Consider the following 66,917-nt stretch of genomic DNA (forward strand, 5'->3'; position numbering starts at 1 on the left):
GTGTTAAAGAATAGGATTGGTCTTTTTTGACATAGTATGACCCTATGTGCCCATAGTGTGGGTTGCTTGCTACTTTTGTATAGATATATGATTGGTGTGAATGGAAAGCTTATTTCTTTGTCCACTTAGGCTTTGGAGAGTTCTCTAATGCTGCTTGTGAGCTCTAGGTTTAAGAAACTTTGCATTTATCCCCATTGTTGACTCAACTAAGAGTTCTTGTGGGTAGATTCTTTCTTCCATTAGGAAGTATTGGTGGCAATTATTATCAATCCATAGTCTATCATCAAAATATCTGACGAATTTTTTTTATTGGGTCATCTAGCATATGATTGATATCATTATACTCAAGTGCATGTAGGTATAGATTGCACACAATAGATGAACATGCCAATCCCATGGGTATGCCATTTGCTTGCCTAAATATTTCTTGTTGATTTTGTATCATCCAAGTGTTTAGCTGTATGATCTTTTTGATTTGTACTTATGGTTGGTCCATAGTCCTTCCTAGCATTTCCTAAGAAAGTTTTTTAAGGATATGAACCAGCCATGTGAAGTGCCAAATGCATTATGTATCATTTGGTTCTTGTTAGGGATTATCCCTTGTTGTTTACTATGGGGGAAGCGTACTACGTTTCTTTATATCCCCAGTCATCAGTATGGAGGCACCTTGTGGTAAATTTAGGATGTATTCATAAATGGATTCTACCACCCACCATGATTGTATGTAGGAATTTTAGCACAATTGTGCTTTTTGGTTGAGCTTTCTAGTCCTTCCCTTTCATAAAGCAATGAAATACTTCAATATCCATGCCAACAAAGGTTAAATCTCTGAGGTACCACATGTAATCCATCTAGAGATCTTTTTATGGGCTTTGTATATAGCAGTCATGTAAGGTTAAGGAAGGGAATTTCGACAATAATATGAAGTAAGTTCTTGTTTGATTTTACTAAGAATTTCTTTTATAATCTCTTGACATGTCTCAAAATCCTCCCCTAGCATTCTCTTATGAGCTTGTTCACAAATGAACATCTTACATATGAAAGCACAATTGTTCGATGTCTTATCAAGAGAAGTAATAAGGATTCTTTCCCTAACTATTGCAATCTCATTGCTGATTTTTGGGGTGCTCCCAAAGAAGTTATTTTGTGGTAGTTGTATCATACAATAATCATAAAATAGATGTTTGATAGAGTTCAAAGATATTTTCAAAGAAATCCTTATAGATTGCTTATCTATAATGCTCATTAGTAATACGATCTATTCTTCAAAGCTTCTTGTTTGCATGGGAGTTGGAATTTAATATGATTCAAGCCTTTACCCACTAACTTTTTTAGACATGATAAATATATACAATCCAAGGATATAGAGATAATGAATTCCTTGATGCTTGACTTTATCATTTTGGGTCTAACATCACAGGTAGTACTAGCCAAGTATTTACAGTGATCTTAATGGGTCTTTTTGGGCCTAATATTACAAGTACTACCCAAGTATGTACATGTGATATAATATCAGGATCTCTCTTCGCACACACTTCCCATTCCTTCACACACTTCAAATAACCCCACTACAAGAGCCCGCTTGAATTCCGATGTCAAATTATCGGCGTCAATGGCGGGCGTTGATATATGTGTAGGTAAATATGGAGGGAGATCGACTCTTTAAAAAAATGATTTTTTTAATTTTTGACACTTGAACCAACAGCTATTCCGACGCCTATACTGAGGTCCTTTTCGACGCCTGTATCTATGTGTTTTTCGACGTCTCTATCTGTGCCTGTATCGGTGGACCTTGCAAAAAAACAAAACCGCATGTCTTTCCCTGCACATTTCCCTCATTTTCCACCTCTTCTCGTGCTCTCATCCTCCTCACCTACTGCAGATCTGTTGTCCAACAAATTTTCGGAGGTCAGATTCTTGCATGTGGACTACTCCCCAATATCAAGGTGAAATGCTTGTCAAGTTTGCTTGTAGGTTTTTGTGTATATGTGTCTAATATATATATATATATATATATATATATATATATATATATATATATATATATATATATATATATATATATATATATATATATATATATATATATAGTGTGTGTGTGTGTGTGTGTGCGTGCGCGTATTTTTGCAGGTTTGAAGACGTTTTTTAAACCCTTTTTTGCTCAAATAGGCCTCATGTGAGTGCTCAGAAGTTTTATGCATTTTAATTTAATTTAAAATTATATTACATATTGACAAAATAAAATTTCATTCATTAGGCTTTCAATGCTTTAAATTTTTATGCAATTTTGTTTTGAAATTATGCTTTGGCGTAATTTTGTTTTGAAATTATGCTATGGGAAAATTTTGTTTTGAAATTATGCTTTGGAGAAATTTTGTTTCAAAATTATGCTATGGGGAATTTTTTTTTTGAAATTGTGCTTTGGAATTTTTCTTTTTTGAAATTACGCTACCATCTCATCATCATCATGCGATTGATGAGGTTTAGGTTATAGGTTTCAGTTAGGTTTAGGTTTACGTTATAGGTTAGGTTAAGGTATAGGTTATATGTAGGGTTATAGGTTATACATTAGGCTATATAGGTTAGGTTAGATTAGGTTTAAGTTATAGGTTAGGTTAGGTTCTAGGGTAGATTAGAGCTAACGACAAATAGTGGAGAAAACGCAAACGAACTTCAAAAAACACGAACAGACTTCTGTTAGGTTAGGTTTAGGTTTTAGGTTATGTTACAGGTTAGGTTAGGTTAGGGTATAGGTTATACGTTAGGCTATGTTAGGTTATATTAGGTTTAGATTATAGGTTAGGTTAGGTTATAGGTTAAGTTAGAGCTAGCGGCAAATAGTGAAAAAAACACAAACGAACTTCAAAAATGACTCGTGTACTTCAAAAAACGCAAACGGACTTTGGTTAGGTTAGGTTTAGGTTTTAAATTAGGTTATAGGTTAAGTTAGGTTTAGGTTATAGATTAAGTTAGGTTAGGGTAAAGGCTATATGTTAACTTATAGGTCATATGTTAGGCTAGGTTAGGTTAGATTAGGTTTACGTTATAGGTTAAGTTAGGTTAGGTTAGAGCTAGCGGAAAATAGTGAAAAAAATGCAAACGAACTTCAAAAATGACTCGTGTACTTCAAAAAACGCGAACGGACTTTAGTTAGGTTAGGTTATAGGTTAGGTTTAGGTTTTAAGTTATGTTATAGGTTAGGTTAGATAAGCTTATAGGTTAGGTTTAGGTTATAGGTTATACGTTGGGTTAGAGCTAGCGGCAAAAACACAAACGGACTTCGAAAATGACTAGTGTATTTCAAAAAACACAAACGGACTTCGATTAGGGTAGGTTATAGGTTAGGTTTAGGTTATAGGTTAGGTTACGTTAAGTTATAAGTAATGCTAGGTTAGGTTCAGGTTATAGGTTATACGTAAAAGGTTAGGTTAAGTTAGATTGTACGTAAAAGGTTAGGTTAGGTTGGGTTGTATGTTAGATCAGGTTTATGTCCAATGCAAGTTTGGTTAGGTTTGGTTATAGGTTATAGGTTAGGTTATAGGTTTCAAAAGCACAATTAGACTTCAAAAACAATAATATATAATCATTGATCAATAAAGACAAGATTATTACCCGGTGGTCCTAATCCCCGTGCACCTCTAGACCGAGGTGTGCGAGGATCGGGGCCTAGCTAGACAATGTGAGGTTGTCATGTATTGTCATGTAGTTAGTAGTGTGTAGTTATAACAAGAGTGTTTTAATTATTTGTTGCATCATTGGTAGATAAAGTATGGATAATAGGATGGCGTATCCTTGTGCGCATTGCAAGCATCAAATCTTTCAAAAACAAAAAAATATGCGACCAGCACATACACAATCACGGTCTCTTTCTGATAGACCAAATACAAGACCTGCATTATTAATCTCATGTTCCAGAGACAATAGATCAAACTCTACAAGTAGATATTCATCCTAGAGAAGACAATTTTCAAACGAACAACCATCAACTGAGTCCTCCTAACCAATACCTGATGTGGCATTTCAAGAAGTAGAGATGGAGCAGATGTTAGACGCGTCCTTTGACATGGATCCCATCATTGAAAATATAGAAGACGACATCATTCAAGGAAATACTACCAACCAACCTCAGCCATCCCGTCCATATCGATGGCATGATAGCAACGATAAAGAGGGCGAGATGATGCAAACTCTTGCATGCATGCCTCTTTACAATGGTGCAAAAATCTCAGTCCACGTATTGCTTTGGCAATGCTTAATTTGTAGCCCTGTCTACGGGTGGTCTGACACCTCCGTCATAGAGCTTTTCAGGTAAATACATTGTATCCTAATCATGATAAAGTGCAAGCTACATTTCAATAATTTGATCAAGGGGCATACGTGTTCATGTAACGACAGGTTGCTCAGTGAGCAAATCTTGCCAGAAGGAAATCACGTCCCCTACCCATCCAGTCGCTAAAAAGCTTCTTACTAATGTGGGCTTGGATTAACACAAAATACATGCATGTCCTAATGATCGTATACTTTTTCACAATGAATATGCAAATTTGGAACAGTGTCCCAATTGTGGATCAAACAGGTATAGAGAGCACACAAGGAAAATTTATCCCTGCAAAGGTCCTTCAACACTTTCCTATCATTCCAAGAATAAAGAGCATGTTCAAGTGCAAGTCTATAGCCGCTTTGATGACATGGCCCTCAAATACTAGATCGACAGATGAAGTGATGCGGATACCTGCTGACTCTTGTGCATGGAAGCACATAGAGGAAAGTTGGCCTACATTTAAGAATGAGCCTCGATGTATCTGCTTTGGCCTGGCAATGGACGGAGTAAACCCATTCAGATTACAGAATTCGTCATGGAGCACGTGGCCTATTTGTTTGGTTAATTATGATCTTCCACCATGGCTAGCTATCAAGAAGGGCCATATGTTGTTGTCACTAATCGTCCCAGGAAAGTACAAAGCAAAGAACATGGACCACTTATAGAAGAGCTCCAAATCTTGTGGACAGGAATTGATGTGGTTGATATATCCCAACTAATTGGACGACGAAATGTACAATATGTGCAAGGCATTCTCATGTGGACCATGCACAATTGGCCAGGCTTCAGTGAGTGTTCAGATAAGTGCCTTTGAAACCCTCACACACGTCATGTTATTTCTAGCTATGCCAATGCTTTTATATTTTTAGTCTGTGCTTTTTCAGGCTTGAATTACTCGGGCAATCATGCATGTCCGAAATGTGGTCCTCGACTTGGCTTCCGCCGCTCTGAGCATTTGAGCAAGACAGTTTACGAGTAGCATGGTAGATCTTTGCTTGAAGGATATGAGCTATGTGGACCAAACATAACATGCATCCACTGAAAGCGAGTGATTGGAAAAACATATGGCTGGAGAGGGGAGATCTCATGCCACGTGGAATGAAAAGACTTTCTATTTTCCATGAACTCCCGTACTGGAGTGACCTGCTGATTAATCATCCGCTTGACCCAATGCACATCTTCAAGAATGTAGGGGAGATCATATGGAAAACCATCACTGGAAAAAGGGAGAGCAAGGCCCAAAGAGATGACCTGCAGGCTGTGGGTCAAATGCCAGAGATGTGGCCTCGACTTAAACCCAATGGAAAGTTTGCTATACCAAAAGGACCATGGGTTTTGAGTCGTGCAGAAGATCAACAAGTGAAGAAGATTATATTTTCATTCAAGACTCCCACTGGATGCATGTGATGTTTGAAAACGGATTTTATGAGAGATGACAATCTTAGTGATCTTAAGTCCCACGATTGGCACAAATTTTTACAGTTTATCTTACCAATTTCCATAAGGATTGTTTGACAAATGACATTAGAAGAACAATCTACAAAATTAGTGAGTTGGTATGCTGGATCCATTCAAAAGAGATAAGAGGAGACATCATCGATGCAGCATGCTTAAATGCTATTGAAGCGGTGTGCATGGTGGAGTAGTACTTTCTAACAAACATTTTTACCATCCAAATGCACGTACTTGTGCATGTGGTCGATGAATTTGCAGTTGCTGGGGTAGCCCATAGTTGGTGGATGTTCTTCTTGGAGAGATTTATGAAGACTTTAAAGGGGTTTGTTCATCAAAGGGCTCGCCCCGAGGGTATCATGACTGAAGGATGGCTTGTACAAGAGTCTCTTGTTCTCATCAATGAATTTTTTGTCTCAATTGATCCAGAGATGCCCCGAATGTGGACTACTGAGGTCAACGTAAAGGTGACATGGGACGAACCGCAAGGACAAGGCATTGTTGGGAAGATGGACATCACAATGCGAGAGAAGGTTATGAGATTTTGCCTTCTCAAATCAGACATCATGCAAAAATGGCTAGAGAGGTACGAAGGGGAAAAGCAACAACGCTTGACAGATTGCCTACAATTTAAGCACACCCGTGCCACTAGAAACCTTCCTTTTCCAGATCATCTTCAGAAATTGCCTGACTTTCCAACTAGGCAGTGGTTAGATGCGACATTCTCAGAGGCAAAGAGGAGTGTTGATTACTGAAGAGGAAGAGGAGATGTCAAGGGTTTGCGATTGGTATGTATATTTTCACAACTTCTTTTTTGAGCTCCACATTATAACATTACTTTAATAACTTTAAATTTGTTTCAATTTTGTGGCTGTAGTATCACAAATATGGAGCTTTGTGTTCGCATGGGAAACACTTCGGAGTGCAACGGATCGACGAACAAAGGGTCACTTTCGACAGTGGTGTTAGGGCAAGCTTTGTCCAAGAAAGTAGAAGTAGTGCCAGGGATGAGAACACAGAGACTAGCCAACTTGAATACTTTGGCTACATCCAAGACATCTTGAAGATTAGCTTTAGAAATTTTGATATTTTTATCTTTGATATCAAGTGGTTCAAAGTTATTACCAGCGACCCTAATACAACTGTGTGCAAAGACAAGAGTGGATTGATTCAAGTGAACTCTAGGCGGGTGTGGACAGATGCGCGGGGTACATTCGTACTTCCGCAGCATTGTGAACAAGTTGTGTTCACACTAGATCCACTATGGAGAGAAAATGATGAAAATGATCTGTCTATACCACGTTGGCTCTATGTTGTTCAAGTTGCTCCACAGAGCGAGCGAGCGTAGGAAGGATTGGACGTTGAGGTCGAAGAGGTGATTCATGAACAAAGTGCAGGACTGACGGAAGATATAAGTTTGGATTTTGAGTTGGAGGTCAGTCGTGAGCATATGCCTGAACCTAGAGATGAAGTGTCAAATACTGAAGCTGATGAGGAGAGCGACGAAGAAGTAGGGTTTGATGACAAAGATGCAAAAGTACAGTTTGAGATAGACATCTTTGGTGAATCAAATTTCATAGAAGATGAGGTACTAACTAATGATTTTTGCTAGGAACTCTTTTGTAAAACTATTTTTATTAGTTTACAATACACTTTAGATTCATTCATTTGTGTTGGCAATTTTTTTATTTGTTGATTAAGCGTTTCTTCTGTAAACTAACGTATTTGTGGGTGTTATTTGTGTATCTGTAGCAATGCCCTATGACGATGAGCCATACTCTCCTAGTTTTAGTTTTCTTGTCACTCCAATTGGCATGTCACCCGAGTAGATGGGTCTCTTTTTGACACAGTTCACACCAGAGCAGATCACGATGGCACATAACCTTTGGGCAGCAGGTTCCTCTAGACCTACTACAATCAACACTATGCCTAGGACTAGTGTGTTCCTTACATCGACTGGCCCCACACCTCAATCAAGTGTGCCCCCGACGTCTAGGACAAGTGTGTCCCCTACACCGATGGGTGGTTCATCCTCGAACGTCGTTCAGGAGGAAGGGGTAGCGGTTCTATCAATGCATCCACACCACCGAGAGAGAATCCCCCACTCTCTTCAATAGATAGTTCAGCGATTGGCACACCACGTACACCTTGGAGATCACACAAGCATGATCCTAGCAAGGTGTACAAGAGCAGGGATGGGACTGTTGTGGTGGATAGGGTCGGAAAGGCCATGCGATAGAGGATTCGACAGCTCTGTACAGTTCAATTTGGTCACTCTGTGATGGAGATTTGGGATAAACTCAACAATGAAAGAAAGGGTTACATCATCGAGGCCATTCACAAAGAGTACATGCCGGTAGAGGGGTACGATCAAGTCTCGAATGGCTCGATTTTAGGCGTGGCAAAGGTCACAATGTCACACCATCGATCAGAGACGAGAGACAGGTACATTGCCGGTAGTCCAAAGCCGACATGGTTGGATGCTGAGGAGTGGATGGGGATTGCACGAGAGACACATGACAATCCAGACAGATTTCAACAGGAGAGAGATGCAGCCAAAGAACATTTGGAGTTTGCTGGAGCGTCACATCTTGGGAGTGGAGGCTACGACACACTTCAACATGAGTTTGTAAGTATCATACGTATGCTTTGCATTTTTGAAAATATATATGTTATTTGAAGATCTCATGATTAAACCATAATTTTGCAGGAAGTTGTCGTGAAGCGCCTTCTGACACGCTGAGAGGAGAAGTATGGGTACAAGCAGGACTTGTGGCCCTTTAGACCCAGGCTGCAGGAGGAGGGAGATGACGTCGACTGGGAGGCATTACCATGAGGGACCTCGTGAGCTATTCTTACTCATTCATCTTTATACAGTCTTCTTTGTACAACCTTTTTTGTAGTTGTGGTCTTCTTGATACAGCTTTACTCAGTGATTATTTGCTTGTACAGTTTTGTAGTGCTTATGTTTATGGTTTTGCAATGATGGTATGGCAATCATGGTATGGTTAGGGTTTGGCAATCAAGTTATGGTTATGGTTTTCAGTGATGGTATGGCAATCATGTGATGGTTACGGTTTGGCAATCAAAAAATGGTTATGGTTATGGTTTTGCAATCATGGTATGGTTGTTATGGTTATGGTATGATAAGCAAGTTATGGTAATGTTTATGGTATGGAAAGTGGGTTATGTTTATGGTTTTGCAGTTTTTGAAACATGTTTTAATTATGGCTATAAAACCTTTATGCCATTGTGCCTATGGTTTGGGAGTCGACGTTATGTTTATGCTTTCGAGAACTTGTCATTATTAAGCTTTTGATTTTGTGGGTTTTTTCTTTTTACAGTTTTGCTCATTTGTATACAGTAGATCTTTAGCGTCAACTTGTAGGTGGAGTGCGGTTGCTTGTGCACTCTTCCTTTGGGCAGAGAGGGTTGTTTTCTATTGCTGCAGTACATGCAGCATCAGTTCCCAGCCCTCTCTGCCCAAAAAAAAAATTACAGGTTTGGTCGTTGGAGCAGAGTTCGGTACATGCACCGGTATGGGTCTCGAAACAAGCATCAATATGAGAAAATATTTCGACGCAGATAACTGCGTATATTTTGGCGTAAACAACAGCGTGTATTTCAACGCATGTAAATGAGTACATTCCGGTGGTCATTACCAGTGCATATACCGACGCTACGATACCGACATTTATTGCGATGCTTATTCCAGGGCATTTTACTTTTAAAAGAAGCTTTGTCTCGTCGGTATCTGCGCCGATTTTTGCGTGACATGTTATAGTGTCCTAAATGAAGGTGTATGTCAAGTATCTTCTAAACATTTGGCCCCTGCATGGGCAGAACCCCACTCTCCCAACTCCCCATTCCTCTACAAAGAAAATTGTAAGAAATCTGACAAACAAGCCATGCCACCCCCTATACATTTGTACTTAAGGGTTGTTGTAATAGATGAGGGAAGGTGGAAACTAGAAGATTGTCTCATGTTTCTCTCGCCTAGACTCCATGGAGATTGCTTCTTGGATGATGAGTTGTAGCCTCCATTTTATGTGCATAGCATTTGGTGGACATTGATTCCGTGATTTAGTGCACTAATGGTGTTCTCTTCCCACGATGGATGCACATAGCATACACAAAAGCTCATTTTATGTTTTCAAGATGTAAATTGTTTAAGTAAGGCTTACATGCATGGTCATTGTTGTACAAGAAGTCATTTCTTAGTCATGGATGATTAACTGTAGCTTAATTCATATTTGAATTTATTGTTTGATTCATTGGCCATTTCCCCCCCCCCCCCCCCCCCACACAAAACAAAAAACAAAACACACACACACACATTTAAAGGAAGATAACCTTCTTTCATTCAAGATGACTACTTTCCTTTCCTATCATTTAGTCCACCTTAACCTTTTGACACTAGTCCTATCAAAAAAGGGTCACTTTTGTGGCTTTAAAAGATGTTTGTAAAAAAATGCCAACACTTCTCAAGATGTAGATGAAAACTCCTCGCAGGGAAATGTGTCTGACATATAGTATGAAAATATGGTAAGAATAGAAACTAAGGATTGAATTTGTCTTTCCGTGTCCATCTAAAAGCACTAATTTGTCAATATGCACAAAATTTTGCTAAGTTCCTCAAAGGTAGATCAAATAATTTATAAGCAAGCTCAAACTCCTTTCAGCAATTCTCTTTAGGTATGTAATAGAGCTTTCAAGATTCTATGCTACCTGTAGAAAGATTAGTGGCATTTGGTGTTAGGTTAAGCTAAGTTGTAAATTGAATTTTACACACAATGTACTATTTTTATGCAAGTCAAAAATATTGCATATTTGGAGTTTTAGGCTTAAAGAATACTCTCAAAGTTTTCCTTGCATGTCAAAACCATGCTCAAAAAGTTTCATTAGGTAGAAAACATATGCTCACACTGCTCATAAAATCCTGGCATGGGCCAAGTCTTCTAGCACATTACAAGCAATGTTGGGATTGGAAGGGCTTTCTATTCTTTAAAAGGGCATGCAATGTAATGGAATTGATATTTTGTTATTTAATGTAGCTGATAGGTGGAAAATGCATAGCTGCTCTATGGAATGTGCAAAGGATAGCAGATTCATTATCATTGTATTATTAAAGAGCTCTTTGTGAGCTATAGTCACTTTATGTATGGACGGACAATGTGTATTCATTTTTTAGCATTCAAAAATCTATAAATAAATACTTGCAAGAGGAAAATGCTCACTCTTGCAGGGGGGGAGATTTCACTTAGTGTCTGCGTTGTTCTTCTTTCCTCTTCTCTCTCGCCGTGTCGGCATAGCACTCCGATCTAGGAGCTGCGTCCTCTCTCTCTCTCTCTCTCTCTCTCTCTCTCTCTCTCCCCCCCCCCCCCCCCCCCCCCCCCCAATCACGTACAACGTGGATTATGTGCAAGAATGGTTGCCAGGTATGAAATTTGTGGTTTTTATGGATTGTAGCACGTTCTTTTGATATTTTGCAGGGCCACTGCGCCTCCATTTGTAGCAGTGGTATCAGAGCTTGGGCTATGTTCATGGGTCTGTGATAATCACGTTTATGGAGATTATCAGGGTTAAAGATAAGTCATGCTTATTGGAACATAACTTATCTTGTTTGAAAAGATGTATGCGAAAGATTATTATTAATCTCATGAAATTTCAAATTTGTTTGGATTCTTTTAGAATTGTGAATTTTCATGAGCTAGTGAATATTTTTTTTTTCACTGATTATGATTAATCATATCAACCTAATTATGAATGAGGAAATGAGGATTTTTGTTGCATATGGCTATAGAAAAGGCTAGTTGGTGATATAAATATGCATATATAAGAGAGATAATCATATATGTAGGGTAATTTGCTTGCCTATAGTTTCACCTATATAGAGACGTAGTTATTACATGTGCAAGTCATAAGAAGAGATTCAATGACTCTAGATACAGAGTAATGGAATCATGCTAAATGAACAATCCTCAAATAGATTTTCAGTAAGAAGGAGATATCGTACAAAATGTAGAAAATTGAGGGATCTTAATAATTCAGCAAAATTTAATTGAGAGGGAAATCTAATTAGAAGTAAAGGCTGAAGTAGTTTTAACAGACCGTAATATAATGAAGACGAAGAGACCCCATCGCACCTCAACTAGTGACAACGACCCTCAGACTGTTTTTTTTCAAGTCATTGATAGGCATAGTAATCAACTTATTTGAATTAAAGGAACACAGAGTAATATCTTGAGACTGCACTGCAATAGATGGGGACATCAGCTTGCCTCTCAACCTATTGTACACTAACTTCATCGGATGCTGATGAACCGGTGCCGTCTCTGCAACCCCACAATAGCCATGGAGGTGATGGCTTAATGACTCCGATCATGAAATTAGAGCAGTCATGCAACCATGGAGACGGTTCTCTCTCTCTCTCTCTCTCTCTCTCTCTATATATATATATATATATATATATATATATATATATATATATATATATATATATATATATATATATATATATATATATATATATATATATATATATATATATATATATATATATATATCCTTCTAGAGGATATGAGACTCTTCATCCATGGTGTTATCCTGGGGTTTGCTTTCACCCTTGGCAAATCATTGACTACAAAAAATATCTCACCTGTTTGAGATCTTGCTCTCATAGAGCTTCCAACCACGACATTGGTTGATTAGGCGGGAAAGGCCTCTTGGTTAAAGTAGCCTTGTAAAGGACTTTTTTTCATTATTGTGTTTTTAGCTGGTTTAGTGTGGCCAAGCGTGACGGGTGAGACTTGAATGCAATAATGGTTTGGAATGAAGGGTTTCTCCCCAGTCTGACGTGCGCTATTTGGGGCAAGCTTTAGTTGTGACGCCGCCCAAAATTGTGGGGGTATGGTGTAGTTTGATGAAGGCTCTGCCGCGGTGGACCTTCTTCCCGGATATAGACCATCCTGTGTGGGCTCCGAGGATGTGGCGAGGTGGTTTTCTTCCCGGTTTTATACTCTCTCTCTCTCTCTCTCTCTCTCTCTCTCTATATATATATATATATATATATATTAAATCGGACTTTGTATCGTATTTACCACATTGTAAACCTCTGGTTTGCTTAACCCTTGTATAAAATTGACATATCTCATAACTCTAAATTAGTGGAATTTTACCATACTTTCTTAAAATAGGGGAATACTACCACTGGACTTAAAAGGATTACTCCATACCCCACCATGTGGGGGGAATGCATGAGCTGCCACTTAAAATGGCTCTAATATTGGGCCAATTTTTATGGGAATTAAAAGGGAATAACCCTATTTGTAATGCCCTGTTTGGCGAGGGTGGTTTGACAGTTTTGGCGATACGTGACTGTGGTGAATGCATCCCCCCCTCACACACTATTCTTAGGGGTTCATGAGGCTAGAGCGCCGTTCTCTACTGTGCCAGAATGGTGGGCAATCAATACAACCCTGCTACCGTGAGCTGCCCTTCAATATATAGGCTTTATAGCCAGCTACAAGCGGGATATGCGGAGTTGGCCCTGCTTTATAAGGTGAGTTATATGCTCACTTGGTTTTCATTCAGCAAGGGTGGGTGTGTATTTCCTTGTGTATAGTTACTCTCTATGTACAATCTGCTACTTCGTTGTCTTCAAAATTATGGCCCCAAGCAAGAAAATCGCAGTGGAATCTATAGAGGTGAGTCAGATTTTATTACTTCAAAACACCTTAGGCTTTGGTCTTTATTTCAATAAGGCATGATATGCTCTTGCTCTCTCAATGGGTGGTATTTCTGATCTTTGCAAACATTATGAGGGGTTTAAAATGGTATTAGTAACCATTAGCTAGAACACATGTTTTTGGTTGAGTTGAGGCCTAGAGGCTGGCTAATCTCTTACTGTTGCTCTGTCTGTGATTGCCGATTTTACCAACAAAAACTTTGCTAAAACTTATAGAATGATCATGGGTTAAGCTTCGGTACTGGTAATTATAGTAGGTGGTCCTAACGAGCTGTCTTTCGGCCTTTTATGATTTTATATATATATTCTTTTTGTTGTTCTCGGTGTAGGTATGGAAATAAATGATATGAAGTATCCTTTCAATTGTATATTCTTGGTTGGGGTTGCCTACTACTGACCCTTAGCATGGTTTTGACTGGAAAGACTGATGGCCCGTAATTTACTACAAACTAATATGGTTTTTTAAATCATTAACAATAACTCATAATTGACCTGACTTGAGGACCTGTTTGCGAGCTTATCTCTTTGTGATAATCTTCCCTTTTGTTGGGATTAATGACAGGATACTTTGCTTACACACAAAATAATCATAGATGTATTTTACATGCTAGAAATTGGGATAATTTGTATATACGGGCTTTTTTCAAGCCTAGTATAGGTTTACTTGGTTGGATTCTTCGTTTAGCACGGGTTTGCCTTTAGATGATGTATACCAGTTGGAGATGCCTACTACTAATCCCAATCATGGGTGTTGTGTTTTTTTCAGAGGGCATGATGGGCCGAGAGGTATTGGAAACTGATATATGCTTTTTAATTAGTTGTTTGGTGCAGCTGATCATACCTGATGCACGGTTTACCAACATTAGACTATGGTAAACGTACATATGTATTTTGTTGGTGCTTGATTGATGGAATGTGCCTCATCTGAGATTAATGGACTTTATTCAGCTCTGTTTAAGGTTTGGTTTGGTCGTGTATCTGGGCTATTCAGGTTATTCTAACCGTTTATGAGTATCATTTTCTCATCTACATGGTATTTGTGGGCTCTTCTTGAACCTGGCTATGATTTAACGTTAGTAAGCAGGTGTTTTTTGCCCTAATTTCTGGTCGGTACAATATCTCTTGTAATCCGGTTTATACGGGCTCTCTTTCGGCCTAATCTATGAGATCACTGGAATATGGCTTGCCTAGCTTTCCGAGGTTATTGCCTGGATAGGAATGATAACTACTAACTTGAAAACTGATTTTTGCAGATCAAGTGATGGTTTAAGTTATCCTAGAACTTCAGTGGTTCATTAACTTACTAAAATAAGCTTTCTAAATGAATTTTAAGATAGCGGATTGGTTTATGGGATTAAGAGCTCTTTTAGGTGGTATTCTATGTCAAATTGGAAAAATTTGAGGCTTTATTTCGTATTTGACTAAAGGAATGTTGCTTTATAACTTCGCATTAGGATACGGATTGTACAGATCAGATAATTGAGCCTAACACTTTGAGGATTTGTTTTATAAACAAACAAGAGACTATAGTTTTTAGAATTCGTGGTCTTTGAGAAGGCGGTTACACATCACTATAATTTTAGCAGCATGCTTTTCTTCTTTGTTAGTACCTAGGTGACATGGATGACAACTAGGTTACCCCAGTTACATGTTATGCGGTTTGAAAACTAACGAATAGTTTGTTTTTGTTACCGTGGCTGCAGATAAGGGTGTCCTTTCCTTGGCTGCTATTTGAGAGGATGTAATGATGCACATTGATACTGTAACACTAATCAAAACCTTCTTTCCCTAATATGGCATGATACTATGATGTATTTGTTTGGATATTTAGTCGAAAGGAATACATGATTTTGTACTATGTACTGTAGACATTGGTCTTTGTAGTTTGTCTCATGTGTTATGTATATTGTAAATAGATTAAACTCTCTCTCCTTAAGCACATGGGTGCTTTGGGTTTTAGACCTATGGCACCAGGACCTAGTCTACAGGATTTTTATCCTTAGGAGATGCGGCTTGAAACTGGATTTTCTAGGGTAGGGGGTATCCTACACGACCATTATGACCTATGTCTTGGTTGGTTTTAGGATGGAATACCTACCAGCTCCTCTTTTTAGATCTTACTGATATTGATATTGTTTACTTCAGATTGTCCCTGTCTCTACTGCTCTTGGCCTTTCCACCCTTCCCTTCTCCATGGCATACCTGCTTGTGATTAAACTTATCCAGGACCCTTTGGCGATTTCTCTACTAAACCAATTCTCAAAGGTTACAGAAACCCATGACTCTATCATGAATCTATTAACCTTTAATTACTGGGTTCTTATCCTAGCCAATCTGGTGACCGAGACGAAAGAAGGAGTACTTCACCTTCAAAAGTTGGCTTCTAACCTTGCTGCAATTGAAATGAGTCATAAATCCGATCTTCTTCATTTCTCGGCTAAAGGAGCCGACCTTTCTAACTTTATCAGGAAACTTTGTGGCCTTGCTTCTTGTTTTGCCACCACTAAATCTTTTGATCCTGCTAAGGCTCCAAAAGACCTCTTTTGTAGGGATGATGCTGCTCTTGAAGCAATAAAAAGCTTTTAGCAAGGACTCAGCTTGTCTAGTGAAACTTTTACTAGATATGGTTCCAAAAGTCTCGAAGCGTTTTCCCTTCTTACCTCCGAGACAGATTGCTATCAAAGGAATAGAGCTTGACCATCAGCTTTGGGAGCTTCAAAACAAAGCTTTTGTGGCACCCATCTCGATCGAGACTTGGGTTTTTCTTGCAGCCCTACCTGCCTCCACAAGTGAAGACTGTCGATTGGAGATCCTCAAGGGAGTTCAGTTCTTGGATAAAGGTGATGTCATTAAAGCACCTTATAGTATGCATTTCTTAGATTCGAGAAAATGCCCTATCTTATCTGGCATTTATGTCAAAACCAAGGGAACAATGACCTTTTCTAAACAAAGCATGAATTCTATTCTGAATCAATCTGGAACATCTACCGCCCCTACATCAAATGTGCTTGCAAAGCTTTGGATGCAAAAGCTGATTGTGAGAGTAACATCCTTTGGTTTGATCATGCAATTTGGTTCCTCCTCAACCATCTGGAGGACCTCTTCTTATCACACATAGAGGAGCATTTTCTACCTATTATTTGTTCTTGGCTTGGGGATCAGGCTAAGGAAGCTCTGCGAGCCCAGATCACTTACCTTCACTTTAGGAACTTCATGTACGAGGCTCTGAAAGAGCTAAAGTTAGATGCACCAAGTCATCTGGTCTCTAATTCAAGTGCTTCTAAAGGCATCAAACATATCCTATCCCTTCTCAAACCTTCTCTAGATGCAGAGGAGTCCCCTAACCTCAAAAGGCCTTTGTTAACTAGTTCTTCTTCACACTCGATCACATCTTTTTTATCCCATGCTTCTACACCAAGGTCCTTTGAGGGAAGTAATAAAGCTAGAAGCTATGTCAAAGGCAGGGGGAAGAATATCCCTATCAAGATAATGTTTAACTCTTGATTGTATTGCTCTTTCAAATCAATTGGACTGCTTCGAGAAAGCTGTTTTTATGCAAGGAAGAAAATCAAAAGAAGTGAATTGTTCTTTGCTATTTTGCGAATCATATTTTTGATTCGTTTACTCCAAAAAGTTTGATACAATATGCTTTTTCACATGTGTTTAACAACACCGACAAGGTGGATGAACTAACCTTTGGTTGGACCTTTGATCCTCCCTTGAAAAACTTTATGTATTCCACTGAATTTCTCACTTTAGACAAACAACCATCTTGTATGTGCTCTATCTTTGGAAATTTTTGTTGTGACTTCCAGGATTTTGGACAGCATGTGTGCACTACGGATCTGTCTCTTATTAGTTCAAAGGAAATCAAGAACCTATTGTGTAAAGGTCTGAATCATATCCCACTCCAACCACCCAATCCACACTTGGCTTTTGCCGCATTACTTACTTGATTGACTAACATAGTCAAGTTACTGAATTTGGACACTCTACAACATGCTAGACTTGCCGATTCTATATCCGCTCGCTTTCAAACGTGTATTGAGTCAATCCCACCTTCTTGGATTAGTCAGGAAGCAACATGGCTTTCCCCCTCACTATCCTCTCGAATTCATAAACTCAAAAAGGATTGGTTTGTGGTAGGACTTGACAAAGCCCCTCATATACCCACTATTGTCTGTAAACACTTAGCCAAGATGATGGCTCAATCAAGGCTTAAAGGACCGGAATTTTTTCTTTCTGGAATGGGTCCTGAAGAAGCCATTTGTTATCTAGATTCCTGCCTGAGGTACTTTATATTAGATACTCAAAGTTTGAAACTACCTATACTTTTTCCCACTTACAAAAGTCACAAGCATAAGTTCAGATGGATTTCATATGCCTCCAACTATATCATATTACGTGCCACTAATGTGATCACTGCTTGCCTCAGTCTTATTCTTACCGAATTCAATAACATTTGTGAAGAAAAGTTTCTAACGGTGAAGACCTTCATTGGACTTATGATTAATAACTTCTGGCTTGTGAAGAACTCTTCTAAGGTATTCATTAATCTGCCGCAAGACATTGTTTCAATGTTTTCAGCTGATATCACACAATGCTATGAAAACATTTCCCTCTTTGGGCCTTCTGGGCTTTTCTTTGTTCTACAACAGATTGGCAAAATGGTTTTTGCAAGGAGGAATGAGATGGGACACCAAACTATTTCACTAGCTAGAAGCCCACGATGGGTAAAAAACATACAAAAAGGACCACCCACTTATTATAATCTCTATAATCTAATGGAGATTATTGAATGGCTCTTTTGGAATTGCTTTGTTATGCTAGTGAGCAATGCTTTCAACAAATCCATGGTATCCCAATGGGCTTCTCATGTTCACCAGTCATGTGCAATCTATACATGGCTTTTTTTTAGTATAAATGGGTACTTAAACAGCTGGAGACAACTGACACTACCTTTGATCTTACACAATTTCAACACACTTATAGATATATGGATGATCTTCTAAGCTTAAACAATCCCAGCTTTGCACAATGCACTACCGTTAATCTATCCTGATACTCTTAAGATTGAACCAACCTTTTTGGAGTACCTTAATATTGACAACAAAATTGTTGTTATTAAAACGGATTTTTTAAATATGAAGTTGACACTCTATTCTCCGTTTACTGGGAGTTATATCACTGAATTCTTCTGGAACAAAGACAAGCTACAACTAGGCCTGATTGAATTTGTCAGGAGAAAGAGTAATCGTCCACGAAAGATAGCAATAAAAACTAGTATGGGCATGTTACATCTAATTATGTATTCATCCTCACATTCTTTCATTGTGTTTCAGGCAGTATGTCATCTTATGAAGAAGTATGTAGCAAATGGGTTCGCTATAAAAGAGCTGCTTGGCACTATTAGGTATTTTCTTAATAAAAACTCTTGGCCATTATGCTTGGCTAAAAAAGACGCTTATTGAACTTTTGGAACTTGTTCACTGATACACTGGTTGTAGGGGAGGTCTCACCACCTGGTGATGACCCTCCTCACCTTGTGGTAGGCCTTTCCCTGGGTAAGGGTGGCTCTCTCTCTCTCTCTCTCTCTCTCTCTCTCTCTCTCTCTCTCTCTCTCTCTCTCTCTCTCTCTCTCTCTCTCTCTCTCTCTCTCTATCCTTCTAGAGGATATGAGACTCTTCACCCATGGTGTTATCCTGGGGTTTGCTTTCACCCTTGGCAATCATTGACTACAAAAAATATCTCACCTGTTTGAGATCTTGCTCTCATAGAGCTTCCAACCACGGCGTTGGTTGATTAGGCGGGAAAGGCCTCTTGGTTAAAGTAGCCTTGTAAAGGACTTTTTTTCATTTTACTTTTTTTTCATTATTGTTTTTTTAGTTGGTTTACTGTGGCCAAGCGTGACGGGTGAGACTTGAATGCAATAATGGTTTGGAATGAAGGGTTTCTCCCTAGTCTGACATGCGCTATTTGGGTATATTCTCACTTGGTTTTCATTCATCAAGGGTGGGTGTGTGTTTCCTTGTGTGCATACTCTACATAGTTACTCTCTATGTACAATCTGCTACTTCGTTGTCTTCAAAATTATGGCCCCAAGCAAGAAAATCGCAGTGGAATCTATAGAGGTGAGTCAGATTTTATTACTTCAAAACACCTTAGGCTTTGGTCTTTATTTCAATAAGGCATGATATGCTCTTGCTCTCTCAATGGGTGGTATTTCTGATCTTTGCAAACATTATGAGGGGTTTAAAATGGTATTAGTAACCATTAGCTAGAACACATGTTTTTGGTTGAGTTGAGGCCTAGAGGCTGGCTAATCTCTTACTGTTGCTCTGTCTGTGATTGCCGATTTTACCAACAAACACTTTGCTAAAACTTATAGAATGATCATGGGTTAAGCTTCGGTACTGGTAATTATAGTAGGTGGTCCTAACGGGCTGTCTTTCGGCCTTTTATGATTTTATATATACATTCTTTTTGCTTTCTCGGTGTAGATATGGAAATAAATGACATCAGGTGGCCTTTCAATTGTATATTCTTGGTTGGGGTTGCCTACTATTGACCCTTAGCATGGTTTTGACTGGAAAGGCTGATGGCCCGTAATTTACTACAAACTAATATGGTTTTTTAAATCATTAACAATAACTCATAATTGATCTAACTTGAGGACCTGTTTGCAAGCTTATCTCTTTATGATAATATTCCCTTTTGTTGGGATTAATGACAGGATACTTTGCTTACACACAAAATAATCATAGATGTATTTTACATGCTAGAAATTGGGATAATTTGTATATACGGGCTTTTTTTTAGGCCTAGTATAGGTTTACTTAGCTGGATTCTTCATTTAGCACATGTTTTCCTTTAGATGATGTATACCAGTTGGAGATGCTTACTGCTAATCCCAATCATGGGTGTTGTGTTTTTTCAGAGGGGATGATGGGCCGAGAGGTATTGGAAATTGATATATGCTTTTTAACTAGTTGTTTGGTGCAGCTGATCATACTTGATGCACGGTTTACCAACATTAGACTATGGTAAACGTACAGATGTATTTTGTTGGTGCTTGATTGATGGAATGTGCCTCACTGAGATTAACGGACTTTATTAAGCTATGTTTAAGGTTTGGTTTGGCCGTGTATCCGGGCTATTCAAGTTATTCTAACCGTTCCTAGCTATGATTTCACGTTAGTGAGCATGTGTTTTTTGGCCTAATTTCTGGTTGGTAAGATATCTCTTGTAATCCGGTTTATACGGGCTCTCTTTCGGCCTAATGCATGAAATCACTGGAATATGGCCTACTGGTTTGAAAACTGACGAATAGTTTGTTTTCTTACTGTGGATGCAGGTAAGGGTGTCCTTTCCTTGGCTGCTATTTGAGAGGATGTAATGTTGTACATTGATACTGTAACACTAATAAGGACCTTCTTTCCCTATTATGGCCTGATACTGTGATGTATTTGTTTGGATATTCAGTCGAAAGGAGTACATGATTTTGTACTATGGACTGTAGACATTGGTCTTTGTAGTTTGTCTCATGTGTTATGTATATTGTAAATAGATTAAACTCTCTCTCTCTCTCTCTCTCTCTCTCTCTCTCTCTCCATCAGTCAGTCGACCAACAACCCCTTTTTCCTCTCTCCCTCTGTTTGCTACACAGTACACTTGCATGCAAAGGTGGCCACCTGTGTTTTGTACCTCTAGACAACCGTCCTCAACCACTGGATGCCGTACCCAATGGTGCAATTCTCGTGCAGACCAAGAGCTGCAATCTTTATATATTTTTTAACAAAGACCACTCCTTTTCCGCTTTAGTTAGCGCAGACCACCACCCACTACATTGAGTTACAGTCTGACTTTCTCCCTCACTCTCTCCCTCCCTCCATGCATGCTTCCAACCCTCTCATTTTTCCCCCCACCCATGAACCCACCTCTGGATGGCACTATATGTTTACATGGTGGTGGGCAGATAAGGAACCACAAACCATGCAGTCCACTTTGTCCCCAATTCACCGCCACATAGTGCAAGCACCAATCTCTTGCTGCCATTCAACTATGTAACCCTCCATGCACATTTGGAATCGCACCAACCCTTGCGGCTCTCACACTCTTTCGGTGGCATGCATGCTTGAGCATTATCCACCACATACACACTAATTCCAGCTACCCACCACCCCTCGTTTTGGACTACAATTTGCACCTCCACCTACAGACCGCCACATCTCTCTCTCTCTCTCTCTCTCTCTCTCTCTCTCTCTCTCTCTCTCTCTCTCTCTCTCTCTCTCTCTCTCTCTCTCTCTCTCTCTCTCTCTCTCTCTCTCTCTCTCTCTCTCTCTCCCCCACGACTTCCTTCAGAGACGGACATTGACAAAGCTTTTCAACGATGGGTGGGCGCTCCTTGCTATCTTTGTCTCCCTCCCGACTCTCTGTGAGGCCAGACACGACTACTTACAGAGGCGGACATTGATAAATCTCTTTCGGACTGATGCAATACTTTCTGTGATGATACCCGCTGAAGAGCATCCACAAGAATTGCCGACGATGCTGATGATGATTTTAGTCTAATGCTTTTAGGCTTTTAGTTTTTCACTTTACTTCATTATAATTTTGTACCGAGACATTGGATTAAAGGCATAAGGATTGTATTAGTGTGGTATCATAGGCCTTTTGAAGAAGGTTAATCTAACATTTCATTTCATTTCTCTTTCTCTCTCCCCCCCCCCATCCCCCCCCCCCCCCCCCCCCCCCCCCCGACTCCCTACAGAGGTGGACATTGACGAACCTTTTCAGTGATCGGTGCAATAATTTCTCGCACAACGCCCTTTGTCGGGTATCCTCGGGAATTAACGATGATGATACTCATTTTCATCACGATTTTAGGCTTTTCATTTTAATCTTTCAGTCTTTCATTGTACTTCATTTTAATTTTTAAAATTTTTTTGTACCCAGGCATTGGAATAGATACACAAGGATTGTATTAGTATGCTCTCATACGTAATTTTAGCATTTTGAAGAGGGTTAAAATAACATTTCATTTCATTTTATCTCTCTCTTTCCCCCCTTAACCAAATTGCGGGCCCTACCTTTGTATTCAATTGTCCACAACCTTGCAAGTTGATGACTTTTTAGCGTGTGCGCACACACACACACACACACACACACACACACACACACACACACACACACACACACACACACACACACACACACACACACACTTGTCAATTCAAATGCTATACGCATACACACACATACACACGCATGACACACACACATGTCGTGAGTGTCTTGTTAATGCACCAACCGGAATCTCTACTTGATGGATCCTTCTTTTTTTACTCAAGCTAATTAGACATTTACTTCACCCTAATTTTGAATGGCACGGCTCTACCTCGTGTGGTCTGCATTATCTGACTTTTAAGGCATTGCGTAGCTTAGTTTAGGTCATTTGTACAAGTTGCAAACTCCCATACTACCTACTACACGTTTAAACGAGAAGCTTAAGTATGTGGTTTTGCCACGCATTCTCTTGATGCACAAAAATCTAGATTATCTTACATAATTTTATGTGTAACTCAAAATGCCTGTTGTAAATGGAGACTTCTAGGAAAAAGCAACTACAATCAAAGTAATTTTGTGTTGTTTTTTATCTACTGTTTATAGTATGGCCTTTACGTGATGAGTAAGCACTAGTCAATGCCCTGTAAACAATTAAGAAAAGTAATAATTTTTAAAAATATATTAAGCATTTGAGAGACAACAATTTGCAATATCAAGAGGATGCTTCATTTATTCAAACAAAACAATCAACAATATATCAATTCCATCTCAATTTGCAATCAATCCAAGACTAATTATAGTATATGTTTGTAAGTAATTAGTGTAATTTTGACTCTTACATTGAGCTATACACTCAAATCAAATCTGGTTCCTACATTTTTTGTTTGTGACTCTACTTTATCTATGCTATTCAGTTAGAACTGTAGAGTTTTTCTTCTCACTAAGTTATCTCACATTTTAATTTCAACAAGGCTATGGATAGCTTTTTATTTGTGTTCCAGTATAATTTATTTTTAACATTGCCATTATCAAGTCAAGATGCCAAGAGTATACGTTCTAAATGTGCACTCAAACACTTATATCGAATCAAGTTCTAGATAGGCAGAATATTCTTTTATTTCATGGTCAATTAGCAACACAAACTTAACACATTTTGGATTTGTTAACTATACTTTGGTGTAAATTGACAGTTGCAACTTTCTCTGACTTGTGCCTCTCTCCACACGCACACACTGATCTATATATATTTTCAAATGCAGTATACCATCCAGGTACATACCCAATACCTCCTTGCTTTCCTATTTCTCGAGCTATGAACCTAGCCCTTTCTCATACGGTGGCTTGAACTCCACACTAAATGGAGTTTTTATTGAGAACATTTGACATTAAGCTATGTAGATACTTCCACGAGCCACAATACTTTGCATTAATGAACACACAGCTTGTAAGTGATTTGGTATACTCCAAAGTGGTGTCAAAACATATAGCAAACATTTTTCACTGTTATGTCTTGTCTGGTCCATTGGTCACATGCATACGGATTCGCCGATTTAGGCAGTGTGTCAATGCTCATCCTGGTGTAGATTTGCTGATTTAGGCAACACCACTTATCCGTGCAGATCTGCTGGTTTAGGCAGCACAACAACAAACTACAGATTCACAATTTATAAACAATACCAAATGCAGATTCGTCGATTTAGGCAACATTAGTGCACATTCGGCGATTTAGACAGCACGTCTTATTGGTGTAGATTCGCGGGTTTAGGCAACACCAATCACAGGATCATGCCGTAGTGATTGGCCACCACTGTCCTTAGTATGATTTTGTTACCCGGGTATACAAAATGAAGGATATTTGGATTTGGATTTGAAATGGGTATATGTTGGCAGCTATTTGGATTTAGAATTGGTCTACGATGATTTCCTATCGTGACAACATTTATAGAATTGACATTGACATTGATGAGAATTGACTTATTGGATGATGAATGTGACCAATGATATCCTGATTCATTAGGGTATGACATCTACTCCTTTTCTAGTGGTATGGGACACTAGAATAGGTAGTATGTGGATGACGACAGTCATAAGCAATGTTGTTTAGTTTAATAATATTTTTCTTTTATTATGAGATGTTCCTAACACAAAATACTAATCACTGTTTTTTACCAATATAGTTTGCAAATTCTTATTTTGCAACTGAGGACAGATGCTTTCCAACGGAGAGGTATGTAATGGAATTGATATTTTGTCATTTGCTACAGCTGACATGTGGAAAATGCATAGTTGCTCTATGAAATGTGCAAAGGATAGCAGATTCATTATCATTGTATTTTTAAAGAGCAATTTGTGAGTTATAGTCACTTTATATTTGGGCGGACATTGTGTATTCATTTTTTAGCATTTAAAAATCTATAAGTAAATACGTGCAAGAGGAAAATGTTCACTCTTGTCTGGGGGAAGATTGCACCCAATGTCTGCGTTGTTCTTCTCTCTTCTTCCCTCTTCTCTCTCGTCGTGTCGGTGTAGCACTCCGCTCTGGGAGGTGCGTCCTCTCCCTCTCTCTCTCTCTCTCTCTCTCTCTCTCTCCGTCCGATTGCGTACAACATGGATTATGTGCAAGAATGGTCGCCAAGTATGGAATTTGTGGTTTTTATGGATTGTAGCACGTTCTTTTCGGTATTTTCAGGGCCACCGCGCCTCCGTTTGTAGCATGCAATGGGAGTAGTAGTACCCTTCTCTTTAGAAGGGCATATTTTCAAATTTCCCTTCTAATGAGGAGATATCACAAAAAATATAGGTGAATTTTTCTAAGTAATGACACGATGGGGAAGAATATTACAGTGTGTTTGGTGGACATTTAAGTAGAATTCCTATTTACAAGCCTTAGTGTAGGTCAAAACAATCTCCATTAGAGGTTTGATACTACACAAAAACTAGAAGAGACTCCTATTTTTTGCATTTCAATGCTATAGAGTGTTCATGTTTTTAAAATTAGATGGGTATCTTAATGTATACCCAGCAATTGACCGGTACCCTACTTTATTCCCTTTCCTATGTAACGAGCGTAGTTTTCAAACAAGCCCTTCTAATGATACATATTATTGTTGGTGCTTTTGAAAATTTCATTATTGTAGATGATTCCCCTCCCCTACTTGTACATCTTGTAACATACCCAAAATATATCAATAAAAACTATTTTAGTTATTTTACACATTTTTGTTAAGTCATAGAGAGTTTTAACGGGATGATCGGTTCAAAAATCGGGCTCCAGAATTATTAGTTATGGCCCTTACTCACTTGGAAAGAATAAGTGGCCAAGGTTAGAAGCTATAATTGAAGATAAGAGTTGACCCTAAGAAAGAAGGTGAAACTTTTGGCTAAGTTTTAGGCAAGAAGGAGTATTTTTAAGAAAGAAACAGTATTTTTACAGAAGTTGAAATTAGAGCTTCTTTTCTTCTCCTTCTCAAATTAGACAAGCTTCTTCTAAAATTAGAGTTTCAAAATCGCGCATCGTCTTTATCTTGACATTGAGATGCTGGTGTCATCTTCTTCATGTAGTCATGTCGTTCTTCATATGTCCGGTCTGACAAGGATGCACTCTCCTTGGTAGATGGTGTAAAGTACACGCAAGACCTTCACATGGGTGTGAGAATTCACGATGACATTGTTGGTCGCAAGCCATTGAAGAAAGATGCTTTGCTTGGTAGTGCTTTGATAGATATGTATGACAATCACATAAACCCAAAAAACCTCTTGATGAATATCCTCTCTCGGGTATCGTTGGGATGCATTGATTGCAGGACATGCCCAACATGGCTGTAGCAAAGAGACTGTGGGGTGTTTTAAATAGGTGCAAAGTGAGGGTTTCTCACTACACAAAGTCTCTTGGAGTGCTCTTATAGATAGGTATGTGAGGACTTTTTCCAGATTTGATAATCTATGCTTGCACCTTAAAGTCATGTGGCCATACCTTTCTCCGAATGCAAATTATCTTGCTAGTTAGAGTCTGTAAAAAAAAGATGTCGTGCTTGGCACTCTTTTGGTCGATATGAATGCCAAATGTGGTGCGCTTGAGAAGCACAAAAAGTGCTTAAGGAGCTTGCTATCCGGAATGTTGCCTCTTGGAATGCACTGATTGCGGGATGTGTGCAACAAGAGCAGGGCGAGAAAGCTTGAGGCTATTTTTAGCGGATGCAAAGCAAGTGTATCCACAAATTCAGTCGCCTATAATTTTGTCTTGAAGGTTATGCTTACATTTTGGGCATGTGGCTCTCCAAGTACTCGAGGAGCTTCCTATCCGCAATATGGACTCCTGGAATGTAGATTTGCCCCACAGTGGCATGGCCAAAAAGCTCTTGTTTCTTTTCAGTAGATGCGAAACGAGGGCCTCTGTCCAGATGCAATGACCTACACATGCATCTTGAATGCACGTGGCTCTAAATTTGCGTTTATATTGTTAGTCAAAGGCTCTTGAAAAGAGATGTCGTGCTTGGCACTATCTTGGTCGATATTTATGCAAAGTGGGGGCCTCTCTCCAGATGTGATCACCTACGCGTGCATCTTGAAGGCATGTGGCTCTACACAAGGGGTACGCAAGAAGATGCTGATATGGGCACAAAAATTCAATGTTAGTCAGAGGTTGTTGAAAAAAGATGCCATGCTTGGCACTCTCTTGGTCGATATGTAGACCAAATGTGGTGCGCTTGAGAAAGCATAAAAAGTGCTCGAGGAGCTTCCTGTCCGAAATGTCACCTCTTGGAATGCAGTGATTGTGGGATGTGCGGAATAAGAGCAGTCTGAGAGGCTGTCGAAAAAAGATGTCGTGCTTGGCACTGTCTTGAATAGCATCAAATAATCGATTTTTTTGGCTTTCTAAAAGAAACCTCAGTGTTGTGTTGGGTTAGGGAGACTTTCATTGTTTTCAGTGCCAAGATGGTCCTGACATGTCTTTACTTTTCTTGCATTCTATTGTTTTAGAATGCTAAAGTGAAGCTTCACCTTGCATAATTTTAGTAAATTTTACACACACACATGCACACGCACACATATGTTTTTTTAAACATTCTGTTGTTTTAGAATGCTAAAGTGAATCTTCACCTTGCATAATTCTAATAAATTCTATACACACACACATATATTAATTAGTTATTTTTATTTCACCTTTCATGCACAACTTCACATGGCTTTACATTTCTTGCATTCTAAAGCTTGATTCCAGTCACTGTTAACGTTTGAGAAAGTCCCTTTTATTAAGCGGTTATTGGTCGAATTTTCTCCTCACAAAGAAGAAAATCGGAAATACTAGCATAAATTTTTAGATTTCCTAAATTTTTGAACGACTTTCTCACATATATCATCGGGTTTTTTTTCGTTTACCATGCTTTGTAGCTAGCTAGTTTCAATTTTCAATCAGTTCAAGACTAAGCTGAGGCAATCCTTTTCCAAACACTAATACCAATTTAATTCAACCTAACAATTTTATCGCTTTCTTATTGTTTTTGAAAGCCGTCGTGACCCTTTCATTCGAGAAGTGTTGAAATTTATAGTTTCCAATATTTTGCTCCGATGCGAACGCAGCTAACGAAGCACTCGTATTGACATTCCCCCTCATTTTGATCACGTACGCGGGCGAGTGCGCCGTGACTTAGCAGAGAAGACAATTGCCTGCACAGATTTCCAGCAGTTTCCGCCATGAGATCGAACGTCGTTACTGAGGTGCGCGTCTGTGTGTGTGTGTGTGAGTGTGTGTGTGTGAGAGAGAGAGAGGGAGAGAGACCAGCGAGATAGTGCGTGTATATAACTGCATATTTTCCTAGAGGTACGTGAGAGGAAGTGTGCTTAAGTGTCGGCCTCAACAACTTATGTGCTTGAAGATAGGATTGGATGGGTTGCTCTTGGGTTGTCTGTCAGGAAAAGAGAGGGGCACAGGGGCCTGGAACTTCTTAGTCTTTGCTTTCTGCACCGCTTTTTGCAGGGTCACATCGTCCGTCTTGTCTATGCCAATGCTCAACACCACATTCTTGCGCCCTATCAGGCGGAATTGCGGTGCATTGTCATAAAACCCTGTCACTAAGCAACCTCCTACTTGATATTTTGGTAGCTTGGCCTCGACTTGTTACACAAAACCACACACACAGAGCTCTATGTTGGAACCAAAGTTCTTAACAAATGCGCTATAGAAACATGAGAATGTGTGGACCTTCTACCCTCATGCCTTCTACTTGCCCCCAATGCATGGCAATGTCATCAAATATTTGTCTGCTCTTAGAAATTGTGTTTGATGACATTGTCAAGTGTCTGATCCTGTCCTCCTTGATGTCCCGTAGTCTCATAGAGGATTGGCTGACAAAGTTACCACTTGGCCGTGCTTCAAACATTTGAAGTAGGAGCAGGACCTCTATCTCTATCATCACACCCTCAATGTGAAAATATTGATGTTGTAGTCAATTAGTAGGGCATTTTCATACACGGTACTCTAGTTTTTTTTGTCTTCAACATATATTTTCAGTCCTTTATGCTAATGATACCCATTCCATTGCCGATGGGATTTTGCAGGTTAACCAAAAGTGATATCGTTAATGGATCTTATCAAGTCTGTTTTGTTTGTGTCACTATATATACATATAAAAATACACACACACACACACACACACACATGTGTATACATATAATAGACATATACACGCGTATGTCAAAGTGGTATTGGAAAAGGTGAATTGGATGATAAACAGGGGTGCCATCTAGTGTGCATAGCTACTTGATCTCATACATGTGACGTTAAATCTTGCTCACTATCGGTCCTGATTTGCGAATGAGCCTCTCTATGGAAAGACCTCCACTTGTGCATCATGATTTGAACCCGCAATTTTTGAGATTCACTCCTCTTCCGATCCTTTCTCAAAGTCCCCTTGTGAACTCTTCACAATGATGGAGCAAAAGACACCGTGCGCACACACACCTTGACACATTAACACAACACAAGGAATCCTTTTACCTTCTTCACCTCAGCCACAACCACTCAAGGTTTCAATGAAAATTCTTTCGACAAATCCACTTTAGGCTCCAAACCTCTCGAACTACAAGCCCTTGCCTATCCGCAAACACTATGAGGTGAGTCGAGTTGATTAAGGCTCGAAATCACACTCGATGCCGACCCAAAGGCACAAGAAAAACCACCGAAAACTAAAAAACTCGAGCCACAAAAGGCCTCTCTCAAACCATTGCAATAGCTTCACCAAACTCCACTTTGTTGGACTCTTTGGTGTAGCCTCAATCAAAATGGCACCAATACAAGTCACCTAGTCTGGCAAAAAGACGCACCTTCTTCCCTTAATTCCTCGCACACACACATCCTTGGAAAACTCAGAACTTCCATAGACTCTCCATAGTGTAAAATTGAAGAGAAGAAACTCTCATTCACTCCTCCATGCACTCGAAAACAAGACGCAAACAAGACGGGATTGCATAGGACCACCTGTAGAAACCTTGCTTCTTCCTCCACACAGAGGTGTGGAAGTGCTGATCTTTCATCACACACTCTGATGTGTCAAAAAATATGCCTTTTCACATCTGTTTGACCCATTTTTTAACCTTTTCGGCAGGCCATTTTACGGCTAGTTTTGACCCCCGATAGGCATTTTCCGTAGGAAAAATACTAAATGGACTTTGAATTTCACCAAATTTTGTAGGCTCGTTCCTGTGATACTCAAAATTCATTACCACATACCAAAATTCCATTTTTTGACCATTTTCAAGGTAGTTCGCACTTCGTTGCATATTGGGCTTCCCACTTGCATTATTTAAATTCTAGAAAGCTCAAGATTATACTTTAGAGCCAAAAGAAGCCACTTGGCACCACATCTAAGGCTTCGACATTGTGTCTAGACATGTATATGTACCCGACTGTCGGCAGACCTTCATGAAGTTCAAGTATCGCACGACCACGCATCAGAGTGGGCCGGCGAAGAGTTCTTCGCATGATTCTAGGAGTTGTTGGCGCACTTTCTCGACACCATACAACTTAGTACCAATACCTCACTTTAAAAAGGAGGGGATGTCACGTGCACATCTAACCCTATGTGCATGTGGACAAGCTATCCCAGTTCTAGGGTTCAGGTTAGCCTAGGATTTATTCTAGCACCCTTGTGAGCCTGTGCACAGGCCGTGCATGTCTAGGCACTTAGAATAGTTGCATACCCTCTGATTGCACACAGCAGGATCATTAGCATGGCATCATGAACATTTTCCAGAGCATAGATTCCTTTTTTGCCAAAGTACACATTTTTCACTTATTTATTAATAAGTGACTTTTGTTGGAAAAGTAAGTAGGGAAATTTGCTAAAGAACTATGAAAGAAAACCATTGGGCACTCAGTAGAAGCAGGGACACAAGGAGGCAGGCACCCTACAGTCAGGCAGCACCTGAACAGGAGCCCTAGCGTTTTCTCAAGAAGAAGATCAGCGTTTTTAGCCACTACCACTAGCGTTTTCAGTTTTCAGCCTTAGCCTCATAAGAACCCGCTCCCACCCGGTTGCAAATCCTTGTCAGATTCCCCATCTAGTCCCAGATCAGCCTAGCGTTTTCAGAATTCAGCAGATCAGACTAGCGTTTTCAGAATTCAACAGATCAGCTTGGCATTTTCAGATTTCAACCAGATCAGCTAGCATTTTTGCATCTCAGCCCTAGCTGGCGAAGCAGTCGCAATTTCAGGCCGCAGTACCGCCACAACAACTGATTTTCAGCAGAGCATCTAGCGTTTTCAATTTTCAGCCTTGACGCCATCGTCATCGACACCATCGTCGTCGTTGACATTGTCATCGCAGTCCCTATCTTGACGACGACACCTTCATCATCGTCATCGCAAATCCCTATCTTGACGACGCCACCTTCGTTACAGATCGCGGACTTGACGACGACACCATCATCGTCATCGTCATCGTCTCCAGCGTCGTCGTCGACATTGTCATCATCAAATACCACAGCATCTAGACCATTGTACCAGATTTGTGCAATCTATAGCATAGATCTCTCTCGCCATAGAGGGGTTTGATAACCATCTGGTGTCGTATTCTTCTCTCTCTCTCTCTCTCATTCACAGTAGCATTCACTTTGTTGTGATCATTGCACTTGCACTCTCTCTCTAAGAAGAACAAAAGGCTCTCCCTTCCGTAAGTAAAAGGAACCCTTGAGCAAAGTTTGGAGCACTCATTCTGAGCACTATCAACATTCACTTTTGCTGCACCTTACATGCCAAAGATGTGTACAGATCATTGACAATGCAATGCCTCTTCAAGAATGATGGAATCCTTCAAGCAGGTGGGAGAGATGGTTCTTCAAACAATGCCAAGACTCCAAAGCTAATAGACTGATCTAGATGGTGCCTTCCTTTGTCTTCATAGGCCGCTAGATTAGGCTTGTATATGCGTTTTGTTAGATGTTATCACACTACGTTGGACATCTAGCATGACGTGCATATAGTTCTAGGTTAGAAGAATCTAGTGAGCCACTCTCCACGTCGATCAGATTCCCAAGTGGATAGATGTGCAACAGTTTCACCCAAATTGACCCCCCTTGAATGATTTATTTGCTGGGTATGGAGGATGGTTTGCCCTACCTAAGCTTGAAGAGATTTATAAGTCCAATTTCCACCCTATAAAGAGACTGGGCAGCCAAGCTTTGGAGCAGATTGAGAGCGCTAGCACAAGGAGCAGACCGACCTAGCGTTTCGCTCAAGATCAGCCTAGCGTTTTCAGCCGTGCACACTAGCTAGCGTTCTTGGACAGCAACGGCCAGCGTTTTTGGTTTTCCAGCCCTAGCGCCTACAACTCCAGCCAATGTTTTTGGTTTTCAGCCCTAGCGCTACAGTTATAAGCAGATCAGCTAGCTTTTTAGAATTCAGCTCATCTCCTGTCACGTGAGACATCCAACCCTATGTGTCCGTGGACAAGCTACACCATAACAGGGTTTCCGTCAGTCCAGTCAGTCTAGATTAGAAGTGATCTGGCACTTTTGTGAGTCTATTCGTAGACCTTGCATGCCGAGTCACTTAGTATAGATGCATATCCTCTGGTTGCACACAGCATGATCATAAGCATTCCCATCAGAATCCATTAGAATCAGTTAAGGGATTTTTCCAGTGCATTTAGCCTATTTTACCTATTTTTGACATTTTTCACTTATAAATTTAAGTGACTTTCCAACGAAAGTAGGTAGGGCAATTTGGGTAAGAAATATATAAGCAAACCAAGGGTAGCCCTAAACAGCAGATGAGCAAGGAGAACAGCAGGCCATTGGCGACAGGTTCCCCCCTCTCTCAGCGAGACTCTCCAAGAACCTCTTGGCGTTTTTCCTCACCCAAGACCTAGCGTTTGCATCATTGCCAACAGCCCACTTTATCCTTGGCGTTTTTCAACAGACACCCATCGCTTTGCACTCTTGCATCTAGCGTTTTACAGAGCCATGATCACCCACTTTATCCCTGGCGTTTTCAGCAGCAGATAAACCTGTGTTTTCAGCCCTAAAACACGGCAGCCATCAGCGTTTTTATCAAGGGAAATTTAGTGTTTTTTGCAGCCTAAATTCAGCCTAAAAAACCAGCGTTTTACTTGCAGCAGATTTCAACAGATAGCGTTTTTGGACAGCAGTTAGAAGCATTCCATTTTCAGCCCCTTTGTCGTCATCGCCATCCCGGTTGTCGTCGTCGACATAGCCTAGATCTGCATCAATTTTATGCATCATCATTGTACCCGTTTGTGCAATCAATCGTAGACCACTCTCGCCTACGAGAGTGGGGCCTTCGGAGGAGGGTTTTACGTCTCTGGTGTCGTATCTCTCTGCTCTCTCTATCTTTCAGTCTCATACACTTGCACGCAGAGTGTCCACTCACTTTGTTCGTGATCATAGCACTCTCCATTAAGAACAGAAGGCTCTCCCTTTCATAAGAACTAAAAGGAACCTTGAGCAAATATGGATCACTCATCTTGAGAAAGTACAACATTCATTCCGCTGCACCTAACATTGGTATCAGAACTTAGGCAGTGTTCTGTATCAATCAAGGAAAGAACCACAAGAATCACAAGAATTTTTTTTGCTTGTTGCGGTCGCACGAACCCAAGTTCGCTTGGGCGTGTCGATTCCTAATCGTGTTTTTAAAAAGTGACAGGAATCCCAAGAAAGAAGGGCTTGTCCGGCCTCCCCTTGTGTCTCTTTTCACTCATTGAGAGCGGACCATGCACTTAGCGGCCGGCCAATCGACGTGAGGTGGTATCATTGAAGACATGGATACTCGTAATCAACATCTTCATGTTTCCAATGGTGAGTCTTGCACGTGTAAGTGTGCCAAGTTGTAAGTGTGCCACTTGGCACACTTACTTTAAAAACCAATCAACTTTTAACTTTAAAAGTTCACTAGGCCATTATTAAAATGTGCAGTTAACTCACAATTGGTTACATGAATGCTACTTATGAAAACATCAGATGCTCCCCGACACAATGCCGTACTGGCACTGCTCCTGCTGTCATGAGACGAGCACCATGTGCCAACGGAAAAGAACAGACTTTTAGCACTTCAACAACAATTGAACTTAGAGAGAAAGAGCACACGCGACAAAGAGTGGCGGAATTCCATCCTAGAGAGTACTGGCCCCAAACCTCGGCGCCCCTTTCGGTATTTTTTTGTTACTTGAACTCAGTATAATTCCGGTACTCGCGCTCTGCACCTTCACCCAGAAGAGTGCCAGAGACTGAGCCCTCTGCACTTATTAAAGGCCCTTGGCCTTTACATGAAAAGCTTGAAACTTAAAAGCAACTGGCTCAAAAGCTTGCGCCCAAAAACAAGCAGTGCGTTTTGCAAAAATCTGTACAACTGCCATGTGGCATTGCAAGTGGAGAAAGTCACCAAATAGATTGGCAATCCTTTCCGCTACACATGGAACCACTATAACTGAAAGGAGGTAGTATGCCGAAACTAACTCCAAGCTGACTCCACATCCCGTTCTGAAGGGAGAACACCCGTAGTGGTCCGTACCACCTATATAGAGAGCAAGGGGGGTCACCTCTTATGCAGTTTAGCCCCAAAGAGGGGCGCCCTCCCTCTCTAGACTCTTATCAATCATAAAACCTTCACTAACAATATCATTCTCTCTCTCTCTCTCTCTCTCTCTCTCTCGTCTATTGCAGATCTCTCATTAATTTAAACTTGTGTACGTGTTGAGCACTCATCCTGAGCTATCACCATTAATCACTTCTGTTGCACCTAACAAAGGTTTGGGAGTCGATTAAAGAGGAGGTGCAAAATAAAAATAACATTAATGATGTTGACCATCTGAGGACGACGAAGAAGATGAGATGGCAGCGGTAGCGATGGATCCGAAGATGGAAGTCCATATGGCAATGGTGGTTGCACTTCGGGATTAATATGCGGACGCGCTCCTAAAGCCATACGCTTGAAGACACCTCCCAACTATTGGGGAACATCTCCCCAACTCTGTCGTTGATAGACATCTTTTTGGCCTTTACATAGTAGTGGGTATGTGCATGGACATGTGTATATAAAAACGTGTTTACATGCATTTGGAAGCTTTTCTAATGTGATATTGGGTTTCAAATATGGTGGACACTGTATGCATTGTAAATAGTCATGCTTGTGTGTCGACAGTCGGGTACATGTATATGCCTGGATAGGGTGTCGAAGCCTTAAATGTGGTGCCAAGTGGCTTCTTTTGGCTCTAGGGTAGGTTCTTGAGCTTCTAGAATTTAAATAATGCAAGTGGGAAGTGTGGGTACTCTCATCCCGTCCCAGAAGTTTGACACGTGCAATAGTTGTCTATTTGTGGCGCACCATATGCACCAATGCGTGAACCGCCTTGGAAGTAGTCAAAAATGGAATTTTGGTATGTGGCAATGAGTTTTGAGTATCAAGGATTAAGCCAACAAAATCTGGTGGAATTCGGAGTCCGTTTGGTATTTTTCCCACGAAAAAGCCCAAAAACATGTCATGTGCAAATGGCTCTATGTGCCACATGGACATGCTTCATCGACTTTCAGAGCCAGTTTTCCCCTTCTTCCTAGATAGGAGTGTCTAGAATCCTAGGAAGATTAATAGCAGCAATTTTGTCAGCACGTTCGCACGACCTGCATGTCCGAACAAGTCCATTTCTTTCTCTCTCTCTCACCCTCTCTTGCTCCTAGCGCACCCTTTTCCTACAGGCTATACAAGAGCAGCCCCTCTCTCACTTGAGAGGTTGGCAGTGCACGTACCCCCCCAAATGTGAGTATGCTCTACGTGATGGAGCTCTCCATTGAAGCTTGAGAGCAGCCCCTTGGACGTGTGTGGTAGCTTTGAGCTCCCATAGTCTAGAACAAGGGCTCTCGCAGCCATAGCCACGTTCTCTAGAAGTTTTGTCACGAAAAGTTGCAGCCTACTCTCTCTTTCTCGAGTATAGTGGCTGTAAATTCTCTGTTTTCAATGCCTAATCACCTCTTTTAGGGTGAATTTCAGCAAAGCATGCATAGAATTCATTCTTCTCTACCTACCTACGTATACGCGAAGTTTGGTGCAATTCCATCGCAAAAAAGGCCTCCATTTCAGCATTGGAACGTGCACAGGTAACAAGTTCAGGTTATGGGCAGAAAATTACTGCAAGCATATCTGTGTGCGTTTTGCGTGTTTCTCCCTTGTGTTTATTGCAGGAATGACAAGTATGAAAGGTGACCAATTAGCGGAAGATAGACTCTGTTATCTACAAGATTATCGGCACCCGACCTAGCCAAGGCGAGGTGCGCGATCTCCTCCACGTCCGCCTGCTCTTGGAGTTGGGAAAGGTCATCAATGTAGAGTTTCTCGAGCGTTTTTACTACCAAATCGAGTATGAGACTCTCGAGATGGCAACCAAGGTCATTCCGATGAGCCCCCTACTAGCCCTTTCACCTCATCTTTTGGCCCATCTCATACCCCACCATTGACTTAGGGGGCAGGACACTCCTCATCTGCTCAGCAATCACTTGGACAGCCTTACCTAAGGACGCCACTTTTGGTCCAGACCTCTTCTTTTGTGTCAGTCCCTCCTTGCGGGCGGACCAATTTTGACATTGGCCGACGATGGGATTTCTTCGACTAGGACTTTACACGCTTCTGGGGAGACCCATCTCCTGACATCAAGGCCGCTTGCTTGAAAGTACATGTTCTTTTTCTGACAGCCAGAGGGGCAGAGGCCTTTGACACAACGGTTCCTGCTATGTGGCAGGGACGCATACAGTGCTTGACTGGCTCCATGTCCACGCTCTTGAGTTCTCTCAGCACACGGGAGACTTGGGAGTGATGAGACTTGATACAGACCCTATGGCGGCTGGCCAAGTTCTCTGTGAGACCCCTTGATGCAACAGGATGTAGACACATTTTGGTATACTTTTTTTAGACATCCAGAGTACGCCTTGCTACGTATATGTCTATTCAAGATACTTGGATAGAGGATGTAGCTCTACGGACTCCACGCTCATCTTGGGCGTGTGCTATGGACAAACACTAAAGACACACCTATCTTGTGGTCGTACGGATGTGGATTACTTCGCATCCAAATTGGCCTTGAAGATTGCACGGTTGGTTGTTGTAGCAACATCAGTTTCTTGCAATGATTCCCTGAGGATTGTCTCATGGAATGTGCAGGGGCTAGGTGAACCCCAATTTCTACGTTATAGGGGTTGACTAAGACATGAGCTTCAGAGATGCCTAGTGGGTGGCACGATAGATCTTGCATGATTGTATGAGACATTTTGGTTAGCTATCTTTCGGCTTGGAGGCATTCAGGGTGGGGTATGTATGAATGTTGCAGACTCACGGCAGAAGGCCATTGTGGGCAGAGATATTATTGTGCTAGACAAAGCCTAGTGGATCACCATGCAGCTTCACGATAGACTTGTGGGATTCTCGAACATCTATGTGTCCAATTATGCGAGTGCAAGGGCTGAGTTTTGGTCACATAGTGTAGAGTCTCTGCCTCATGCAGAGGAGTGAGGACTTCAACATGCTTGATAACACCTCGGATAGGATTGGGGGCAGCCATGCTACTATACATGGGGCTGAGTTGATTGCTTGGGAACACCTATGTATGACCTTGAGGATTTCGGATGTATGACATTATGCACGCTTTGTGCGGCCCTCAGACAGCCTATCTGACCATCGAGCAGGAGGAGTGAACCTACCCAGGATAGATCGTTTTTATGGTAGTGAACACATATGTGACATGGGCGGTTAGTATACATTTTGACAGGGGACTTTCTTCTCATACCACGCGCTAGTGATTCTCACTTTGTCAGATTGGTAGCAAAGTGGTAGCCTCATGCTACGCATTCCAGAGAGGATTTTGTTGGATGCAGAGCTCAAAGAGCGAGTTGTGGCACTTTGGATAGCCAGTCTGGACACACCGGGCGACCGTGCTACTAGAGCGGCCACTGACATTGTAGAGCTTAGTTGTTTTTTCCTCAAGTAGTTAGCAGCAGCCTGAGAGGAGGAGACTTAGTGGCTCCGACGGGGCATTGTTTCCTTATAGCGGATATAAGAGTGTTAGCGAGATAGCCCTTGGACAGAGGAGCAATTTTACTAGGCTTGCAAGGAGTTAATTACCATTGAGGAGCGACTCCACGAGTTTGCCTTCCACCATTAGGCATCTCAATGGACTCAGGTGGGAAAGAGAGTCACTGGTGAGTGTTTTGAGATGATGGTTCAACCCCTTGGATTGGCATTCGAGGGGTTGACCACGAATGCAACCCGTACAAGGACCGCGAATCCTTTTTGATGGCCCTTATCGAGGGATGTGATATCATCTTGGGTATGTTATGGCAGTACCATATGCAACCTGTCCCATATTATGTAGAAAAGACCCTCGCTTTTGAGCGTGAGGGCAAGTAGGGAATATTGTAAGCCATATCTCCATTAAGAAGGAAATAAAGAAATGCGTTTATGCTTGCTTGATTTTCACACGAGAAAAAGATAAAACTAATGAGGGTTCGCTCTCTAGTTTGGAAATTAAACATTTTCAATTTCTTGAAAAGTATAAGGATTGTTTCACGGACACTTTGCCAGATAAGCTACCTTCGGAACGTCGTGAAGATCATCGCATTGATCTCGTACAAGGTAGCTCTCCCTCAAACCAACCCCCTTATAGGGTAAGCCTTGCTCAGCAAGAGGAAATTTTGAAGCAAGTCAACGAGCTTCTGGAAAAAGGTCTAGTACGCCAAGTACTTCGCCTTACTGCTCTCTAGTTTTACTAGTGGAAAAGAAAGACGGCACGTTTCGAATGTGCATAGACTACCGATCTTTAAATAAGATCACTATCAAGAATCGCTTTCCGATTCCTTGAATTGATGATATTCTCGAGAAGTTTCAGGGTGCAATCATCTTTAGTCGCATTGACCTAAAGAGCGGGTATAATCAGATACGTACAACCCTTGAGGATGTCCATAAGACTCGCCTTGGCACAACCTTTGGACTTTATGAATTTTTGGTAATGTCTTTCGGCTTGACGAATGCCCCTGCCATTCAATCGAATGATGGATCGAATTTTCAGCCCACACCGAGCTTTTACAGGAGTATTCTTTGATGATAAACTCGTCTGTTGAAGACCGAGGAGGAGCATCGGAAGCACTTGGACATAGTGTTTCAGTTATTGCGAAAGCATGAATTGCATGTGAATGCAAAGAAAAGTGAGCTCTTTCTCACAAAGATACACTATCTCGGCCATATAGTCTCACACAACCAAGTTAGTATGGATCCCGCAAAGATCCAGGTGGTACAACACTGGCCAACTCCCACTACGGGACATGATGTACGTAGCTTTCGGAGATTGTGTTCCTATTATCGGAGGTTTATCTGAGGCCTTGCTCAAGTAGCAGGACCACTTCATGACCTAACAAGGAAGAAGATCCCTTTCAAATGGGGATTGAGACAACAAGGTGCCTTGATAGGCTAAAGTATTCATTAAGCCATGCACCTATTTTGATAGTGCCAGACTTAAGGAAACCATTTGAGGTTCACTGCGATGCTTTAGGTGATTACATCGGTGCAATACTTAACCAAGAAGCCCATGCAGTGGCTTATGAAAGTAGACGGCTTAAGGATGCAGAATTATCTACGAGAAGGAACTTATGACCGTGATTCACACCTTGTCTACCTGGAAGCATTACCTTCTAGGAGCGGATTTTGTGATTAAAACTGATCAATAGAGTTTGCGTTGCGGTATTTCCTTATGCAACGGAAATTATCAGAGAAGCAGACGAGATGGGCTAACTTTTTGTCCATGTTTCACTTCTAGATCATTCATACAACTTGGAATAAGAATGTGGCTGCGGATGCATTGTCTAGACGGCCTAGGGCGAATGCAGTTACTTCTGTATATCAACAAGACTTGGAAACACTTTGAGATTGTATCCGAACGATCTAGACTTCTCCTCCATTTGGAGCAAGTTACAAAACAAAGAGAATGAATATCCCTATTCCGTCCGGGATGGTTACCTCTACCACCACCAAGCAATTTGCGTGGCTGTAGCTTTGAGGAAGAAAATCATGGAAGAAGCGCATGCTTCACCTTATGCGGATCATTGAGGTATCCTCCCTACGACTTTAGCATTGGAATGATATTTCTTTTGGCAAAGCCTTAGAGTAGAAATTGATCAATACGTCAGGGAATGTTTGGTTTGCCAAAAGGTAAAGTACGATCGGCATAAAACACCTAGGTTACTCCAACCTTTGCCTGTGCCTGATCAACCTTGGGAGAGTATTGCCATGGATTTTATTATTGATCTCCCAAAGGCTCAGAATGGAAATGATGCGAATCATATGGTTAAGATTTTTCTAGCACAGATCTTTAAGCATCATGGGATGCCCAAGTCTATTGTGAATGATCGAGATCCTCGCATGACAGGAAATTTTTGGCGTGCTTTGTTTGTAATCTTGGCACGAAGTTGAATGTTTCTTCTGCATATCATCCCCAAACGGATGGGCAGAGTGATATTGCCAATTCCACAGTATTTGATATGTTGAAATCTTATGTGTCAAACAGACAGTCTGACTGGGAGAAGTATTTGCCCCTTGTCAAGTACGCATATAACAATACCATACATTTGTCTATAGGGAAAGCACCCTTTGAGATTCTTTATGGTAAGCCTTTGCTTCCACCGATCCTTGTAACTAAGGATAAGATTTTTGCAACGGATGAGTTTGTCCGAGATTTGGACACGGCCTACGGGCAAGGTAGGCAAGGTAAGAGAGCAATTTTGCACTCTTAGAAAAAACAGAAGAAAGCTGCGGACAAGCACAAAAGGAATCTGGACTTAACAGTCGGTCAATTGGTTTTACTCAAGTTTGAGAAGGCAAGACTAAAGAAACAAACAACTCATAAAGGGAAAGTGGTAAAACTTTCCAATCGTTATTATTTGCCGTTTAAGATAATTGACCAAGTGAACGATGTGCCATTCCGATTAGAGCTACCATCTAATTGGAAGATCGACAATGCCTTCCGTGTTAGCTTACTCCAGCCATATGTGGGACCGCCTCCAAGTCAGCATATTGCTGAGGAATCTCCTGAGGTTGAGGAAACAGAAGAAATACTCCAATCGGAGCAGATCATTTATCATCAGGAGTGGTCACTCGGGTCTGGGAAGATTACACGGAAGTATTGGTTAAAGTTCAATATTCTACTTTGGATGCTTAATGGTGTCAAAGGTGGCAGCGGAAGGTGCAAAGACAAGAACTGGCTCGTGATTCGGTGGGTACCTCGACTCCTATCTAGAACACATGCAATGCCAAACAGATGAACAAGGCACACTTGTGGAGAAGAGAAATCACTGAGGTAGAGAGAGACATGACTTTAGAGAGAGAGAGAGAGAGAGAGAGAGAGAGAGAGAGAGAGAGAGAGAGAGAGAGAGAGAGAGAGAGAGAGAGAGAGAGGAAGAAGAAGAAGAAGAAGAAGAAGAAGAAGAGAGAGAATTTTAACATCGTAGGAAACTATCCCAAGAGACCTTAAAGATCTATCCGACGAGGAGAGTTGAACTCAAGACCTGTTATTCAAGAGGGAAATGGCATAACCAATCTATCACACTTGGGTGATAGAAAGGTTATACCATTTTCCTCTTTTTATTAGCACACACCCACACCCACACACACACACCCGAGAAGAAGAGAATTTTAACGTCGTAGGAAACTATCCCAAGAGACCTTATAGATCTATCTGACGAGGAGAGTTGAACTCAAGAGCTGTTATTCAAGAGGGAAATGGCATAACCAATCTACCACACTTGGGTGATAGAAAGGTTATACCATTTTCCTCTTTTTATTAGCGCGCACACACACCCTAGAAGAAGAGAATTTTAACATCGTAGGAAACTATCCCGAGAGAGAGAGAGAGAGAGAGAGAGAGAGAGAGAGAGAGAGAGAGAGAGAGAGAGAGAGAGAGAGAGAGAGAGAGAGAGGATTTTAACTATCTTGAGAGAGAGAGAGAGAGAGGAAGAGGATTTTAACGTCGTAGGAAACTATCCCAAGAGACCTCAAAGATCTATCTGAAGAGAGAGAGAGAGAGAGAGAGAGAGAGAGAGAGAGAGAGAGAGAGAGAGAGAGAGAGAGAGAGCCCTTCTTACCAAGCTTATTGTTCGGGGTCTTTTTCCCGGCCAAGAACCTTGGAAGATGCTTCTTCAGGCCGCTCTTTGCACAGCAACTCCACGCCTCGGCACTAGAGATGGTCATACTTGGCATACAGGGTATCGTTTTCTCTTTACGGATGCCCCCTTGTCCACCAGCACTCTCTCACCCTTCATCCGATCACTCCTTCAGATTTGGGTTTCCATGCGACGAGCTCTCATACACTCACCTCCCTCATGTCGTGAGGAGATTGAGCGCCAGCCTCTCATTTGGAATGATGCAGTTCTTGATTCTTCGGTTAACCCACCCCGTCAGCTTGGAGAGAGGACTCACATTGACTGGGCTGCTTGGGACACTGGCCTTGCTGCCTCTATGCGGTTGTTTCATGAGACGCGTATGCTGGATGCAGATTTTGTAGCAGAACATTATGACATTGGTCGCGGGGTGACAGACAGACTACTTGAGATTGACTCCGCCGTTCCTTCACAGTGGGACGTAGTCATGCAAGGCACGGTTCAGATGCTAGATTGACATATGCTACCACCTCTCCGCACCTTGTCTACCCCGGCGCTTGATGGGAGGCCATACGAGTAGTTGGCTCTCGCGGGAAGCGGCGTTGTGTTGACCCCCGTTTCGCATCCGCTGAGAGTGGCATTGGTCTCACTCTAACCCCACCGGTGCACATGTATCATTTTTTGAGTACAATGTCAGAATTGGAAGATTAGCATTGATGAGACAGCACCCACAGCAGCCCACTCGTATGCGTTTCTGGTTACATTCAGGTCTCTCCCATGCCTGTCTACAGCAGTTTTGGTCAGCCATCTGGGATTTACATGTGGCTCGTCGTATTTCTTTTTTCATGTGGATGATTGCACATGCAGGACTTCCAGTTGGGACTTGGCTAGCTACTATGGGTCATGATCCACCCCGTCAGCTTGGAGAGAGGACTCACATGTTACGCTATTTGCTAGCTGCTCTTGATGCTATGCGGGAGGCCCTAGAGGTTTTTTGCATTGCTAGTGGCGCACGCATTAATTGGCATAAATCCTATGGGTTACTGGTTGGCAGTGATGACATACCTACTTGGGGGGTAGCTGATGGTTTCACATGGCTGCGACCGGGTCAAACATGCAGATATATGGGCTTTCAGGTTGGATTCGATGTTACCTCACAGCAGCAGTTTGCACCCGTACTACAGTCTATTCGCAGGAAGATATGCCATTGGTCTTCACGTCATCTGTCGTTGGCTAGCCGTGCATTGGTCGCCAACCAGGTCATTCTGGCTACAGTATGGTATACGGCTTCTTGCTGGATGTTACATTCTGGTGTGATAGCTCCGCTCCACCGCTTAGTGCGGAACTTTTTATGGAGTGGCACAGATGGGACTACTGATACCCGTGCTCGAGTTCGCTGGTCCACGATTATTCGTCCTAGGTCAGAGGGAGGCCTTGGCATTATTGATCCAGAGTTACAGAGCTGCGCCCTTCTCACCAAGCTTATTGTTCGGGGTCTTTTTCCCGGACAAGAACCTTGGAAGATGCTTCTTCAGGCCGCTCTTTGCGCAGTGACTCCACGACTCGGCACTAGAGATGGTCATACTTGGCAGACAGGGTATCGTTTTCTCTTTACTGATGCCCCCTTGTCCACCGCCTCCCTCTCACCCTTCATCCGATCGCTCCTTCAGATTTGGGTTTCCATGCGACGGGCTATCATACGCTCACCTCCCTCATGTCGTGAGGAGATTGAGCGCCAGCCTCTCATTTGGAATGCTGCAGTTCTTGATTCTTCGGTTGATCCACCCCGTCAGCTTGGAGAGAGGACTCACATTGATTGGGCTGCTTGGGACACTGGCCCTGCTCCCTCTATGCGGTTGTTTCATGAGACACGTATGCTGGATGCTGATTTTGTGACAGAACATTATGACATTGGTCGCGGGGTGACAGACAGACTGCTTGAGATTGATTCCGCCGTTCTTCACAGTGGGATGCAGTCATGAGAGGCACGGTTTAGATGCCTCCCCATTGTGGCTGGGAAGGCCTCTTCGCTCAGAGCACTCTCTTATTAGCTCGTTTAGACACCATGCTATTCACAGTTGATACTGACCAGTCTGAGGGGATTCATGCTAGATTGACATATGATGCCACCTCTCCGCACCTTGCCCTTCCCGGAGCTCGATGGGAGGCCATCAGAGTAGTTGGCTCCCACGGGAAGCGTCGTTGTGTTGACCCTCGTTTCGCTTCCGTTGATGTTGCACTTTGGAGGCTTTGGGTGTGGGAGGGTCATGCCCTATCTCACCTTTATTGGGACAGGCGAGTGGCATTGGCCTCATTGTGACCCCACCGGTGCACCAGTATTCTTCTTTGAGTACACTGTCAGGATTGGACGGTTAGCATTGATGAGACAGCAGCTAGAGCAGCCCACTCGTATGCGTTTCTGGTTACATTCAGGCCTCTCCCATGCCTATCTGCAACAGTTTTGGTCCGCCATCTTGGATTTACATGCGGCTCGTCGTATTTCTTTTTTCATGTGGATGATTGCACATGCGGGACTTCCAATTGGGACTTGGCTAGCTACTATGGGTCATGATCCGTTATGTACTCGCTGTCCTTTGCGACTACTTGAGTCACCTGCACACTGTCTTTGGTCATGCTCAGCTTCCCATGTAGTGTGGCTTGCAGTTTGCTTTCTACTTAGCAGAGCAGGTGTTCAGCATGGATTTCTTACTTGGGGATCTGTCTCATGGTTGATGCCGATGCCCGGCCCCCATCTTTTCTACGAGGGCTCAGACACAGATCCAGCCTTTATGCTCACATCGGTTGGTTATCGGCGAGGTACTTTGGCTATGCTACCACAGATTGCTTGGCAGGGGGATTCTCAGACACGTGATGACGTTTTTTCAGTCATCACTAGTATTACACTATGGAATGTTTGGAGAGCTCGTTGTCTCCACATTCCAAGTGCGGCTCCACAGCTCCTTCAGGATACCCTCACTGCCATTTGGCTGGACATCATTCATACCCTGATTTGGCAGTGGGATTCTTCCTCAGGTACATCTCGAGCAGCCGAGGCTCGCCGATTTGCCTTCCTTCGGCGTTGGGCACGATCCCCACTCTTCTTCACACTTACAGGTGGCCAGATTACATGGCGTTATGCCCCTCCTCGGTGGTTTCTCCTCCACTCATCACACCGACCACCATGAGATTGTTCTAGTTGAGTTGTCACTATAGTGGCTCTCCTCCTCACATTCAGCTTGTACACCCCATGTGATAGGCTATTTTGGCATCCGTTGGGGATTATATTGTACTTAGTAATATACAGCCTGACTTTTTCCAAAGAGAGAGAGAGAGAGAGAGAGAGAGAGAGAGAGAGAGAGAGAGAGAGAGAGAGAGAGAGAGATCGAGATCTGGGAAAGGCTCTGCATGCCGATAACAATCTATTCATACAAGTGACCAAGGGTGGTCCGGCATAGAACTAACATGCCCAATGGATAGACTCGAGGCACACACAATTGCGACTGCTACTGACACTGCCAACTACTCTTGCACACGAGACCACAGACACGGCCTCGACATGTCCATCACCTCCAACATGCTCTAAGAGCATAGATCTGGTGCATCTCCTCCTCACTAGATCTAGATGTGGATCTAGATCTTGGTCAAGGAAACCTACCACGACATGGTCGCAAGGGCCATTGATAGGCTTCCTTGAGATGGTACTGCACCGTAGAGATGATTTGTGAGCACTGCTATTGCTGCCCACCAAAAGCGCTAGGGCTGAGTGCTGCCCTCTGGCTGGGAGAGAAAAACTCTGGGCTGCATGGGAAAAATGCTAGGGTTTCATGCACCCTATGCCCACTGCATCTCCTAGGGCTGCCCCCTAGGGGCACCCTGTGCTCCCCCAGAGCATGCACATGCTGCTCTCCCCATGCGCTGCTATCACCTATATACCCAACAAGGGTCAGGTCGGCTAGCCAGCCAGCCATCACGACCAGGTAATAAATGGGGGAGATAGGAAAAAATAGGGTGAAGAGGCAGCAGATGCCCAGTGAAAAATACAGGCAGGGATGGGAAAAATACTCCAACCGTGTAGGAGCCTAATGGCCATGGAACATAGCCAAAAAATTTCAAGGCTAAACATGGCTAGACATAACGTGACATGAGAAACCTACCTCACACTTGTCGGGCACAGTCACAAACTAACCCTCACTCTCTAGCGCATGTCCCTAGGAGAAACTGGATCCAACTTGACGAATCCAGAGAGATGCCTAAACTCTAAGAAGTGGATGACCGAGCAGGAATTAGCATCTTATCCTGAGTTTTCAGAAGGATATGTACAAGCACTACAGTTGAGGACAACTGTTTAGAAGCCAGAGGGATGTTGCTAAATGGACTATTTTCTTATTTTTTTGAGTAATTTCTTTTTATTAAACTTAGGATATTTAAATGCACCCAAATGTGTGCACTTGAACAATAAGGTTAGAAAGTGTAGATCTATTGGAATTATTAAAAGCCATAAGGAACGGACAACTCTGATGTGTCATATGATGGGTGACATTAAGCATCGCGAAGGGGTTGTACCGTTAGTTTGGTAGGAGAGACCGGGAAACGATTATTCTTGATGTGTCACTGATGGGTGACGGGAGCATCAGAAAGGGAATATTTTACTGGTTTGGCAGGAAACCAGAATTGGAAAAAAGAATATGGGTAAAGACACAAGCACGAGAGTAAAGGTGGGTTCTGAGAAGCTTTTGCTATAAAGCGGAATATTATTAAGTGTTTTCCGGGAAGAGTGAATGCTTTCCGGCAAGGAATTTGTGTTTGCATTGCATTTGTGGCTGAGAACTGCATCCGGGGACGCCTAGAATGTTACTGTATATCATCAATTTTCAACTCACTCAGTTTTATTGAGTTTTTGTCCAGATTCAATTTATAAAAAAAAAGCGACCGGCCGTCCACTTAACAAGTGGGTAGCCCACTTAAAATAATAACTAAGGCCTCTTCAAAAATACCAGCGCTGGCTGAAAAAAAGTAGCATGTGATTTCCCCCCCTCTCTCCTCTCGCCAAAAACAGCCGCCAGCCCCTCCCCCACTCTAGCGCTATCTCAGACCCCTATTCCGGCCGGCTATTCGTGCCAGGTGCTGGATGGAGCCTATAAAATTAGCCCATGCTCTCTCCCAGTCTACTAGAAGCACCAACGCTAGTTGCAAGGAGCACGTCCGACAGGAATCTGCAAGTGATCAGGAGGGCCAGGTGCCAATTGTGAATACTCAATACGAGTAGGTGTTTTGTGTTTGTGCTTTTGCAGGTCCTCCCTCACGGAAGAGCAAAGAGGCCTCGGCCTAAGGGGTCTAGTCAAATGCATCACAAGTTTGTGAGATACAATGAAAACTGTCACAGACGGGAGCGCACACAAATAATCAACAAGCTGAAAATAAATAAACTTTCAACTCAAAAGAGATGAGGGAGAAGATCTACACAGTATTTGAGACCACAAGATGGGTTGGTCCCCCCTCTTAAAGAGAATCTTTATTAGGGAGAATCTTTTTACAAGCACAAGAACCGGAGTGACCACTCCGTTCTAAATTATCGGACTCGATGGTCGATTCCTTCAGCTCTCAAATCTGTTTCCGTCCATTCCCAGAGCGTGAAGCCCTACTTACCGTTCCCGACTCCATTCCCGCAATCTTTGATAGAATATTTCACTTCATTGGCACTTCTCTACCTTCTCTGGTTTAAGTCAGTTTGTTCCATTGTTTGTATCTAATATGATTCAGCTTTTGCAGATTTTGGTTGTTCCTAGGCATATTGTTGATCGCTAGTCTAAATTGGATATACTACTCTCGCAATCATTGTTTTGCTACGCACTGATAGATGATATCCATGCGGCCATGGCTAGATAAATGCTACCAACATCCTCAACCCCCTAAGACCCACCCTGTGTATAAAATGCAATGGTTGCAGTATCAGCCTTGTATAAAAGTTGCATATCTGGTCCTGTGTGAAAGCCAACATAAAGTTCCCCACGTAATATTTTTGAACATTGGCGCTCTGTAAAAGAGCGACTGGCCTCTCTCTAAACCAACTGTGCAGTCTCACAAGCCCATGAATATTGGCTTGGAATAAAAAAATGGCGTCTAATACATTGTAACCTGGCATTGCCATTTGAGCCAGCCAATTCCCAACCACTAAAGTGTAATGTGCTGTTCTTTCCATTACCAGAAAGTGTCTTTTCATGGAGTAGGTCCATTTGAATTAGGAGTCTGTTTAGTCCGGCTTCCACTTTCCACCAAATGCTTCGATAGTCGCTTAGAAGACTGGTCTTTTTAAGCAGTGATTGTATCATTGGAGTGCTTCTTTCGAGTGACATGCATGGATTTCAAATTCTAACTTTGCTACTATGATTGCAAAAGTCATCATATGTTGTAGTTTGCTGGAATCTCTGCCATAGAATTACTAATGTTAAATGGGTCCTCTTCATTGGGTGTTGTCATTTATGATTTTCAATGAAACAAATGCTCTAAATCTAAACTTATTTGGATTTTGGGCTTTTGGGGGACATGCATAATTATCAAATTCAGATTTTGCTAATATCATACAATATTGAAATACGTGGAATCATTAATGCCAATTGGGTCCTCTTTATGGGTATTGTCAATCATGAAGATCAATGAAAAACATGCCCTTAGTCATGTAAAGTTCTTTTGGTTTTGTTATAGGCAAGCTTGAGCACTAGGGTGTCTCAATGGTGGACAGCTGTACCTTTCGTCACTTCAGCAATCGTACTATTATGCGGAATTATTTACACTGTCTGTTTACTATTTGGATATGACTCCTTTTACCAAGTCTGTTTCCTGCCCTCCTCTATTACAGCAAAATTTGAAGGTACATTGTAGCATGCAAAGTACTGCTTTAGGCCAATGTTCAACTCTTTAAATAGCTGGGTTCCTTTGAATGCAGTGTACAGGACTTACACATCAACATTATTTCATGTGTCGATATTGCATTTGTTCTTCAACATGCTGGCACTTGTTCCAATTGGCAGTGGGCTTGAGCGCATCTTGGGATCAGTCCGATACTCACATGTTCTCTTCCTCATTGCAACATTCAATGGGGTGTTGCACTGGCTGTTTGCCTTACTTGCTGCTCACAATCCTCTCGGTTCATATACCTATTTTATGAATGAATGCAGTGTTGGTTTCTCGGGGATGATTTTTGCCATGATAGTGATGGAGACGAGTCTTAGTGGGGTGCAGAACCGCAGGTTAGAATTACAGTTCTGCCCAATGTCAGTCTAAACTGTTGTTATAAAGCTGCCTTTAGTTCAACCTTTGTTGATATTTTTGTACATTCTGTGCAGTATATTTGGTTTCTTCAATGTACCAGCAACGTGGTAAGCTTTATGTTGTGCTTATATATGTGAACTTGGACAAAATGTATGGGGATTCTTATTTAAAAGTGTGCTTGTTTCCAATTGTATTGATTTGTGTTGCAGGTATGCTTGGATTTTACTCATATTATTTCAGCTTTTGATGCCGAATGTCTCCTTGCTTGGACATCTATGTGGCATTTTGTCAGGATTTGCATGTTAGTTAAGCTCCTTATTTGAACAAAGCTCCTTTTGATTCAATTTGAATGTGACGTGAATTTATTGACAAGAAAATGATTTAGTCGAACCAAGTGGCTGCTGAGCCCTGGCATGCAGTGCAGTACAGAGTGGATAATGAGCCAGCACTGCTGTGGTTTTTTTGTTGCAAATTCTGAAGTAGCTCTGCTAAGGTTTAACGAACACATTGCGTGATGCTTCTATAGATACCTATGGCGTCTTCAATCCACTAACTTTTGGTTCCTCTACATATTCCACTTTGGAGAGTTCTTGGCTTCTGGTAACTATTTCCAATCATCTCCTTATTTTTTTTGGCTCGTAGTTGATTTTTGTGGATTTACACATACACATTTGTGATTGAGTTTACTTGCGCCAAAAAAAGAAGATTCTTTTATTAGTTTTTAATCTGTCCAACGGGCTACAAAAGATTCTCATGAGCAATCAGAGGAAGAGTACGGCCCACCTCGGCCTACTCAGTTCGAGATTGAAGAGATGGAACGTCGACAATTGGTTGACAAGGCAACAAAGCAGATGATTAAAATTGCGAAGGATCCAAAATTTGCAAAATCTTTGTCTCAGCAATCCCTCACAGAAGTACACACCTCAGTGGCAGAAGGCCACAGAGCCACCCATCAAACCGGCAATCAAGAAACCTCCTTCTCCGAGGATGTTTACAGAGCAAGAATTACAAGAGGCGGTTCAAACATAGATTAGCCGGCTTTTGGACGCAAACAACAAATTTAAAAAGCACAAGAAAGGAGGTTATTTGGGTCGTCAATCTTCTTTTGCATCGGCAAGAAAGTAGAAGAAGCGTGTACGATTTGAAGGACTACCCAATTCTTCATCTTCTTCTTCTTTTGACAATTCTTCTAGCTCTTCTGACTCGAGCGAAAAAGACAGAAAAGGCAAAAAGAGAAGCAAAAAGCAAAGCTTCGGAAAGGGCAAGAAAAAGGCAAAGAAGCCTAGATTCCGCCCCGTTTCTGACAGTTCTATAGAGGAGTCATTCTTAGATAGTTCGGACTCCGATGATCACACGTTTTATGCAAAGAAGAAGCATTTTTTACAAGGCCAACCAATATGACTTCCTCGAAGATAAAAGCAAGAACGTAAAAGAATTTAAAGAAGGTGGAGAGTCGATTAAGTTTGACTCTTTTTCTGGATTCCGAGATGCTCTGAGGGCTTTGGCCTTCATTTAGCAATTTGACATAGCTTTCTCTGGAGGGCATTACTCAGAGCACTCAAAGATTAGGAGGGCTACATCTTTCTTCAAAGGAAATGCACGAACGTGGTGGTCCACCCTTCTTTTGAGGAAGGAAGCTCCAGTTAAATGGTTGAAATTGAAAAGGCTTTTCATTTCTTCTTGGCTGACTCGGGAGTACGAACAAGATATACCAATTGCTTAGGATCATCTTCGGATGACCAAGGGAGATTCTTTGGACACTTATTGCGAGAGATTTTGGAACTCTTTTCTACCAGCCTCTTCATTTAAGAAGGTCTCGTTTAAAGAACAGATTGAGCAGTTTTGCCGCGGACTTCCTACAGAGATCCGAGACTACTGCTTGGAACAAAAATCAAATTCTATTCAAGAATTGATGGGTCATGCGAAACAAGGTTTTGCAATACATCTAGGCAATTTGCCTTACCCCACTGATGAGATCTTGACTCAGAGAACCCAACAGACTTTTAAGAGTGAAAGTAGAAAGAGAAAGAGTCCCCAAGAAAAGAAAGACAAGCCAAAGAGTTCGAGAGCAGTAGAGGAACGTGGCAGAAAAGGCAAGATGAAAGCAGGACTGATTCTAGATTGCATGGGTACTGACCCAAGCACGATTGATGAAAGTACAGAACTTTGCCGAGCTTGGGGCAAAGTGAAAGATCAAGAAGCCCTGATTTTCTTTGATAGAGGAGCCAAGGCCAACTTCATTTCACCTGAATTGGCGGCATAGCTCGAGATTACACCCGGTCGGATGGGACCGGATATTCCATACGTGATGGCTACTTGATGAAGAAAACGATCTTGTGCGTTACACAGCCGTTGAGGGAAAAGGTTCTAACCGAATGCCACTGTCCACAATTTACGGGTCACCGCGGCATTGATACCACCTTGAAAGGTGTGGAGCGTTACTTCTTTTGGCGGAGACTCAAGAAGGATGTGGACGACTTCGTACGTAGTTGCATGGTATGCCAGAAGGTCAAGTTTGACAGGCATAAAGCACAGGGATTGTTACAGCCTTTACCTATTTCCACCCGCCCTTGGGAAAGTATTGCTATGGATTTCATTTTCGATCTCGCGAAGACACAGAGTGGGCACGATGGTATCTGGATTATTATCGACAGATTTAGCAAGCCGGATCATTTAGCGAGACTGTTCATTGCCCAGATATTCGAATTACATGGCATGCCTGAGACAATAGTCTCTGACAGAGATCCCCGATTCACGAGTTTGTTTTGGAAGGCTATTTGGGAGAACATTGGCACACGGTTGCAGTTCTCGTCATCTTTCCACCGGCAGACAGATGGGCAATCTGAGATTGCAAATTCAATCATACTGGATTTATTGAAGTCTTACATTTCTGATCAGAAGACTCAATGGGAAAAGTTTTTGCCCTTTGTGGAATTTGCCTACAATAACACGATCCACTCTTCGACGGGGAAGGCGCCATTTGAGATTATTGAAGGTGCTACAAAGGTTCCACCCTTCCTTAGCACGAAAGATAAGATTTTTGAAGCCGACCAGTGTTGAGGTAAAGTCGCTCCGCCTTTTGCCTGCCTGGACGTCCAGTGTCCGGCCGCCCGTCCACGTGTGTACATACCCTTATTCTTCATTACATATGAGAAAGGAGCTCCCCATCTTAAGTCTTGTGAGGCTGCTCCACCCACACCGGCTTGTGCTCTTCCTCCTTCCCCGCACGCACTGCATCGCGCACGCACACGCGCACACGCGCACTCATCAACCAGTACACGAGGGACTTGGACACTGCTTTTGCCAAGGTCCGAGAGGCTTTAGCGAAATCTCAAGAAAGACACAAGAAGGTAGCAGATCAACATCGTCGCGATTTGAAATCAAAGGAAGACGATTGGGTGCTCTTATGATTTGAGAAGGCACGCCTAAGAAAGAAAAAGGGAAAGGAGCGGCTTTTTCCAAAGCTTAGCATGAGATACTATGGACCTTTCCAGATAAAAGAAAAGATAAATGATGTCTCCTTTAGAGTGAAGCTGCCCAATACTTGGAGAATTCACAATGCTTTTCATGTGAGTCTCTTGAAGCCTTTTAAAGGCGATGTGCCTGATGATGGGGAGCCAGATGAGCAACCCGAAGTAAAGGAAAGCGAGGAGATCCTCGTTCCAGAACAGATATTGGTACATAAAGATAGAAAGATTAAAGGTAAAGTGATTAGGCGGTTCTTGGTTAAATTCAAGAACTATCATGCATTGGATGCGAACTCGATGGAGGAGGACCTAGCAGATACTCCTCAGATTTTGGAACTTTACCTTGAAGCATTCGGTTTAGCAGAGTCTACTCCGATAGAACCCCGATTTCAGAATGGGTGGGCTTGCAGAAGAGGGGAGTTGCTCCGCTCCTTTGTCAACAGATTACCCCGATTTTTGATATAGAGTCACTGATGGCCCTTTGGGTTTCAGGGATACTGCTGGGCTGACAGTATTCTACTGTATGACTTTATGAACTGGAATTCCCGAAAATGAAATTGAAACTGATTGATTTGTACTTGACTTGTTTGAGTGTAGGAACTGAAAGACGAAATGATTGTAGCATTTCGGTCTCATAAATCTCTATAGACATGATTGCAATATGGATTAGTTAATCGGGCATCTGTGAGGTCGCGACTCGATTGCGATTACTAAATACGTTGCCGATTAATCATGGTCTGAGATTTGGAATAAATTTGAATGTAATTTGTCGTGTGATGTCCAGTGATGCGACTATTGATTGGTACATGTGCTAGATGTGTTATGCCTAGTCTAGTGCGTCGGTACTAACAGTCAGTCTGCTAAGACAGTTTATGGCCTCTGTTTGTTTTGCAGACGTAATCGAGGGCGATTACAATTCTTTCAAGAAGGGGGTATGTCACAAACGGGTGACGTGGCTAACCCCGAACACACACAGGCCAAGAATCCGAGAATTGCGCCGATTGTACGGACAGTCCCGAAAATCGTGCCGCGATTTGCGATGACACGTGGCAGTTGTATTGACCCGTTTTTACGGCACTGATGACGTGGCAGTACGTTGTACGGAATTCCTGAAATTATGTTGGCTGATTTTTATGGCAGCTTGTCACAAAGTGATGACGTGGTGGACAACAGAAACCCTAAAATTCTTGCAAAGCCCTAATTTCTGCCAGAAACCCTAATTTTCGGAAATCGTGGAGGCTTTTTAAAAATATATATATATATATATAAAATGATGAGCGACGCGAATCTTGCTTTTTCTCTATGCAATGAGAAAGAGAGAGAGAATGCTTTTGCTTTCAAGTTTTGACTCTCTGTGAGAGAGAGAGCAGTTGCTTTTGATTTGAAGCTTTTGGGGCTTTGCTTTTGGGCATCCCTTGTAATCTTTAAATTAGTGGTGAGGGCCTCACTTCTCAGAGCATCTGGACGCAGAGTCTGCGAGTGAAACCCTAACCGCTCTCTTGTACTTCGATGATTGATTAATACAAAAAGAAATATCGAAAGGGGCGCCAGTCTTTGGGGCCAATATCTCTAGGCACGGAACTCCGCCGGGCCAGTGCAAATCTATTGTGATCTGTGAATTGTTTGAAGTGGTTATTTGGTGCTGTCGTGATTGATTCTTGACTTGGGAGTGTCCAAGTCTGTTACAGTGGTATCAGAGCACGGCCGATTTCTCTTCTACGGGAAATCCGATCCCTGAAATTTTTTTCCGCGGCACCTATGGCTTCAGACAATGATCAGTCGACTCCCTCTGCATTTGGAGATGCGGGCAGGGATCACAATGAAGATTTTGGCACGGAGTATGGCCCGCCTAGGCCTACTCCAGCGGAGCAGCGAGAGATGAGCGTCGAAAATTGATTTTGATACTAAAGTCACTGATGTCTCTTTGAGCTTCAGGGATACTGAGAGCTAACAGTATTCTGTTGGATGACTTTATGAAATGGAATTCCTGATTATGATACTGATTTGTTCTTGACTTCTTGTGAGTGTAGGAACTGATAGCCGAAATGACTGCAGCATTTTGGTCTGATTGATCTCGAATGGACATGGTTGCAATAGGGGTTAGTCAATCGGACATCGATGAGGTCCCGATTGGACCTAGATGTGATTGCTAGCTACATTGCCGATAAATCATGGTCTAAGATCCGAATGAATGTTGAATGTCATGTGATGTCCTGTGATGTCGTGTGATGTGACTCGATTTTGTACATGTGCTAGATGTGTGTTCCTAGTACGTAGGTACTAACAGTTAGTGTCTGCTAAGGCGGTTTATGGCTTTTGTCGGTTTTGCAAGCGTAATCGCGGTCGGTAATCGCAGTCGATTACAATGCTTTCAAGAGGGGGGTATGTCACAAAGTGATGACGTGGCGGACAGCGGTAACCCTAATTTCTGCCAAAAACCCTAAAATTCTTGCAAACCCTAATTTCCGGAAATCACGGAGGCTTTAAAATAAAAATAAAAAATGATGAGCGACGCGAATCTTGCTTTTTCTCTATGCAATGAGAAAGAGAGAGAGAATGCTTTTGCTTCCAAGTTTTGACTCTCTGTGAGAAAGAGAGAGCAATTGCTTTTAATTTGAAGCTTTTGGGGCTGTGCTTTTGGGCATCCCTTGTAACCTTTAAATTAGTGGTGAGGGCCTCACTTCTCAGAGCATCTGGACGCAGAGTCTGAGAGTGAAACATTAACCGCTCTCTTGTAGTGAATTGTTTGAAGTGGTTATTTGGTGCTGTCGTGATTGATTCTTGACTTGGAGTGTCCAAGTCTGTTACACAGCTTTTGGGCAAATTTCTTTTGAGATTAAAGCTTTTGAGTTTAGAGATTTTTGGGGCTTTACTTTTGGGCATCCCTTGTACCTTTAAATAAGTAGGCAAGGCCTCACTTCTCAGAGCATCTAGACGTAGAGTCTGAGAGTGAGCACCTGCCCGCTCTCTTGTACTTTGAACACGGATTAATACAAAAAGAAATACTGAAAGGGGCGCCAGTCTTTAGGGAGTCTTTGGGACCAATACCTCTGGGCACGGAACTACGCCGGGCCGTGTCAATTTTGTAAACTGTTTTGAAGTGAATCTCTGTGGTGTAGCGGTAGAATCTTGACTTGGGGTGTCCAAGTTTGTTACGTACAGACCCTCATGTAAAAAAAATATCTTGGAGAATGGAGGCTGTCACAAACAGGAGTGCACAACAATATCAAATATATTTTGATAAATGGGACTCCTATTACTTTATATTGATATATATATATATATATTGTCAAGTTTGGTTCTTTGCTCTTCGTAGGTTTGTAGTAGTATTCATTTTTCGATTTCATATTTAGCTTACCTGAGGACTTAAGAATGTGTTCCGTGATAAGTTGTTGTGTGAAGTTTGATTTCTAGGATTAAGTTTTTAAGATGTCTTATCCTTTTTTTTGCTTAAAGTTGAGTACTTGTTTTAAGCCAAGTAAGTTGCATCAACTTATTTTACACATGCCTTTTCTAAAAACATTTTTTAGTTAATAACGTTTTGTTTTATCTAGTTTTGTTTCGAAGCAAACAAAGTGATTTAGTTAGTTAGTTAGTTTGTTTTTGTTTTTCTTTTCTTTTCGTGTGTCCCTTGCTTTTATAGTTTTATGAGTGCTTTATTCCCTCTTGTAATTCGTGAGTTTAGACTATTTTGAACTTATGAAGGTGTGTGTATATATATATATATATATATAGATAGATAGAGTACTGGGGACCAGAAGATGGGTTGGTCCCCTCCGCCCCCCCCCCCCCCCCCCCCCCCCCCCCGGTAAAGAGTTATCTTTATTATTGGAGAGAAGTCATTATACAACCACTTGAACCAGACGTATTCCCACGTCTGTTCTAGATCTCAGACTCGACGGAACTCGGAAGCCTTTGCTTCCTAATCTCAAGGAAAACCCCTAGTCTCAAGATCCTTTGTTCTCTACTCAGAATCCTCGAGAACCAAGGCTCCCACCTTTTAGTCTCAAGGTATGACACCCATATAACTTTGTTTTGACTCTATTCCGAGAGCCCTCTTCTGTAGAAATCTTCGTATCTACCTTTCAGATCTTGGGCATGAAGTCCTTCCTTGGGAATCTCCACTCCCTGATCAGAACTCGAGAGTCTTGTAACCTTGGGCCAATCTGGCTTTGTTTCCACAGAGTGCTTTTCTTCTGCAGAGAGCAGAAGCTCGTACCTTCTTGTGCTCCTACTCCCTCGTGCGAAGAGAGAACATCTGCAAACAAACACTTAGAAGATCAAACCAGCTAAACATGGAAAGCATCACCTATGAAGACTCGAAACTCTCAACGCACCTCCTCAGAAGAGATCTCTATGCAGAGGACCTTCCCTTCCAGATCTACACACCAAAAAGGCGTGCTCTCGGGTTCCTTCTTGGAGAGCCATAGAGGTTCTTGGAGCATCATCATCTTGGCTGAAATTTGCAGCAATATGGGAAGAGATCTAGCGCTTTGCTTTTTCTCCTACAACTGCCAAAAAATTGGGGTGCTAGGTTTCATTTATAAGCTCCCGCTGGTCGGCAGGAATAGGGTTGATCTGGGGCGATTTGCTTTTACTAGGGGCTGAGCTCGTTGGTCACTGCTATTATGAGAGATGTTGATTCTACCAGAAATAGCCACCAAGCGCCTAGTGTTTGGTGGCCTTTTATGTGTGGCTGCCCACTTATCAAGTGGGGGACCGAGCACTTTCAAAAATGGTATGAGCCTGCTAAAAATTCAATAGAACTTATAAGATGAAAATCATGCTTGCACAAACACAGTCTTTATGCACAGATGCAATGCCAACATAGACTCGTGTACGGGAACCCATCTTGATTCAAGTGCTTGTCTCTTGTATCTTGTGCACAACTCTAACTCAGTTCGGAATCTCTTCCGAGTATGGAATATTCCCTATCCTATGCTCCCATCACCCACTATGTTACACATCAAGAATACCCATTACTTAGTCCTTACTCACCAAACTTACGAAACAACTCCTTCGCGATGCTCTATATCACCCATCCCATGACACATCAAAGATGTCCGTTCCGGATGGTCAAATACTTCTTCTCGATGCTCTATGTCACCCACCATCCAATGTGGTGCATTGGAAGTATCCGTTCTTAGTGTCCTAACAAATATTTCTGTTGACAGTGCTCCCGTCATTCTTTGAGTGACGCACTAGAAACATCTGTACTCTGATGCCTAAGTGAGAAAACCCTCTCACTTCTGGATCCAGTATTTCCAGTAATTCTTTTAGAATTATATTTCTTTCAGATAAAGCTAATTTAGCAACAGAGGCCATCACACCAAGGATCAAACCGTACCTATTGTGCCTGTGGGAAATTTCAAAGATAGTGGCTGTGAGTCTCCTCAAGGTGCCCAGGCTCTACACTTACGGCCAATCAAGGGGTTTCTGTTGTATGCTAGGCCCCTGTTGTATGTCCAGGTCCTTGTAACTTGTTGTATGCTAGGACCCGCCTTGTCGTCCGTGCCAGTAAGAGGTATGGCAGGATCAATGCGGCAGGATCAATGCTTTCTCCCCACTTGCCAGCGACAATTTTGGTCATGCATCTGGACCCTCCAGATCAGCGGCAGGATATGTTTTTTCATGTGGATGATAGCACACACAGGATTGCCTGGTGGCACTTGGGCTGCAGTCATTGGTCATGATTTGACTTGTCAGAGATGTACTCTAGAGCCTAAGTCCTCTAGGCATTATTTCTGGATTTGTCCATATTCGCAGCGAGTGTGGATGGCAGTTTGTTGATTAGAGTGCACATCCATGATGGGTTCGTGATGTGGGGGGCAGTTGCATGGATTTTGCAATTTCTGGGGTCACACAGCAGAAAAGCACTCATCCTTGAAAGCACCCAATACCAAAATCAAGCACCCAGAGGGCTGTCCCGTAAAATGCCGGCGTCCGTACAGTGCCACGTCAGCCTTCCGCGAATCGCAGGCCCTACCGTACAGTATTGCCACATCAGCCGTTTCACAAATTTGTCCTCTTCTTTAGGATTTTAGGCCCCTCCACCAAGTTCTGCAAGTTGGTCAGGTTATTTGGGTTTTAGGCCCCCTCGACCAGGTTCTGTAAGTTTGGCAGGGTTAGGAAACCTGACCCTCTTTGTCTTCAATATAATTCCACATCAGCAGTTTGTGGAAAAGGGGGGCGGGGGAGGGAGAGGGAGAGGAGGGAGCATCAACTACTTGAACAAGCTATCTTTTTGCTTGTAGATTAACTTGGATGGATGAAAGATGCGTCTGGTTGTATTAATTTCTTCTGCTCCCTGAAAATTTTCTTGTTGCTGATGACATGGATGGAATTATTTTTTATTAATCAACAACTAATCAAGGAATTGGTTGCCTCACATTCTTCTCAACACTCATCATAAGATTTTGGACCCAATAAGGTGCTGCTTATTTTTGTTTGACATGTGGAATTCAGGCAAGCTGTGTCAGAAGGCCAGGATTTATTGTGGGGGGCGGCACATCAGTGACACCTCTTCCAGTTGTCTCTCCTTCAGGCAGGTAAGTAGGATAACCAGGGTTGACTTGATTTGTTGTGGTGTATTCCACTGTCATGCTTAAGCAGCTTCATGTGTTACTTCCTATTAGCAACATTGGCATTGGAAATCTTTGGAGAGGCTTGAGATCTTGGGTGCCTCAGAGAGAAATGGCAGTGGATGAGGTATGCTGTTGCAAGGAAGAGCTTTTGTTGTCTGCTTATTTAGAGCTCTTAGCTGATTGCGAATGCCTACAGAGATTTCCAGGGATGGGAAGGACACTTGCTGGTGGGACAACAACTACAAATACGGCAACTTCAGTGGGAAATGACTCTGGCTTACAAGCTCGGTTGCTAGATAGGGAAAGTGGGCCTGATTCTAATGTTGTTCACGTTAGAGGAGAAGCACCCATGGCCCCTAACTCCAGGCATGTATTGTGTGTGTAGGTGGTACATTGTAAATTCCGACAATTATTAACATTTCTGTGTGATATTTAAAGTAAGTACAGAGAGAAGACATCCTAAGCATAGGTCCCTGCCCGAGTCTGACATATTTTGACTGCATTTTGTTCGCAGACCTGCAGGTTACCCTTCTCCAGTGCTCTCAGCATTCGAGAACCAGGTGATTATTGTAATGGCGTTTTTTTCTAGCATGCAGTCTTTGTAAGGGCTTGTTTGATGGTTTTGAGCCTTGTTGTATGTGGCAGAATCCTCATGATAAGGCCGAGTCTCTATCAAGCTTAATAGCCATGGGATTTGAGCAGGTTTGATTCAGTTGCTTGGCAAATTTGCATGCAATATTGACTTCATGTTGTCGTGGCAAATGCTTGTGTATGTGTGATGGCAACTGTTTTCAATATGCAGAACAAAGCAGAAGTTGCTCTCGATGCTGCGAATGGCGATCTTGCTATGGCAGTGGAGATTTTGAGTAGCCAGGTTTATTTTATGCCATGAATTTAGACGGATTTCTCGGAGCAGGCTTGCGTTAACTATGTTCCACTGTATGGCAGGTACCATGAATACTGCGATAGACCACTAATTGCGGATAGAAATTTCAGGGTGCAGACTCAAATTACTGAATATGACACACCTGCTGATTATCAAGTGATCTTTGTACATGTCTTTGTAATTAATAAATTACCTATCATTGTAAAAGACATGTTGGTGAAACGAAAAGGTCTGGAGGTTGTAAATTGTATCAAGAGGCAAATATAGACCTTCATTGTTCTTATCAAGTGCGTATCTTGAGCTTGCACAGAATTCTACTTTGGAACTGGCTTGCAGATTATCAAAATTGCAAGGTATAGCATTTAAAAAGATGGGGCTCCAGTGCGAGGCTCCAGCCCACAGTTAAAGTACATAACTGAGAAGAAAACCACACAAGAATATGGACAACCTGATGGGTTTCCTTCGTTAGCATGCCACATGTAGCAGGAACATACTCACTTTTTGCACCTTCATGAAGGATAGTTCTTGTTCATGGAAGAGCTTCACGAACTGTTTCTTGAAGTCGTCAGTAGTCACGACTCGACACACACACTTTGTGTGCTCGTGCGTGCATGCGAGAGAAATGAAATGAAATGAAATGTTATATTAACGTCTTCAAAAGGCCATAGTGACCTATGAGACCAGAAAGTTACAAGGTGGTGGATCTGATACAAAGTCAGAGTAACCAAATAACCTAACAACAGTACAAAACAAAGATATATATAATGGGATTCTAGATTGGTCTATGTGAGCTAAGCCGAAAACTAAGCAAAAAAAGGGGCGGCTAGTTGGGATAGTTGAATCACAAAAGATCTAGCATCGATCATTGGCGAATCTCATCAATTTCCTCCATGGTTAGTAGTCTGACCGGGCGTCGTGCATGCCTGCCAGCGTGCTCTGAATCTTTTGACGTAGCCTCCGTCGATGTTGTGTCGTCCTGCGCAGTCGTGGGCGCCTAGATTTCCCCAGTTCAATCGCTTGGTCAATCAGTGTGCCTCTAGTCTGAGATGGGGGGGAGCTCTACTGTGGGAGTGGCTCTTGCGGATGTCCGTGTCTGCTCTGAAGAAGTCTGTAATCCGTCTTTGAGAGTGGTTAGCCTCGCCATTCATCAGGCTCTCTCTGTGTCTGCGCAGCTCGAGCAAGAACAAACCCAGGCATCTTCGATCTTCGTATCCCATTACTCTTGAGAGGTCCAAAACTCTCTCTGAACAAGCAATGGAAGCGGCCTCGTATCTCATAGTAGACGGAGCAGTGGCATGTATAATGCAGCTTTGTCTCAGGTTCCATGTCACACAAGGGGCATGTCCTTGCCTCTGCTGGTACTCCGCTGTATCTCCCAGTTTCAATCCGCAACTGGTGAGACGATGTGCGTAACTGGCCAATAGCACACCGTATCCCATGAGACAGGTGGGTATCCATGTATCTGGGTCTCATCACAAAACCATCTTCCGTAAGCTGGAGAAGGTGGTCTCTGTAGAAAGCCATCTTCGTGCCCAGTTCTTGTGCTCGTTGTATCCATGTCCTCCTGGTGTCTAGCTGGGTCAGGTCTTGGTGTATGAGTTTGGTGATCTCCGACTGTGTAAGAATGAGAGATGGTGCATTCAATGAGTACTGGAATGGTGGTAGCTTGTCTATGCTGAACCCATGCGCCTGAAACCATGATGTCATCTCCCCATACCAGCATGTTGTATCTCCTTGTATGGCCAACTGTCGAGAGGACTCAAGTGCTATGCGGGCATATCTGTCTTTGGGAAGTTCCCATGTGCGGTTTATGAAGGAGACTAATCTGGTGAGCGCCTCTACCACTAGTGGGGGGGCCGCTAGCTCTGCTCGGATAATGGCCCGTGGTACTGATGCCTTGGCTCTAATGAGCCGCGAGATCATAGAGACGAGAGGTTTCTCCATGTTCCCCCATCCGTCTGAGCGACCCGGCCTCCTGTGGTGATCCAATGAAGGTCCCCATATCTCAGCCCCATAGAGCAATGCTGAAGCCACCAAGGTGTCAAAGAGCCAGAGCTTCGTCCGGGGCTCCTGAAACTGAACCTGCGAACACATCCTCTCCAATCTACCCAATGCTGCGTGGGCTCTAGTAAGTCTAGTCTCTGCTGCTCTTCTGAGTGAGAATGCAGGTCCGCTAAAAACCACTCCAAGGTAAGTGTAAGCGTCTGTGTACTCCACAGTCTCCTGGCCGTATGTAAATGTAGGTGCTGACCTCCTGATCCACTATGGGGTGGTATTAAACACCATAACCTTGGTTTTACCCAGGTTGACAGACAAACCACTTTCGTGGGCAAACATATGCAAAGCATCCAATGGACGTTGCGTTCCTTTTGGGGATTCGGAGATCAACACTATGTCATCATCATATAACAAAAGTGGAATCCATGTCCCTGCCAACTGAGCACCTTTATCCCCATCGCTGTCAATGTAGTCAGAAACCTCATCCACATACATACCGAAAAGAGTGGGAGAGAGCGGGCAGCCCTGCTTCACCCCAATAGTGGAGTGAACCGGTGTAGAAAGTCCCTCCGGGGTGTGTACATGTCCTCCTACTGATCTGTACAATGCCATGATCCCCCAAATGAGTTCTGTGGGTACTCCCATTTCCTGTAGTCTACGCATCAGTCTAGCTCTGGGTATCGTGTCGAAAGCTTTGCAGAAGTCCACAAAGCTACAATAGATCCGTCTCCCATGAGATCTGCCTTCTTCGATGATGGCCCTGAGTGTTAGGATATGGTCAAGAGTAGAGAATCCTCTCCGGAATCCTGCCTGCCCAGTTGCACGTATGCCTTCCCTCTCTGCCCATCTACTCAGTTGTTGCTCCAGAATGGATGCATACAACCGTGCCAGTGTGTGCCCAATCATAATAGTGCGATAATTCCCAGGCTCCATGGGGTTTCCTGATTTGAAGATAGGTACGATCGTAGATAGGCTCCAAGAGTCTGGTAGGCCCTCACACATGGCCTGGTTAAACATAACTGTTAGAAGCTCTGCTAGTAGGTCTTTGGCATGCATGAAATGCTCAGCGACTAGGCCATCATGATCATATGCTCTCCCAGTCTTCATCCTGTCAATAGCTTTCTTCACCATCTCAGCGGTGAAAAAGACACATGCGTGTGGGCATGGATCGGGGGGGTTGGGAAGGGCCGGCTGTCCATGTACTATGTACAAAGATGATGCGTATTGCCCCCAGGTCTCTATGGAGGAAATAGCAGGGGGGGGGGGGGGGGGGGGGGGGGGGGGGGGGGGGATTGCTCATGAAAGAGCCTCCATGCCTCACGCGAGTCCTGACTCAAGAATAGCTGATATAGATCCTGCTCGAGTCGAGCCAAAAAAGCCCTCTTCTTCCGTCGCACCAGGCGTCGGAAGTCAATCTGTGGCTGTTTGTGAGTGACGTCCCCCAACAACACCTCCCTCTGAAGTCTGGCTCTAGTCTGGCGGCACTCCTCATCGTACCAGCTGTTCTGAGGCATGCTCCCTGATCGGCGGCTATGCTCAGGCTGGGTGTGTGGGTATGCTTCTGCTGCTGCCTCATGTAATGTCTGTGTCAGTATAGTAGTTAGCTCTTCCAGAGGTCGCCCCGGGTCCTCAGTGCATAGGTGTCTGTAGATTTTGTCCATGTATACAGAATCCGTCTCCCGTGTGAATGTGTAGCGAGTAGGGGCTGCTACTCGTGGCCTGTGTGCTACCCTGAACTGGAAGGAGATCGTCATCGACACCAGAGCATGATCCACTGCCACCCCGATCGGTCTGGGCTCAACTGTGAGATCCTGGATACTAGAGATGAGATTCGGTTGTGCCATGACATAGTCTACTGTGCTGGCTCCATGTCTGTGTGGGCGAGGTCTTTCTTGAGTGACGCGATCTCTTCCTCTTGGGTCGTCACTCGGCCTTCCAGCGTGCTTATCTTGCTCTCTTGGATTAGCACGCATCCTTCGAGTATGTTTATTGTGCCCCAGAGGTTACGGTTCATCTTGGTCATGATCTCTGTCATCTCCTCTTTGCATTTTTGAATGGCATCCTCTAGGGGGTCAGCTTTATCGTTCATCTTCCTCATGCTTGATTGTCGTCCGCAAGGGAGTTAGGTGTATGTGTGCACCCACCCTAGCAGCGGGCGTGGTGGCTGGGAGAGTGGCTGGGAGTCACTGGATGTACGTGTGCACCCACACTGACGGCGATCGCGACGAGTGGTGGAGCGTGAGGCGGTGTGGCCAGGTGCCCTCAATGGAAAAAACGTGATAGAGTGCGGGCGAGAGAGAGAGAGAGAGAGAGAGAGAGGGGGGGGGGGGGGGAGGGGGCGGCAGCGGGGGGAATAGCGCGTGGGGTAGGGGGGGAGAGAGAGAGAGAGAGAGAGAGAGAGAGAGGCAGTACGATAGATAGACTTAAAAAGACTTAAATTTAACAAGCGATAGACTTGAACGATAGACTTAACAAAAATGGAGGGTTAAAAGGTTAGTGCGTTAAGAAAATTAACAGCGCGATATATATATATATATATATATATATATATATATATATATATATATATATATATATATATATATATATATAGAGAGAGAGAGAGAGAGAGAGAGAGAGAGAGAGAGAGAGAGAGAGAGAGAGAGAGAGAGAGAGAAACATCGCGATAGACATATGCGAGAGAGAGAGAGAGAGAGAGAGAGAGAGAGAGAGAGAGAGCAGGGGGCGGACGGGGGGACAGCGTGCGAGTAGAGGGCGGGAGTGCAGGGGGCAACGCGGGTGAGTAGAGGACGAGAGCAGGGGCGGGGGTGCAGGGACAGCTCGCGAGCAGGGGGAGGGGCGGGTGCTGGGGAGCAGAGGGCGGTGGTGCAGGGTCAACGCGCGGACGGGGGGCAGGTGCAGGGGCAGCGGCAACGGGAGAGCAGAGAGAGAGAGAGAGAGAGAGAGAGAGAGAGAGAGAGAGAGAGAGAGAGAGAGAGAGAGAGAGAGAAGCAACGGGGGGGGGGGGGGGGAGCGATGGGCGATAGAGTGAGGTGGGGGGGGGGGGGGGGGGGGGGGGGGGGCGAAAGTGAAAATTTTAAAAGGGGGGGAGATGGGGTGGGTGGGCGATAGACTAAAACTAAACAGTGAACGGACAATAAATACAAAGCTCAAAGGCTAAAATAATCAACGATAGACAAAAAAAAAAAAAAAGCGGAGGGGACGCGCGATAGACAGGAGGGGGGATTAACCCGCGATAGACAAAAAAGGGGGGGGGGGCCAGGGCGATGGAGAGAGATGGAGCGGGAGCGCAGGGCAGGCGTAGGGGGGCAGCGCGATGGAGAGAAGGGTAGGTAGCGCGCAACAGCAGGGGAGCGCGAGGGGCAGGGGTAGCAGGGCGGCAGGCGAGGGGCAGGGGCAGCAGGGCGGCAGAGGGAGGGAGAGAGAGAGAGAGAGAGAGAGAGAGACACACGCAGGGGGCGGACGGGGGGGCAGCGTGCGAGCAGAGGGCGGGAGTGCAGGGGGCAACGCGGGTGAGTAGAGGACGGGAGCAGGGGCGGGGGTGCAGGGACAGCTCGCGAGCAGGGAGAGGGGCGGGTGTTGGGGAGCAGAGGGCGGTGGTGCAGGGTGAGCGCGCGGGCGGGGAGCAGGTGCAGGGGCAGCGGGAGCGAGAGAGCAGGGGGGGAGAGAGAGAGAGAGAGAGAGAGAGAGAGAGAGAGAGAGAGAGAGAGAGAGAGAGAGAGAGAGAGAGAGAGAGAGAGAGAGAGAGAGAGAGAGATTCTGTAAACCCTTGGTAGCCGATAGGCAGAGTTTGTATGGGGTGCCCCCGACTTGCTAACGGGCCCCCTACACGTCAAAGGGTCTGTTAATTTTAACGGGCCTATGAGGGAGCCCCCTTAGCCAAATGTGAATGCTTTTGAGGATGGCTTATTGTTGGTGCTAACAACTAGACGCCGGCGATCAATGTCACAACAAAAGGCATTAAGGTGTGAAGATATTGGGAAAATGGATGAGAGTGGATGATACCGGCTTGGTTATGGACAAGATGTACAACGAGTGTAATGGAAATTATCCTTGATAATTGTACTAGATTGGCCAAGAGGGCCATCCAAGGCAAACAAGCATGAAACTAATGGTAGGTACAGTAAAGGAAGTTGGATTAGAAGTTGAGAATTCTAAGAAATGGCAAAGGATGGTTTCAAAGGATGATGCCTAAGGTGAAATATAGTTTTGCATCATAGAGATCTATTAACAAATGGCCCTGCCTGATGGACTAGTGGAACCTAGTGGGTGTTGCAAGTTCGAAACATACACTTATTGTTACAAAATTGCACTTTGTCTTGCCTATCTAGAAGAAATAATAGTTCCTCTTTAAGAAAGGAGCTCATATCAAGAATCAAGGGTAAGATGAATGAAGGTATCTTCATGGATCCTTATTGAGATATGAGAACTCAGAGATGCATTAGTTCCAAATAAGAAGGTAAATAGATAAAATTTAACCAAG

At 42.9% G+C, this 66,917-nt stretch overlaps 1 protein-coding gene across 1 annotated transcript; it reads left to right on the forward strand.

Annotated features, from left to right (window-relative positions):
• The first annotated feature begins 28,136 nt into the window (after nt 1-28,136).
• RBL15 (RHOMBOID-like protein 15) lies at nt 28,137-60,719 on the forward strand. The gene is made up of 13 exons (XM_086493462.1): nt 28,137-28,304; nt 48,933-49,098; nt 49,174-49,477; nt 49,574-49,606; nt 49,709-49,800; nt 50,026-50,099; nt 59,432-59,514; nt 59,602-59,674; nt 59,747-59,916; nt 60,065-60,110; nt 60,196-60,252; nt 60,353-60,424; nt 60,499-60,719. Exons 1-13 carry the CDS (start codon nt 28,281-28,283, stop codon nt 60,505-60,507), a joined length of 1,203 nt encoding a protein of 400 aa, XP_086349588.1. The 5' UTR covers nt 28,137-28,280; the 3' UTR covers nt 60,508-60,719.
• Nucleotides 60,720-66,917: the final 6,198 nt, after the last annotated feature.

This window comes from Adiantum capillus-veneris, chromosome 21 (assembly GCF_014529385.1).
Source record: "Adiantum capillus-veneris isolate H3 chromosome 21, ASM1452938v2, whole genome shotgun sequence".
NCBI lineage: Eukaryota > Viridiplantae > Streptophyta > Polypodiopsida > Polypodiales > Pteridaceae > Adiantum > Adiantum capillus-veneris.

Excerpts from the sequence above, each read along its gene's own strand:
- RBL15 (XM_086493462.1), top strand. The coding sequence starts at position 28,281 with ATGAGATCGAACGTCGTTACTGAG. Across the intron at positions 49,478-49,573 it reads AGTGGGGTGCAGAACCGCAG|TATATTTGGTTTCTTCAATG; the intron begins GTTAGAATTACA and ends CATTCTGTGCAG. Across the intron at positions 50,100-59,431 it reads TGGAGAGTTCTTGGCTTCTG|GCAAGCTGTGTCAGAAGGCC; the intron begins GTAACTATTTCC and ends TGTGGAATTCAG.